The sequence below is a fragment of the Furipterus horrens genome, unplaced genomic scaffold (genome assembly GCF_987537825.1).
Source record: "Furipterus horrens unplaced genomic scaffold, mFurHor1.1.pri manual_scaffold_11, whole genome shotgun sequence".
In the NCBI taxonomy this organism is placed as follows: domain Eukaryota; kingdom Metazoa; phylum Chordata; class Mammalia; order Chiroptera; family Furipteridae; genus Furipterus; species Furipterus horrens.
In genome coordinates, this window is record NW_028327181.1 from 90,308,352 (window position 1) to 90,378,783 (window position 70,432).

The following is a 70,432-nucleotide window of genomic DNA, read 5'->3' on the forward strand; positions in this document are numbered from 1 at the left end:
TTTCAGCGCACCCCCTCCACGCGCCGCTGTGGCTGGGTGCTCTCTCTTGTCCTCCTTGTGGCCCCAGTGGCAGTGGGCAGTGCAGGGGGATTAATGACCCCTGATACCAGCCCCCAACCGTGACTGAAGGAGTTGGTGAGTCAATGCCCCTTGATCCTCAAGTGGGATGATGGAGGCGTGTGTCCCACGCTGGCTCCCGAGGGGTCTACAGCAGGATCAAGCTCTAGCTGCCCAGAGGGGTGACAGCCTCACCCTTCTGGCCACCTTCCCTTCCTGGCCTCACCTCCTGCTGCTCCGTTTCCATCTGAGCTCCTCCCCTGGGGCCTGGACACTCGTGTCTGGTCCCGCTGCCACCTTCCCTCAAGCTGTGCCCCTGCCCACGCCATCCCTTGCCTGCGTCCTTCACCCATGGCCAGTCTCTCCCTACAACTCGCCCCCTACAAGCGCTGTCCCCATCACCTGGGCCCAGCGGGACCCGCGCCTTCTCCTCAGCCCTCAGCCGGATCTCAGGGCTCACCCAGCGCCCATCCGGGGTGGGTGTGAGCACCATCAGGGCTCCCTGACATGCAGCAGCCCGAGCACCGAAAGTGGCCACTGCTTCTCCACGGGGCTCTTCCCACCCAGCCCCAGCACAGTCCCAACTTCACAAATGCTGGTTGAAAAGATAAATATTATTATTTACATCAACTGCCCCTTCTCCCAGACCGACCCCCAAAGCTCTGCTCTGGCTGTCTAGTACCTCTGGAGGTGGGAGGATCCAGGTAGGGCTGGGCCAGTCTATACCTGGAGTGTAAGTGACCAGCTGGCTGGTTGACCCAAGGGCCATCTGTCCTGCTCTAGGGCACTGGGGCCAGCGAGACGCTGAGGGTCCTGCCCCTTGTCCTATTGTTGCTTAACTGACAATGCTGCCCTGGAGGCCATCCAGGGGCAACAAGCTCTCTGTGACCAGCAGAGAGGTTGCCCAGAGGCCAGGTCATTTAAGCCAGCAGGTTGGATGGTCCCCCATATTATCTGCCCCCCCAAAGAGAGACCAGCTTTGGCCGGGGCACACCATAGCTGTCACTTATAATCCACTCCCTCCCACCCTCAACTTCTCACAAAGGGGGAGACACCTGGGGCAGGTTAGGGAGAGGGGGCCCATGTGTCCAGCAGGTAGTAAAGGTCCAAGGGTGCAATGCAGCGAGGCAGGGCGTTTCTGGTGGCAGTGCCACAGGGCCAGGTGAAGTTCTGGTGGCTTGGGAGGATCTCTGGTAGTGTAGCCTGATGTCTGATGATGCCACCAGTTTCTGATGTCTCCAGGACTCTGACCACGTGGCCTCGGTTCCCAGTGTTGTTGGAAGGCATTGCCAAGTGCTGGAGGCATCATCACGGTGGCTGCGATGCTGTCGTAAGGGCTTCCCATGATGCCCCTGGGGCAGTGAATGGCCCCCACAGTTGTGGAGGAAGCAGGTCTCCAGTGCAGTGTCTTTGTGCTCTGGGAGAAGACACCATGCGGAGGGACCCATGGGCTGCTCTGGGTTTCCCGGCTCCCCATTTCCACTCCATTCACAGGGAGGACTGGGGCCAGGGGAAGCCAGAGGCCCTGGGCCCTGCCCAGTCCTGTGGGTTATTTCCCATTCGTCCTGTGGCCCAGAGTGTGGCTGCTCTCACAGGCCAGAACTCTTGCTCAGCTGGGTATCATGGCAGAGCCTCCCAGGTCCCAGTGCCAGCACCCCTGAAGGTGCAGAGAGTGGGAAGGAACCGGCCTCCCCCACAGACACGGCAGCTGGCTGAGCCTGGCCACCATCTTCCCCACCAGAGAGCTCGGGGCTACTCCACGGTCCTCCAGCTCAGACTCCGGTGGACTGCTTGATGCTGTGAAAGCTGACCCGGGTAGGGGAGGTGGGGATGGACATGGCGCGGGCCACACGGGCGCGGATGGAGTGATTGTCCTGCCATCGGTGCCACCTCTTCCGGATGGCAGAGCGGACCTGTGGGCATAGAGCAGACCATAATGTTTGAGCTGGGTCACAGGATGCCCCTCCTCCCCTGAGGGCTGCCATGAGCAGTTGTACAAGAAAGCAGCCGTACAGGTGAGCAGGGCACAGGTGTGCAGTGCACAGGTGTGAGGTGTACAGGGGACCACAGAAAAACATAGTTGCAACATTGTTGAGTTGCATATTTTGGGGGAAAGTTTCCTCAAGTGTCCTGAGGAAGTGGTGCCTTTTTCTAATCCACACAAACCATGCTTTTGCCACAAAGAAGCCCCACCCTCAACCCACATGCATCCTCTGCCCCAGGGCTTGGCTTCCTGGTGTTCTAACTACCCATTTCACAGACTCATTGATGAGACCTAAGCCCCAGCTCTTCCCCTCCCCCTCCGCCATGTCAGCTGCCCGAGAGCAGGGAGTAGGCTTGCCACCATAGGAACAGCATGGGCAGGTGGCATGAACTCTCTTGGGGCTCCCAGTGCATCCCTACAGGAAACTGGGGGAAGGGAGGAGGGCCGGCATGTGAAGGGCAGAGGGAGGCTACAGACCATCTCTGGTTCAAAAGGCCTCCTGCCATCCTGAGCCCCAGTCCGGGGTCCTTACCTCGCTGTTGAGGAAACAGTAGAACACAGATACGAAGAAACCCTGGGTGGAGGGAGAAATCGGGTCAGGGGACTCTGTGGTGTGGCCCCACCCAGTTTTCGGGCAGCCCCCTTCCCTCCCCAGCCTCCTGCCTCTCCAGGCCCCAGCCTGGGAGAATGCCCACCCTTGGAGGTGTGGGGCTGCCAGGACCAGTGAGGGGTGGGCGTCGGTACCTGGAAGGACTCCAGGAAGGAGTTGAAGTAGATGAAGACAACCCGGGAGACCTCGTCCTCCCCGGGGTTCACAAAGAACAGCATGTACGTGATGCCCAGGAGGGGAAGCAGCACCAGAGTGGCCTTCACAGCTTTCCTGGGGTGGGGTGGGGGAGGCCCAGAGTCACAGCCCACACCAGAGGGGATTGGGGGAGGGGGTGGCAGGTCCTGGACCGTCTGAGGTGGGGGTGCTGGGGTTTCAGGAGGGACTGCCAGGCCTAGGGGGAGACCCTAGGTCAGAGGCTGGGATCTCTGGAGCCCCCAGGGGTGGGGGGAGGGAGGACCAGCTACCTGTACTGAATGGTCTCAGACGTGGTGGATGCCCGAAGTTTGGTCATGAGGATGCGGACGATGTTGAAAAGGAAGATAAAATTGATCTGCAATTGAGCACAGAGTGGGATGGTGTGGACATGTGTGCGCGCGACATGTCCGGGGTGAGTGGATAGGTCTGGGACTCGGCCATCTCAGGTCTGGTCCTGGTCCCCCCTGCTGCTCCACCCCACCTTCATTAACACTCAAACATTCTGGGCAGAGGGACCTTTTGGGGCCACAGGAGGCACTGATTGCCCCTCCCCACTGGGGCCCTCTCTCCGGCCCCCCACCCAGGTTCTTACCAGCAGGACCAGGATCATGGGGCCCTGGTAGATGTAGTCGGTGTAAACCCCAGGCCTTTTGCCAAACCAGCACCTAGAAGGCCACAGACGGGAGATGAGAGCAGGGGGTCACCTGGATCCAGTTCAGTGGCATGGGGGGCGGGGGGCAGTGCTTGGTCAAGGGAGGACTGGGGCTGGGAACCAGGCTCTGGGTGCCCCAATTCCAACTTCGGCAAAGGGTCAAGTCCCCTGATCCCTGCAAAGTGCCTCAGTTATTCCATCTGCAGGGGGGACAGCATCCTCTGTTATTAGATGTAAAGCTGGAAGCAGGCAGCGTGGCAGGGAGATGATGGGAAACAGCACTGGGCAGAAGAGGCGTGGGCCCCACACACCGCTGCTCCCCTTGGGCCCATTGTGGCTCTGGCACGTGCCCAGTGGTGGTGCCTTGCCCTGCCCCTGCCACGTAGTGGCCACCCAACAGCAAGCAGTCTCCGAATCTGCTCAATTGCAGCGTGAGCAATCTTGAGGCAGAAATTCCATCGGTTCCACCTGTTGCGGGAGGCAGACTTGCTCTGCATTTTCCTGAGCTCCCTGCAGTGAGCTCTGGGAAGGTCCGGAGAGTGGGCTTTTTAAAGACTGGCAACAAATTCAAGATTTCGAATAACACTGTGCAGACCAAACGTGAGCTGTCTGGAATCAACGCCAGTCCTTAGCCTTGCGCCTGGCTCCCATCTACTGCGGTGTCAGCATCTTGACACAAGATGGCGCTCCAGAGCCACGCAGACCGACTTCAGCTCAGGTGTCCTTCGCCTGAGATGCACGCGGGGCAGCTGCGGAGAACCTGTTCCTCCTCTTCCCCCCTGTACTCACACCCACACTGCAGGCACAGGCCCCACTGCCCAGGGTTTACCGTGGCCCTGTTGCTTCCTCCCTCCAGACTGGGCCCCTACCCCACTGGCTGTGCAGAGAGTCAGGAAGGATCACTCTGAGTCAAGAAGAATCACCCTGATAAATGGGAACAGAATTCTCCAGGCCCCTTGGCCATCCCAGTGAGGTTGTGGTGGCTACCCTACCCACTATGATGGTGAGGAGGAGTCATCACTGACGGAGGCCGCCTGGAACTCCAGTCAGACAGTGGGTTCCTGAAACCACTGTGGTGGAGAACACCCTGGCACATCCCCTGGCTTGGTCCCCTTTTTCTGCCTCCACCTCGGCAGTTGTCTATCTTAGCTGCACAGCAGAATCAACCTGGGCAATCAAAAACATCCCAGCACCTGGGCCACACTCTGGATCAATTACATCCAAGCCTGGGCACTGGTACTTTTTAAAGCTTTCTGGGTGGCTCTAATGTGAGCCAAGGCTAGAACCACTGCCACCGAAGTCTAGTTTTCAGGGGCAGCTGGGAGCATCCATTTCCTCAGGTACCTCAGGACTTCACAGCTGGAAGGAGTCTCTGAGATTGTCTGGATCAATTTCTATGAAGTCCATGGAATCTTTTGTTGAAACAAGTCTTAGAATTAATAGAAAACACTTGTACAGCATATATTACACTATGGCCAGACACTATTTTAACGCTTAATACGTAGTAACTCATATAATCTCCAACACAACCCTGTGAGGGAGGCACTACTATTAGGATGCCCACTTTACAGGAGAGGAAACTGAGGCACACTGTAGCAAGTAGACCAAGGTCATACAGCTACTTAGTGATGGTGCCACGGTTCAGACCCTGGACAGTCTGGCTCCACAGACAGCTGGTAACCCTTACGTGATTCTGCCTGTTGTCAGAACGCAAGACAGACAAAATGGCCAGGACCTGCCTGTCCAGTCCCACCTCAGGCACTGCCAAGGAGCCGCGGAGTGAGTCCAGCCCCAAGCCCCTTCTCATTCTAGATGAAGAAACTGTGGCCCTGACTAGGAGGGGGATATGGCTGAAGGCCCTTGGCGAGCATCAGGCAGAGCTGGGCTACAAGCCTGGACCTGGGGCTCAGGGGCCCTGAGGGCAGTGAAGAAGGGAGGAGGTGACTTACTTCTCATTGTCGTAGTACAGCTTCCCGATGGCCCAGGCCACGATGATGGGGAAAGGCACACCTGGGGAAGAGAGCGGCCATCATAGCCAGCCAGCGGGGCCTGGGGTGCAGGGCTGTGAGGACCCCAGTGCATCCCAGGGCCTAGAGGTGAACAGGGGTCCCAGGGGTAGAGCTGGGACCCACTCACCCAACATGCCTCCTTCAAGATGCTCCCACCGCCCCTGCCCCTCAGTGCTGCACAGCCCGCCACCCTAACCTGGCCCTGTAGCCTGCTGGCCTGCCTCTGCGTGAGAGGGCACCCTGGGCGGGCGTGTGGGGCCAGGGGCTGGCCCGCTCACCCCAGCCGATGCAGATGAACATCCACTTGCGCAGCCGGTCGGTGGAGTATGTGAGCACGATGGCCGTGTGCAGGTAGCAGCCCTCACCAAACATCCAGAAGAAGTTGGTCACGTGGAAGTAGTTGTAGGCAGCTGTCACCAACCTGCACCAGCCCTGCCGCCCCACCCCCACCAGAGAGGACAATGAGCCCGGGACAGGCCTGGGCAGCAGCAGCACCTGCCCTGGGTCTGGGGCCTCCCCTCAGCAGGATGGGGCACTCCCCAGGATCCATTCCTGTTCCATGGGCCCTATGGCCTGGCCCCCCCCCCTGCCAAGGCAGCCCCAGCTGGACCCCTCCTCTGATGCTGGGCCTGCCCCTCCAGGACACACCACATTACTCTGGTGGACTTCGGGGCTCATGGTGAGCTGGACCACGAACCACGTGGCATTGCGCAGGATGAAGGCCGAGATGAGGTTCCAGTGGATGATGTTTCTGAGGCACCGGATGCTCCTGGGGGCAATGGAGGAGGGTGAGCAATGGGAGCAAGGGGAAGAGAGAGAGGATGAGGGACAGGCCACCAGCACCCCTCCAGCCCAGGTGTGCGGATGAGGAAACCGAGCCTCAGAGTGTGGCTGACTGGCTGTCACACAGGGCCCTTCCTCCCTATGACCTGCCCAGACCTAAGCTCTGGGGGCAGAACCTGCCACGGCCAAAGCTCCAGGACCAGGGCTGCCCCTCCCCGATGGGCACGCCTATCTTGGCTGTGATCAGAAAACACAAGGCCTCCAGTGGGACACCTTCCCCCAGCTTTTAGCCTGATGCTTTGGCCGTCCCCCTTCCTCCCTCCCCGCCCCCAGGAATTACTAGGCAGGGGGACTGAACTGACCCTGCCAGAGGTCCCAAGACATCTGGAACTCTATGTCTGTCGCCTCCTCCCACTGAGGTGAGGGGGCTGGATTCCTATTCCCAGCAGCCCCCTTCACCTGACTTCTCTGCCCTGCTCAAGGCCCAGGGACAGTGCCGGGGACTTCTCACCTGAGCCGCAGAAAGAGGACAAAAGCCACCAGGAGGGCCACCAGGGAGATGCAGTGGCCCAGGTAGTTGATGATGATAGCGACATGGTAGTGCACCTTGCTCTTCTTCTGAGGCCGGAGAGAGGGGCAGAGGTGAGGTCCCTGAACGGCCCCACCCCTGCAGCCCCTGGACATGTGAGGACAGCCCCCGTGGGTGGCCGGGACAGAGTGGGCAACACGAACAACAGGGACCCCCTCCCGGAGCCCCCACGTGTCACGCATTGCCCTGGAGCAGCACTGGGTCATTTGAGATTGTGTCTCACTGTCTGCCTGTCCCTGAATCCTGTGCTCTGTCCACAGGATTTGGACAAATGTCACTTGACTCTCCACATCACATGGCGTTCTCCATTCTGCTTGCACAACCGCATGTGCACGGCTCACAGGTGTGCTCGCACACGCATGTGTCCATTCAGTTCAAACACTCTGGCCCTGGTGGGTGCAGACACCACCTCCAGGACTTCCTTCCTCCCCCCCATTCCTGGGTGGAGCCACCATCTTCTCCATCACCCCTAAATCCCTTCTGCTATAGCTGAAGTCTGCTCCGATCAGTGAGGGGGAGGAGCTGCGGTGGATTAGCACCCACAGAATCCTGAGAAATCATAGAAACTCTCAGGTTCTATCATTCACTTCCCAGGTCCTACTCCTGGCTCGGGGGTTTGCTTGAAGTGAAGGGGATCCTGTCCCAGGGCTATAACAAAGCCCCAATGTTATTACTCGATTCATTTTAAATATTGATGGTCCAGCAAATCCAGCCTCATCCATCTTCCAGAAGAGAAAACTGAGACCCAAGTCCACTTGTCCAAGGGACATGCCACTGTAGTAGGACAGCTGGCAGGCCAGGAGCCAAGTCCCCCAGCCCCCTGTTCTACCCGGCCCAACCCACCCCTCCTGAAGGTACGTCCTCACCGCAGAACCTCGGAGGTCCAGAGGCCCCAGTTCCTCAGAGGCTCTCCTCTCAGGACTGGTGTTCCTGGCAGAGGCTTTCAGGAACATGGCAGGAAATACATTAGCAGCTCAGGCTCCTGGGGGTTGAGACCCAAGGAGGTGCAAATGGAGAGGGAGAGAAGTAGGGAGCTGTGCTAATGGGGGGGGTCTCTGAGCACCTGGCAGCAGCCACCAAATCCGGACACTCCATGCATACATCCAGCCTGGCTGGAGCTGGCGCTTAATTACCTTTCATTAAATTACCTGCAAATCACCACTGTGAAGTGCCCCCCGCCCGGTAATGACAACCTTTGAGGGCCCCGAATGGTGTGAGGATTGCTTCTTTCACAGCCCAGCTGGGCAAGATGGGCTCAGGGTGCAGGGAGCCCCTTCACCACAGCCTGCCGCCAGCTGCCCCCACCCTGGCCACCACCCCGACCCCCACAGCAGGCCCAGCCGGGGTGGGGTTGTTTTGGGTTGAGTTGAGTCATTTATGAAGCACCTACTCTATCCTGGGCACGGAGGCAGGAGCTTACAGGGGTCTCTGCTTTTCTTTATCACAACTGCCTTCTGAGACTGTCCTTCTGTTCCTGTTTTTCCAGCTGAAGAGGCTGGGTAATCGGCTCAAGCCACCCAGCCAGCAGTCAGAATCCAGTACTGCCTGGTCTTAAAGACCCTCCTTCCCCTGTCCCCACGGTGCATTTCCTGGGGGACAAGCAGGGACGGAAAATAGAGGCATCCTCTCTGTCCTGGGCCTCTGTACGGAGGATGGGGGCCTCTGAGGGGTTCTTTGCACCGAGGCTGAAAGAGGAGAATTGGGACAAACCATTCGAGGGCTGCCTCGCGTGGCTCCTCGGGTCAGAGGCCCAGGCAGCCTGTCCCCCAGCCGCCACACCAGCTGATGCGATCTGAGAAAAAGCAAGCCGGCTTGGGGTAGGGGCAGGGGCCACAGTGCAGAGAGAGCCCGAGAAGACTGCTGGACAGATGGCAGCATTACCTCAAGAGACAACTAGCATCGCCAGGAGAGACAGCCAGCCACACTCAGGAGGTGGCCAGAGATCCCTTTGGGGTGGTCAGCAACACCCTGAGAGGTGGTCAGTGACACCCAGAAAGAACAGCCGGCAACATCCTAAGAGATACCCAGTGACTCTCCAAGAGACCTTAATGACACCGAGAGATGGTCAGCGACCTCTCGAGAGAGAGCACCATTAACTACAGAAGCCACTGAGATGTCCCCAAAACAAGTGGTCACGGTCAATGCCTGGGGACCTGACCAGTACTCTGTCCCTGTTGGTCATGGACGACACCGCAGGCATCCTGAGGAAGGTGGCACAGCATGGCTCTGGGCAGAGGCCTCTCCATCATACTTTCAATGGCCAGAGTCCAATACATAGTGCCCAGCCAATGGTGACCAGACTTTCGGCAAGATGCACCCTGTCCCAAATGGCAGCACAGTCAGACTTTCTGGCAGGGTGTGGGGGAAGGGAGCAGGGCGTGGGGGAGGGGAGAAGGGCGTGGGGGAGGGGAGCAGGGCGTGGGGGAGGGGAGCAGGGCGTGGGGGAAGGGAGCAGGGCGTGGGGGAGGAGAGCAGGGCGTGGGGGAGGAGAGCAGGGCGTGGGCGAGGGGAGCAGGGCGTGGGCGAGGGGAGCAGGGTGTAAGTGTCGTGGAAGGTGGGGGAGAGTCTGGGGCATGGGGTGTCCCTGCAGTGGAAGGAGACAGTGTGTGTGGAGGGTTGCTGACAGGGGGACTGGGGCCAATGTATGTAGTAGGTGCTGGTGCTGTAGGGTCAGCACTCTCTGGGGAGCTCCCGTATTGGGGGTGTGTCCCCTAGTGGTGATGGCTGTGGGCAGGTCTCCCCAGCCTGGCCTCTGGGCACCCTCACAAGTCCCATTTCACAGGCTGCCGGTCTGCCAATCCATTATCTGCAATTCCTCTGGGCGCTGGTGCTTAATTAGAGCTTAGCCTGGGCCCAGAGCTGAGAAACCAAACCCAGATGCTTGGTTAAACGGAGACACCTCTTCAAAGTAGCTCCAAGAGGAAACAGAAAGTCCTGGGAGTGGGGAGGGGCCCAGCAAGGCTGGAGGCTGGCAGAGGGGATGGCATTTTCACTAATTATATTAATTGATTACCCAGAGTGCTAGGTAACAGGCTGGCAGAGGCTGCTTGGGAGAAGGGTGGGTGACAAGGCCCGGCAGGGCAGGCCGGGTGCGGGATCGTGAGTGACAGCCCCTACTGAGTCAGTAGCCAGAGGAAAGTTGCCCGTGTTACCTGTGGTCCCATCAATGACCCCCCACCCCTGGGTGCCTGCTGTAACCTCCCATGACTTCAAGTGAGATGACAGATAGGGGCGGCACCCTCCACAGGCCGAGACACAGGTAGTTAATGCCCCCCTCTACCAGGATGTAGAGACTGTATACCTTTCAACCCTTTTGCAGACAGACCAGGATGCTGGGACCTGCCCAGGGTCACACAGCACATGTGTTGGAACCAGAATCCAAACCCCACACCATCTGCCTCCAAAGCCTGTGCAGTTCCCATGATAATGTGAAAGCGGGGACTGACGAGAAGCTGGTCCTCCCTAATCCTCCTTCCCACCCAAACCCCGCTGGTGGAGAGAGGGAGACCCCTGTCCCAAAGGGAGTGACAGCGTGTGCAGAAGAGGCCAAGGGCAGCTGACTTCTGACCCGGGTCTCTGAAGGCTGTTGGGGGAAGAAGGGCTGCCAAGTGTCCGCCATCGGCCAGCTAGAAGGAAGGGGCTTAAATCAGAGCCAGAGAGATCTGGGTGCACCGTGAACTTGCAGAGACATTCAGGAGGCTCCAGTGCAGGGAGGGAGGCTGGGAGCAGCTGGCATCTCCAGCTTTGCTGATGTCCTCGAAGGGGACTGATGCCTGCTCCGCGAGGGTGGTGGGGTGGTGGGGTGGTGACCTGACCTCCAGAGGGAGATATATGTAGTTGGAGATACACTGTCTGCCTTAGGCTATGCAGGCCCAGCAGGATGGTCAGAGCACAAGGTGGGTGTGATGGAGGCGGGGGAGGGGCTGAAGACTCCTCACCTGAGCCATGCAGCCCCCATACCACCCCTATACCAGCCCTCTCTGGGCATCTCCTGTGGTCCTAAGGGTCACCAACAGCCCCAACCTGCCTTCCTGAGCATGAGCCCCATTTCCCATCCTCCTACACCTCTGTTGTGTGCCAGGGTAGGAGTCCCCACCCCGTGGATTGGTCTACGTGCCCACCCCACCCCGATGCAAGCCCATCTCTTCTGGCTCAACTATGCTTCCTGACCTGGAACCCCAGCTCCCTCCCCAATCCAGGGGGCACCCTCCTCCCCAACCCCAGGGCTCTCCAGATGTGCTGGCTTAGCAACCTGCGGGCAACCTTTGCTCATGTCAGGCTGTCGGGGAGCCGCACCCACGACCCCAGCCTAGGGTGGGCTACGTGGTCTGGCCTGTGTGATCTGAGGTGCCAGGAGCCTCTTGCCCTGCACCCCAAGGGTCTCACCCTCCAGGGCAGCACCTTGAAGGAGCATGCCATTCTTTTAGGCCAAGCTTTGCTCTCTCTCTGTAGGTTCTGAAAGGGAACAGCAGAGCCCCAACCTCTCAGTGATGAGAGGCCAGGCAGCCTGGGGGAGGGGCTAGCCAAAGCACTCGGAGCTGGGGGGCAGGTGCTATAGGTGGGGAAAGCTGTTCTGTTACCATCAACTCACTTCACACCGAGTCCCTGGGGGTGGGCAGAGGAGAGCCTGAACTCCAAACCCCCACCCCACTCCTGGCCATGCATGTAACCTTGTGTGAGCCCCTCCCCTGGGCTGGGCCTCAGTCTCCCTATTTGTAAGCTGAATGGGTTGCATTAGGTCAGAGTTTCTCATTCTTTCCCCATCAGAAGGCACCCCCGGCCCCCGCCCCAGGGTGCAGAGTCCCAGGTCTTCCTTGGAGGATTTCATTTACTGGGTGTTGGGTGTGGCCCCTGGACCTGTATTAGAACAAGGGCTCTGGATGATTCTCATTCCCAGGCAGATCAGGATGGGAAGGCCTCTGAGGTCCTGTGCTGCTTCGATCCTTTAGGCGCAGGCGTTCCCAGGCCTGTCTGGACCAGTCCCTCTGACTTCCACACCCCAGAAGCCTGACATTCCTCAGACAGCTTGGGGCACCCTCCCTCTGCCCTCTGCTTCCAGCTCCACAACCCCCACCTTCCTCAGCACCCACTGAAGGGGTGGGTAGAGTGGGGGGGGGGCGCGCAGCGCAAGGGGACAGGGCAGCAACTGCAGGAAGATAAGATACACGTGTGCATCTGCCACATGTCAGCCTTAAAAGATTATTCATTGCAGCACTGTCAGTAATAACGAAAGACTGAGAATAAAAATTGGGTAAATAAATTACAGTCCATCTGCACGATATGATATTATGCAAATGTAACAAAGGACGAAGCTGCTCTTTATGTACTGATACGAACAATCGCCAAGATGGATAACTTCCACTTGGAAAAAGCAAGGCATCCAGCAGGGTGTATAATATGCACCATTTCGGTAACAGCAGAAAAGAATATATGTACCTGATTGCTCCAATGTGCAGAGAATGTCTCTGGAAGAAGACTTAAGAAACTGGCAGAAGGGTTGCCCTGGGGAGGGAACCCAGTGGCTGGATTGAGAGGGAGACATTCTCTGCATTCCCATCTGCACCTTTGGATTCTGTATTATGTGTGAGCAATATCGTCTCAAAAACATTTCACTATTTAAAAGGCTCTCTAAAAGGGCTTTCTTGAACTGCATGGCCCCCACCCCACCCGTGATTCTGATCTAGTCCCCTGTCTGCACCTGGATATGTTACTCAGGTGGGTGAGGTGGAAATGGATGAAAACCTGTTCCAGGGAGTGCGGGTGTAAGGAAGGACAGAGGGAGGGAAGGACAGAGGGAGGAATGGGGACCCAGCTCGTGGCTGTCAGCCTCCCACCGCCCACTTGGCACGCCCTCCCTTGTGGTTACAGGAACTCTGGCTCCCACAGCCTAGACATCAGCCTCTGGCCCCCCGACCCTGACTGGCCACTGGCCATGCAGTGGGCGCGGGCTCGAGCTGGGGCCCTGAGCCACCCCGACACAGGTAGCCTCGTGGCAGCCTCACCTCCTCACTGAGGATCTCCTGGCACTCGGAGTAGTTCACGCGTGCCGCCCAGCTGCCATTGGCCAGACACTCACGGTAGCCGTTGTCTGGAAAAAGGAGAGAGGGGCACAGTGACCTGTGGTTCCTCTCCCGAACAGCGACCTAGGCATCTGTCTGTCCGCCTCTCCACCCGCCTGGGCCAGCACAGGGGCCTGACTGCTAGGGGAAGCTGGGGAGAGCAGCTTCCCTACTACCCCATCTTCCTGCCTCTTTCTGCCCCCCGGTCCCAACAGGGGTTTAGTGTTGAAGCCAACGCCATGACTGCCCGCTCACACTGGCACGATCATGCCCACGGGACCGGCCCTCGGGCAGTTTTCACCAGATCACTGGACTGTTTCCTTGCAAGCCAGTATGTGGTGGGTGACTTTCTGAGAACTCTCCCACTTTGGGGTCTCTGGTGATAGCAAAAAAGAATGGTGGGATCTGATGCGTCAGTCCTCCCTCCCGCGCTGGTACAATCTGGTGTAAGGGTATGTGGTGACAGCTAACGTGGCACAATGAAATGACAGGGTTTCCTATGGTGACTTTCTGTGTGAGGTTTCCCATGGGGGACCCTCACATGGCAGCGATCCACACGGGGTGAGGCTCACAGGGCACATGTTGTAGGAGAAGGTCCCCGGGGTGGCAGTTCCCCACAGCAGCTCATGTCTTGTGGCAGAAAATGACAGGTAGCAGGAGTGTGCCGGGGCCCATCACGGGGGGCGGGCTCACATAACAAGTATCTCATTCTTAGGATCTGCTACAGCTGGTTTGCAGCCAGGCACAAAGCCCAAGGCAGGGTGGGGGTCTGTTCAGCCATCTGCTTGACTGCAGCCCAGAACCTGCCACCTTCTAAGGTGGCCTGAGGCCTGGCTTCAGGGCTCTGGGGTGACTGCAGCTGGGGATGGGGGTGGGGGGGATCACCAGGGCTCTGAACCTCAGTAGGAAAAGGACCAAGGAAGATCCAAACCTTGAGTCTTTTCTCCCTTGCTGATAAAGGTGGTCCCACCCCATATCCCCTCCAGCATTGGTGGCTCTGACGGTATTTCTTTGGGTTAAGTCTGGCCCTGACTCCAGGTGGAACAAGCTGGAAGATAATTGAGTCCCGGGCCATTTCCACCATGGTCTGTCCTGCTGCAGGCCTTTCTGTGGTTCCCACTGACCCTCACGTCACAGGGGGTGGGAAAGGGCTGGGGAAGCTGCCTGAATCCCAGTCCCTGAGCCTGGGGCTGGGCAGGGGCAGGGCAGTGTGTGGGAGACAGAGGCGGGACGCAGGGCTGGCTGAGTGCTGCTGTGCTGTGTGAGTGACCAGGGTGCTGGACTCCTGTGTACCAGAGACGTCTGGGCCAGATGACTCCCAAGGGGCTGTCCAGCCTGGGAGCTGCCTCTCCATGGCGACATCAGAATAAGCGGGAGATGATGGTGTGGGCGGTGGGGGGAGATGCTGCTATGTCCTCGAGAGAGCTGCGAAGCTGAGGCTCCCTCTTTCACCGCGCTCCCCACCGTAGCATGCCAGGGAGAAAACGGGGCTAAATGGATTTTTAAAGCTCTGCGCAGCTTTCCTGCCCGTAGACCTGAGTCTCGGCAGACTTGAGCCCTTGGGCAGAGTTGACTAGGATGCTGCTGATTCTCTCCTAATTGCTAAATGAGGCATAAGCAGCCAAGGTCTCAGTGACAGGGTTTTCAGGGAGGTCTGGGAGGAGGCAAGTGACCAGGGCATCCAGTGTCTCCTATGTGACCCAAAGTGTCTGGGACCAGAGGCTGCATCAGAATGTCTGCAGGGAAAGGGCCTTGGGGAAAGTGGTTCTTGCCTTAGGAGAGGCAGCACAAAGTACTGTTAAGAGTGTGGCTCTCCAACCAGACAACCTGGATTCAAAATCCGGCTCCACCCCTTGCTAGCCATGTGACCTTGGGCAAGTCACGCAACCTCTCTACTTCCTTATCTGCAAGCACTCCTATCTAATGATTAAGGTGAGCATTTTTAGTTAACTTATGCAGAGTGCCTGGAGCTCTGCCTGGCATGTGGCATTAGCTGGTACTGTTATTATTCAGAACATGTCACTGGGGGTACTGGTGGGGATAACAACAGTCACCCCTTCGGCCCAAGAGCCTCTTGTACGCCTCCCCTTTGGAGCTCTTACAGAGCAGGGTCCCCAAGGAGATGGGAGGGGCCTTGACCATGGAGTGGTGACAAAAAGCTTATGGGCCCTGCATCACAGGCCGCAGTCAGGGATTTAAAATTAAGGCGGCAGCCATTTGCAGAGAACCATGCAGCTTTGAAAGGGAAGGGAGAATTCCACTCAGTTTGCAAGGAGGCTGGGAACTCCACGTGGTTCTGAATTAAGAGCTGGAGAGCACCGTGACACAGGCAAAACCGCTTCAATCACGCTTGAATAATTGGGAGCTGCTGTTAAAACTGAACTGTGTCTGGGAACTAGGGAAACAGTATCTCTGACTTTTCTATTCTAAAACTAGCCTGGTTTGGTAGGAGGAGGCAGAACTATATGTTTGTGGGTGTTTTAAAGAAAGTAAGACTTAAGGGCAGAAATCTGCCATTAATCTAAATCTGTATAACCTTTAAATAAACAATTCCTTTTCTTTTCACCAAACTCTGGTATTGGGAGTTATGCTTTTGGCGGTGGGCAATGGAGCCCCTCAAAAGTGAACAGCTCATGGGTTCTGTTTCAATCGGGGCAGCCTGTGGGTTCTGTTTCAGAGCCAGGAGCTGGAGTCCCTCCCAAGGCGGGTCATCCAGAGGAAGCAGGCTTTGCTGGGGAGGCAGGAGGCGACCCTGCAAGAAAACAGGCCTAACAAGCAGGGAGTGGTTGCCAGGGAGGATTCGACCTCCTTGTCTTTGATTGCTGAGCTGAGCAGTCCTCCTAAAGAATCATGGGAAAATGGATATTTTTGGAAATGCTTCCCATCCCTTTGAAGATCAGATGCAGCCGGAAGGAGGGCATTAAGGAGAAGGCCTGGAAGTCCTGGCAGCACCTCATCAGTAAATGAATTAATTAGTGCTTAATGATTAGGTGCAACTCTGGGTTCTCACCGGCTACTTATTGCATGGGTGTGTCCCTCATTGTTCTGGCACTGGAGTACCTGGAAAGGGGGATCTGCCAGCCCTGCCCCCACGTCTAGGGACCATCACCCCCAGCTCCTCTCCTGGGATCACAGAGGCAAGAGAAAGGAAGCCAAAGAGCAGCACCCCACCCGGACCGCCCACCCACACTGCAGGTGGAGCAATCGAGGCGCAGGCAGAGCCAGGGCCGAGGGTTCCTTAGCCAGGTGCAGACAGAGCTGAGGCTAGAATTCAGGACTCCTGGCTTCCACTTAAGTCAGGACTGGCCAATTGAGTAGCACATCCCAGGCACTAAGTTCTGAAAACATTTTCTTTGGGGCACGTCAAGGCACCCTGAGAGACAAGAGAGGAGGAAGCTCATGGGGAGTGGCCAGAGCTGGCTGTAATTAGGTGGGGCTGTAGCCACTGAGGGCCTGGCAGCCCCACACAGGAGTGTATACTTGATCGTGGAGGCAATGGGGAGTTTCGGAAGGGATAACTCCACGCAAGCGTGTAACAGGGTCAGACGCAAAACAAGGGTTAAAGATCAGGTATCCTGGATAGAGACAGTGGCATCAGGGATGAAGGGCAGGTAGGGCTAGACATGAGAATCACTTCGGAGGTAAAAGAGCAGGACCTGGAACCTGAGAGGGAGAGGGGCCTCATCCCAGCACCCTCCCCCCATTACGCACCAGCCCCAGTGCTGCTTCCTTCCTGTAGGCACTGTGAGTGGAGTAGCAGAGGACTCTTAACTCCCAGTTTGGTGCCGCTTCCAAGCTTTGTGACCTTGGGCAGTTAACAGTCTCTGCCTCCATTTCCTAATTGTAAAATGGGCCCTACTAAATTAGAGGCTGGCCAGCTGTGCACCCCAAGCTTTCCTCTACATCCTTCTGCCTTTCCTCCCGTCTCCATGGCCTCCCCACACGCCTTCCAGTCTTTCTTCTCCTTCTGTGGGTTCCAGACACATAAAACTGCTTGTTCTGGCTGTTCCAGCCACCTGTCCAGTCCCAATGCCTCTCCAGGGCCCTCCAGCTCTTTCCTGGCTGCAGCCCCCCAACTCTAACCCCCTTAGGCCAGGAGGATGGGGCTGGAAAAGGAACTTGGGAGCGTTGAGCTAAACCAAATCTTAGAAGCCATGTCATCAGGCATGCTCCATCCTCCGACGGGGGCTGGGGGCCATAAGAGAGGAAAGACGTGCTAAGGGTCACAGAGCAAGACTCAGAGTAAACCATCTGGTGTCTCTGGTCCCCTTGGTACGCTCTTGGGGGCCTGAGTTCAAGCCCAGCAGACCCCAAGGCTCCACCTGGGACCCCCACCCTCCTCTTGGACAGGTCAGGGGTTCTGGCCTGCAGCTGTTGCTGTCTTGATAAGCAGGGGCTGTGAGTCATTGACAGGGGAGAGCAAATTAATTCTAAGGGTGACAGGTGCCATAACAAGGAGCTGTAAAGCCTGGAGGTGGAGGCTCACAGCCTCATGGGAGCAAGGTGTTTACACAGGGATCAAGTATCTGAACGCCAGGCTAGTCCTCCCCCACGCCCACACCACCTGTGGGGCTGCATGCAAGGCCAAGCTCCCTGGATGTACATCAAGGGCTCTGAGTCTACCCCCTCCCTCCTGTCTGCAGGGCCCTGGGCAGGCCTCTAACATCTCTGAGTTCAAAGTCCTGACAATTCCTGCTCTACCTCATGGGGTTGTTGGAGTTCAAGTCGACTAACCCAGTTTGTCAACTGCAGAAAAAAGTGTCAGACAGATCTGGGTGCAAGTCCAGCTTCACCCCCTACCAGCTGGTGACCTTGGGCAAGACCCTTAACCTGTCTGAGCCTCAGAAGCTTTAGTTACATAATGAACACCATAGAGTTATATATAGCGCCTTCCAGGAGTATCGTGAGACTCAGCAGTATGAGCACAGAGTGCCCAGCACAGCAGGGCTGGCCTTTGGTGGCTGTATCCACAAGAGGTACTGTTATTATTGTTATTGTCATCATTATTTAACCCACCTCCAAGTCCACCCGTGGCATGCCCCCTTACTTGTGGTGTTGTAGCGGACACCGTAGAAATAGGCGGGGCAGGGTCGAACCACCAGCTGCCCCGCGGGGCTCCGGGGCCAGCAGGTGCCAATCAGGTCCACGGATGCATTGCACTGTAGTCCTGTGGGCAGAGACAGCTGTGAGGCAGAGCAAGACCCCCACTCCTGTGTCCTACCCATCCCCCCGAAGGCCACACACACCAGCTGGGGACAGGACAGGAGTGATGACCCTAGTGCAGAGACAGCTCATCCTATGCAGGGAAAGATACCAGGGGAAGGAATTTGAAATTGCTGTGGCACTAGGGAGCCAGAGTGGGCTCCAGAGCAGAGGAGGAACAGAGAGAGCAGGAGGTGGTATTAAAAGCTGAGGTCCTGGGTGGCATTTAGGGGAAGGCTGGACTTGTTTCAGGTCCCCTTTTCTCAGCACGTCACTTGGTGCAGACTGGAGCTCTCAGACATCACAGTGTGGAACAGGCCCAGCCAAGCCCTGGCCCAGCCCTGCTCACACGCCTTTGGAACCAAACCACACCTGCGCTGCAGGGAGGAACCAGCTACGTGAAGCTGGCGCACCTTCTGGCTGGCCTGCTGACCACCTTTACTGAACATACACTATTTGTACGCTGGTCTGTGCTGTGCCCCAGGAGAGGACTGACTGAGAAGGGGACCACGAGGAGAAAACAAAGGGAGACACCCTCCAGAGGAGCAGAGAGGACACCGAACCAGGAATCTGCAACCCTGGCTGTGTTACTAATTTGCTGTCACTTGCCCTCTCTGGGCCTTAGTGTCTTTATAATAAAATGAAGTGATTGGATCTGTTCAGAAATTCTTAATTTCTGTTCATGGAAGCTTTAAGCGTTGATAGAGATGCTAATATTAAATGAAAAATTTGGTCTATACATGCGTTTTACTTGGGAAAGGGACCTTGGCTTTCATTAAGATCCTCAAATGGGCCTGTGACTTAAGAAAGGATGTAAACAGCTGAATTAGAAAGGGAATCTCAAATTCCCCTTCCAAATATTTGCCCTTAATTAAAGAGGATTTTTGGAATGGAGTGTGTGTGTGTGTGTGTGTGCGCGGTGGGGCGGAGTTGAAGGCACAGTAATACTTCTGGAGGGTGGGGGAGCTTTTGGTCTCCAATGGGTGGGGGCTGGGCTGAGAACAGTCCTGCCACCCCCCCCTGAAACTTCCCTTCTTTCTCTGCCTTTTGATGGCCTTTTCCCACATAAGGCTGGCACTGTGGTCCTATTGAGACCCAGTGTGCCCAGCACGATGGGAGGGAGTTAATAACCTGGGATAGCTCAAGAATGTACCAACAATCCAGGGAGAGCCATGAACCAGTGCGGGGGCAGCCTCTTTGGGTCTGGGCATTAGCAGCTGCCAAGCCCTGGCTGGGACCCACCTGCCATCTCCTCCCCAGCTCTCAGGAAACAGCACTGGGTTAGATTGGCGGCCTTTCGTGCTGGACGCAGGGCAGTGCTGAGCAGCATTTGTACTAAATGCTGGTTTTCCATTCTGATCAAAACTATTCCTAGGGTGTCCATGAAAATCAGGGCTCAAGGGGCAGAGGCCTTAAGACCAAGTTGTTTCATTGAAAGAAATCTGGACTGGGGCTTAATGGCTACGAGGAGACGGTGGGCCAGGCGGCTGGGGCGGGCCAAGCCCTGGTGCTGTGCCACACTACCGCATCTGTGAATTGCTTCATGACATGGAAGTGCAGTTAGGGGGGTGAGGAAAGCAGGTTAAGATTTTAATCCCCCAGGGGTCATGCTGATAGTATTGAGCCCAAGGAGGGGGCAAGTGGGGGCATATGGCCATGGGAAGGGAGGGGTCCTATTATGAGCCATGTTCTGCTTTTTCAAAACTTTTCTTCATATATTTCGTTTGATCCTCATCCACCCTGCGATCTACCGTCTGATTTAGTGAGACCATTGTACCTTCCTCAGTAGGCTGTCCATTTACAGAGCCCTAACACGCCCACAGCTGGTCTGGATTTGGGGATAGGAATGGGCAGAGCAGTGGATATCTGCCCATAACTGTATGGATTAGGAGTCCGCAGCACTACCTGCCAACATCGGGTGCTAATTCTCTCTGTTATACAGATGAGGAAACTGAGGCCTGAGCAAATTGCCTATCCAAAGTCACAGAGACACTAAGAGGCAGAACTGGGTTTTGAACGCTGCTGTTTGATGCCTGCCCAGGGCTCTTCCCACTGCACCACAGCCGGTCCCAGCCTGCGCAACCGGCCTCGCAGCATTTGGTTGCACCCATCTCAGCTGCGTGGTGGTGGTGGTGGTGGGGGTGCCGGGAAACACGCCTCGGAGGTGACCTTTACATTAAGAGCTCAGAAAACCTCGGAGGGAACGAAAGTGTGTGGGAGCGATAAGAAGGGGAGGGAGAGGCTACATGATCGATGAAGCCAAACGAAAGGGGTCCGGAGACGGACTACCCCCTACCTGAGGAGTAACAGGCCAGGGTGCGGGCAGCAGGGGCTGGAGCTAGGTGGGCGGGGCCGAGGGAGGGGTGGAGCATAGGTACAAGGACCAATCAGGAGCGACGGCCAGGCTCAGACTCGCAGTACCGGCCAAAAAGTTCAGTAGGGGTTTGGCTGTGGGTACAGTTTTAGGGACCCGGTAGAGCAGGGAGAGACAAGGAGGGAAAAGAAGAGTAATGGGGAGGGTGGAGGAAAAGGGGCGGGGACGCACGGGTATAGGGAAGGGATGCGGTGTGCCGGACAAGCGGGCGCTGCCCATTGCACTTCTCGGCCCGACTGACTCGTAGGCTGCGCACCTCCTGCCACGCGCTTCCTTCCGCGGAGGCGTTCGCGACTCCCGCACAGAATTGCAGCCCACAGCGGTGTGGACGCCGGGCCCCTGGGGGCACTGCAGACTGGGCCTCTGGAAGAGCGTTCAGGACTTGGGGGACGGAGGGGGGGAGACCAACATTGGCGGAACACTACTCGTATACCAGGCAGCGTGAAGGACACTTGACATTTTGAAATTCATGCCACTCAACTCAATTCACTCAGCCAGTCTTTGAGGACAAGAGAAGGGGCGGAGGAGGCAAGTGGGCAAGGAGAGAGGAGGAGAGGGAGGATGTAAAGGAGACAAAAGGCTGGGATTAAAGCAGGGAGAAGCAGACAGAACACCAGGAGAAAGAGATACAAACAACAACGGCAACAACAAAACCAAAAAACCATAGGCTTCAGGAACAGGGAGGGAGTGGATCTCACAGCTGGAAGGGGAGGAGGAAGGAGGGAAGTCTTCGTGTCACTCACCTTGGGGCTATAAGGATCTCGAAGTCTGGGCGGTTGGACTCTGATTCTTGGGCCAAGGTCCCTTCCGGGTCCCACTATCATAAATGTCCAACCTCTCCTGCACTACTGGAGGGTATTTTCCCACCCGGATATCATAGATCCGGGGTGAGTAGCAGTTTGGACTTGAGTAAGCCAGCCTTGCAAATAAATGGCCGAGCCAATTTACCAGCCCCTGTTAGGAGCTAAACCCCCCCCCCTCCCCCCAGCTTCTTGTTCCACAGCGTCCCTCCTGGTCAATTAAATTATAGACGGGAAGAATGCTCACGACTGATCTTTATTCAGTAAGTTTTTACTGATCACCCAAGACATTTTCTAGGTGCTTGGGATACAGTAATAAATAAAACAAATGCCCTGCCCTCAGTGAGATGGGGGGGGGGCAGTAAACAAACAGGTCTGTTAAGCAGTGAGAAATGCTATGGAGAAAAAAAATAAGCAGGGTGAGAAGATAGACTGACCGGGCTGCTATTTTAACTGATGGTGCCTAACACACTCAAACTTAAGGAGAAACCTAAAGGAAGTGAGGGAGGGAGGCATGTGCATCCCTAGAGGAAAAGTGTTCTAGGCAGAGGGAACAGCAAGTACAAAGGATCTGAGGCAGGTGTATGCTTGGTGTGTCTAAGGTGTTGACATTGCTCTCACTTGATGGCTCTTCCCCTCATTCATGGGACAGCTAGATACCTTCAGGTTCTTTCCTGGGTGGGGTGAAGTCAAGTGGACTAATGTAACACCGATCCTGCATCTTCCTCCTTCCCCACATGTGCACAGAGCAGATGCATGGGGACCCACACTCCCATTGCTCAAGGCAGCAGGGTGGTCATACCACTCCAAACGCTTGCGAATGGAGGTACTAGGAGTAGCATGGATGGCTCCCACCTGCCTCCAAGATCATGGTGGGGGAGGGGGACTGCTTTAATGGACAGATAAGAACTCCTTGCAGGTGGCCTATTTAATGCTTATGCACAATTGCGCACTGGTTTCTTTCCCCAAGTAGGTAGCACAGTTCCCTTCCCATCAGGCTCAGGGTCCACATGTGCTCAGCAGATCCTTTTGAGGGAAACTGGCACCTGGTTCCCGCTCCAGTTATGTCGGGTCTCTCATCAGGGGTTTCTGAATAAACCAGAGTAAGTGGGCGCTTGGCAGCAGCTCTGTGGCTGGGAAGCCTGTCCCCCTGTTTGGTTTAAGCCCAGGAGAGAGACACAGCCAAGATTGTCCAGAAGGGGAGCAGCCAGGTGGCCCAAGGGCAGCTTCTGAAACACACACGCTTGCCCATTCAGAGGAAGGTGCTGCCTGCGTCACCTGGCCTGAAGAGGGTGGCAGAGGGCAGGCCGTGAGTCCTGCTCTTTGCTCCACCACTTTCTAGTTGAGCTGCCTCCTCTTTGTCTGGGAAGAGAAGAAAGATGCCTTTGTAGGGTGTGTGATTCATCAAGACAAATGGGTGGGCCTCCTGTCCTGTGGGTCTGTGGGCCCTTCATTTTTGTATTCCCAATAGCTAGCACAGTGCCAGGTACATAGGGGCCATATGCAAACCCAATGTGGGTATGGGAAGTTTCAGGGGTGACTGCACCCCAGGATGACTGACCACGCTGGGCCCTGGGTACCATGGCTCTCTGGGCAGCCACAGAACATGGCGGTAGAAAAGTCTAGAATCAGGCTCACTTGCTTCAAATCTTAGAGTTATTGCTTAGTAACTGTATGTGCAAGTTATTCAACCTCTCTGAGACTTAAACTCCTCTCCTGAAAAATGGGGATGAAAATACTTTCTGACTACATTGTTGTGATGATTGAATAAGATTTGAGCACTTAGAATGGTAAATACGCTTAGTGGGCACAAAATAAATATTAGCTATCGTTTTAACTACTATTATCATTCCTGACCTTAAGACAGCGGATGGGAACTGACGGGTTCTTGTCAACAATATGATTCCTTCTGTCTCTGATGTCATTAGCCAATTAATTATTCTATACTTTCTAACATTGTCATATTCATGACATGATATTATGAGTTGCCAAGTCTGTGATCTGTCACATGATGGCTCTGGGGACCCACCCTCTCCCTGTTCTTGGCATGTGAGAAACCCCCCAAAGGCCCTGGCTCAGTGCCAACTGCCCCGGCCAGACGCCCATCCATCTGTCCCAGTCCCTCCACCCCACTATCACCATCTGTCTACCAGTGCCCATTGGTCTGGGTAGGTCTTGGCATTGGAAGACAAATAGTGCATTATCAGAGGCCATTGGAGAGGGTGATGGATTGTGTGCCATGAAGCCAGGCAGGCTGGGCCAAGCTAGGGGTAGTGGCACAGAGTACAAATTATCAGGGAATGAATGACATTCATCATGGCCTAGTGCCTCCAAGGACAGGTGAGACCTGCAAGGGCTCAGAGATGCCATTCCTTCTGAGCACAGCAAGCAAATTAATGGAGCCTGACCTGGCCCCAGTGCATGGGAGCTGCAGGCAGGGCCTTTCATCTCAGGCTCAGCTTCTGAGCAGGTGCCCTTCCTCCCAGTCTTTCTCTGGTAGCGCTTCAGACTCTTGCTCAAGAACTTCCTATTCCGCATCACCAGCTCAGCCAACTTTGCAGCCAAATGCACCAGGATCCCCATACCGCTCCTTTCTCTTAAGCCCTCTCCTGTTCTTACATCAAACCTGCCTGCTGGTCCTCAGTCAACTATAGTTTTGTCTCAGAGCATTGAGTCTTCTCTGCCAGTCCACGCTCAGAGTCTCTCAGAGACTCACCTTGAAACCTCCTCCTTCAGAAAGCCTTCCTGGATTCACACCACTCCTGATCTAACTTCCCTGCCACCTGCATTATAGTGAGCAATCCATGGCAAAGGCCTTTCCCTCAGCCCAACTACATGGTAAGCACTTTCAGAAGCCTGCAGATGTTACCAACAATAATAAATAATACTCAGTAGTGGTGTGGCACTCTACAGTTTGTGGAATGTTACCATAAAACTTAGTGCATTTAATCATAATGGATCTTTGAGGCAGGTGTCATCCCCTCTCACTTTACAACTGAGCAAAGAGAGGCTCAAAGGCATGCTCATTCTCTGTGGCAACATGTGTCTCCACCCCCACACAGGAGGACACTGAGCATCACTGTGAGCATGGGAACCCAATCAGCCTTCCCCAAGTCCACCCCACCTAAGCCCTCCCTAGTGAAGACAGCAGGTCAAGGTTCCCCCTGCTGCCCACCCCAAAGCAAGGACAGGAACTACTCAGCACACTTGCCACATGCCCCCTCCTGTTCCATGGCAGATGCTGTCACCCATTCACAGCTCTTTTGCACCACAGCGTGAGCATCCTCAGCACAGCATTCCCTCTGTGGAGAGAGGAACTGCTTGGACCCTAGAGAGGAAATCTCTGCTCTTCCTGCCTTGGGCCATAGCTCTGTGTGAGAACCCTGGGAGACCTTGGTGCAGGCCAGTGGTGGGGCTGTGGTGACCTGGACTCTTGCAGGAGCACGGTCAGGGTACTCACCAGAGATGTTGCTGGCCAGGGACAGGCTCTCACATTGCTGGTCCTGGAGGGAGGCAGAGATGGGGTTCAGCCCCAGGAAGAAAAGGGCCTGCGGGCACAGGGCAGTGAGGTACCTGGTTAGACGGCCATGGGTAGTGTGGCCTGCAGCTTCCTCTGCCTCCCCTCTCTTCCCCCTCATCCATGTCTCTTCCTAGACACTCACCCCCACCTCCAGGCTCCCTCTCCCCACCCCCTGCCCTCCATGTCCTCTGCCTGGAAGGTCTAGAGCTGCCTTGGTCTCCGAGTGGCCTGGAAAGGAGGCTGGTAAGAGCAGGGGCCTAGGCTCCCAGGACAGATGAATTTTCTCCCTGAGGACTGGGGGCCCCCAGTGAGAAGGAAGGCCCCCAAAGAAACAATCTGCCTAGAGGAGCTGCCTTCATCCACATGGGATCCCAAGCATGGCCCAACTATGTCCCAACACCCTGAGCCCTGTGGGCACATAGATCCTCATTAGTGTACCCCTCCCCCTCCCCCTTCTCCCCTACCCTCCTTCCTGAGCTCCAGGCTCTCCTGGCCTCTTGTTCAGTGAGCTGCTTCCAAGCCCTCCTCCCTGTCCTGCTCATTACCAGGCCCTACAAGTCGTGCCTCCCCATTTATCAAGCCTTTTTACATCTGCGATGGCATTTAATTCTCCCTGGGGCTGCTGCGGCTGTTCCTTTTTGCAGATGAGTAAACTAGGGTCCAGAGAGATGAAGGCATAAATGTGCCAGGAACGATGGCTGCCCAATGCCAGGGAGAACCTTAACCCCTGACATTCTGCAGGGGATCCTTGTCACTCTGATTCCAGAATTTCAGCCCACTGGGAGGAGAGCAGTGTGGGCCCCACACTTGGAGGGCTGCCCCTTCTTCAGCGAACAGCTCCACAGAATGATTGTCCCCCTCCCTTAGAGTTAAACGGGACCTGGCGTCTAGCTTCAGTTTCACTGTGCTTCCATGGGTAGGTTACTTGATGTCTCTGGGCATAGGTGTCCTCTCTGGCTTTTATGGAAGACTTGCACAGTGCCAGGCCCTGTGCTTTCCACAGTGGGAAAATGAGATCGAGAAGAGGTAGGGGCTTGTCCAAGTCTCACTAAGCAAATGGCTAGTTCAGACCAGAGTCAGGGTGGTGGCTGGCAGCTCACAGCCATCATGCGTGGCCTTCACTCACAGGGCTGGGGACAGGGTGAGGGGACACTGAAGACTTAGTGCTCAAGATAAGTAATATTTTAATGCAACATTTTAAAAAATTCTAAGTTAATGCAAAAATCCACGATGAATGAAATATTTAAAACCTTTTTTTAAAAGACAGGATCAGTGACAGTGCTGGGCCACATTGGAGCTTGGGGAAAAAGGAAAAATCAGAATAATATTAATATATTATTTACCTTGATTACTGAGATTTTGGGCACCTCCTGAAGTTTTGCCTCATTGGCTTTACCCTAGTCTTGGCTCTGCCCTGCTCATGTGTTTTCTGCCAAGCTGGACTCTACCATCACCCCCCCCCACACACACACACACCAAGACTGTGCATCCTCCCTCCCTCTGGACTCCTCCCCACTCACCCCTTCTGGCCCTTACAACCTTCCCCCGATCCTTAGAAGCAAACTGACTTGCCTTTTGTCAGAGGTGAATTTTCCATGCTCACCTGTCTTAAATGTCCTCTCCTACCTTGTCCCCCTGCCCTCAGTGCCACCCACTTTTCCTAGTACCTGTGCCTTCCCATGTCAGTCTGATGACAAAGCCAGGCTCTGCTCCCCTCTCTCCTACCCTACATTCCATGGTGGAATTGAGTGCGCCCATACCCAGTCAGAGCCTGTCCTCCCACCACCTCCTTCAGGAAGCACCCCTTGACTGATGATTTACATATATTGTCCCCTCAGTGCCCTGCCTGAGTCCTCAGTGGGCTTGTTGCCTCTATTCACTTGCTGACACACTCCTTCTGTCACACCATAGGGGTCTCTTTGTGCTTACTGGGTCATGCTCCCAAGCACACCCCCAGCCCTGCACCCCCATCCTGTGCCCAGCACTCCAGATGCTCAACAAATGGGGCTAGGGTTAGCTAACTCACTCGGGGACCCCGGAGATAACAGAACAAGCCCATTCAACTCTCTGGCCCCAAGGAACTTCCAACACTTTATTAATCAGTAATTAAACTTTGCAGTCACCAGAGAGGTGACGAAATATCTTCACCCTCATTTTCCAAATGAAAACGCAGAGGTGGAGAGAAAGGGAAGCCACCAGGCAAGCCAGCGGCTCTTGCTAGCAAAGCAGAGAGCAGTGTCCTCAAGGACAAAGCCACGTTGTTCAGCTCAGCTCAGCTCGGTCAGCAGCCCTGCCCTCTCCCCAGAGCAAAGCTGCTCAGCTGCGATGGCCAGGGGTTCCTTCTCGAAGGGGACTTCCTGCCCCCAGTCGGTCACCCCACCCCATCTCTGCCACCTCCCAACACATGCACACACACACGCACACAGAGAATGAAAGTGGGTTCCAAGGGCTGGCTCAGCCACAGGCAGATTAAAGAAACTGGAAACATCCTCTTCCAAAGTATCAGTCCTGCTGCCTGACATCCCACCGCTAATTGCCCTTCTGATCCTGAAGCTGCGCCTCGGGCTTCAGTCCCTCTTCAGATCCACTTTGAAGGCACACCACGATCTACTCCCACTGAATTACTTACCAGAACCCGAACGCTGCTGGTGGCCCGCACCTGTGCTCCTGCAGGCTTTAGCCCTCCTCACCCTGGCCCACCCTTCACCTGGTGAACTCTGCAGTCCTCAAAGCCAGTTCCGTAGTCCCTCTCCTTGACGGTACCTTTCCCAACCCCTCAAAGTAGAGCAACTCAGTCACCCCGTCCGTCCGTGTGCCCACATCCCTTCTGGATGCTGGTGCTCACAACGCTAGCAAATGGAGACCCCGGACTCATCCCAGATGCACAAAACAGCCTCACTCCAAAGCATTTACACCCCAGGGTCCTAATTAGATGGCACATACACCAGCCACAAAGTCTTCGTCTCGCATCTTAATGTCCTGGGGTTCATTGGGGAGCGGAGCAATCCAGATTCCTCATGAAACCGAACCAAAAGCCATAGGGCGAAGGGCCAGCCTGTCACTGGCTGGCTGCCTACAGCCCTGACCCTCCTCGGGTGCGACCGTTCACGAAGTCATTTTCTGCCGAGAGAGGGCCGGCTTTGCATTATGCAAAGGAAAGGGCTTCTTAATATTTCCGAACCAACCTTTCTGCTCAGGAAAGGTCAGCTCTGTATAGAATCAGCGTCTGCGCCACTTCTTCCTCTGCGGAAGGGTTTGTGAAGGCTTCTGGCTTATTCCTGAATCACATCTCATGAAAAATCTGGAGTTTTCCTGTGCATTTCCTCCCACCATACGCTGATCTCCTGTTCAACGCTCACTGCAGTTTTTCATCTCCATCAACAGGCAATGACCACATGGCACAGGCCCCAAAGTTTCAAGGCTGTGGTTTGTTTCCTTCTAAACCTGAGAGTTCTTAATCTGGGTTCCGCAAGCACGCAGGGTGGGGGGCATGAAACCCTGTTAGTCAGTGACAACCATTTTCCTGGGGAGGGTGCACAGCATCCTCCACTTCTCAAGGAGGTCTAACACCCCCAGAATATGACCAGAGCATATGGGGTCACATCAGAGACCTGGGCCTCACCAAGCTGGACATGTCATCCCCTCTGAAAGCAAACCAGAAGTGGTTTGACCTGGGAACTGCCACTTTTCTGGATCCCTCCAGCTGCTCCTCCCCTCCAACCTCAGCCCTAGCCACTTGTTCTCCTTTTAGACCAATTCCTGACAAACCACATCCTCGCTTCTTTATGCCAGCCCGCCAGCCCCAAGGCCCCCAATAAACCTGTGCCAAGGGGCCCTGCACTGCAGAAAGCAGACGGGCTGGGTCTCCTGTTCCCCACTTTACAAGGGTTTTACAGTTGAAGTGCTCAAGTTCACTGAACTGTTTTCAGCTGTTGAGTGAACACCAGGATCCAGTAAGCAGGCAATCCGTGTTTGTCTTTTAAGTGGATAAAGATGGCGGAGGGGGATGGCCCAGGAGAGGACAGGGCATGGGAAGAGGGGATGGGCAGAGGAGGGTGCAGGAGCCCGCACAGAGGGCAGGATGGGAGGGCCACTGTCTACCAGCCTCCTGCTCCAGCTGATGTCCATCCCCCACAGCCAGGCCAGCACAAGGCATGGCTGGGGTGGAAGCTGCTATCCTGAATCCCAGTGTGACTTTGGCATAAAGGTTAATCACACCCAGAAAATGCTTATTAGAGACCATAAATAACTACATTGCTGGAGCTCAGTTTGGTCTTTAAGACACAAAGTGCAATTTCCTTTGATGGGATGATTTGGTAATTAACCTTTCAGGGAGGGTTGTGAAGGGAAAAGAGGGGTGGCCTGCAGGCATGGGGACCGCCCTCACCTCCTAGAAGTTCATGAGGAGCCAGGAGAAGGGGGTCTACCTTTTCTCCCCTTCACAGCTTTGGCTGATGCTCAGCTTGGGGGAGCCCCCAGAGGCCCAGGTAAACCTATGGTCGGGCCGGGGACGGAGCTGGCCATGGCTCTGACAGAGCCACACCCATGTGATTTGAGACTGGTCCTTCAGCAAGAGTCCTTGCCCATCTGCTCAGTTCTGAGCCCAGTCCTGCCACCGACTGTGTAACTTTGGGGAGTTAACTGGCCCCTCTGGGCAAGGAGGCCTTTCTTACCCATATCACAGGGATGTGGATGTGGGCCACCTGGGGGAAAAGGAGGCATAAGATGCTTTCTGAAATGAAATGTGGTCATTGTGGGCCCCAGAATCTTCCTTGATCACAGAGGTTCGGACCACAGCAGTCTTCCCTCAGGACCCAGCCCTCCCCACCCCCCATTCAGTCAGACTGCTCTGCCTTCTCTGTAAGCTCTCTGGTGGGAGGGGGTTTTGTTTCAGCTTAAAAGGAAAGTTGTTTTGTTTTTTACATCATTAGATTCTGTGATCTCACCAAGATCCTTGCTGGACTGTGGTTCCACATTCGAGGAGTAATTTACTCTCTTAACAACTCTCTGATAAACAACACAGTATTGTTAACTACAGTCACCATGTTGTACATCATACCCCTGAATTTATTCATCTTAAAACTGGAAGTCTGTACTTTTTCACCACCTTCAGCCATTCCCGCCTGCCGCATTCCAGCAACCACTGATCTGTTCTGTTTCTTTGAGTTCAGCCTTTTTAGATTCCACATATAAGAGATCACATAGGATTTGTCTTTCTCTTCTGACTTTATTAGCATAATGCCCTCAAGGTCCACCCATGTTGTTGCAAATGGCAAGATTTCACTTTTTTAAAATGGTCGAATAATATTCCATTATATATACAGTACACCACATTTTCTTTATTCATTCATCCATTAGTGGACACTTAGGTTATTTCCATGTGTTGGTTATTGTAAATAATACTGCAATAAATATAGGGGTGCAGATATTTCTTTGAGATAGTGATTGTGTTTCCTTTGGATATATACCCAGATGCGAGATTGCTGGAATACGGTAGCTCTATTTTTAATTTTTTGAGGACCCTCCATACTGTTTTCCACTGTGCTTGCACCGAGTTATAGTCCCACCAATTGCACAAGGGTTTCCTTTTCTCTACATCTTCACCAGCATGTGTTATCTCTTACATTTTTGATAACAGTCATTCTAACAGGTAATATCTCATTGTGGTTTTGATTTGCATTTCCTTGGTGGTTAGTGGTGTTGAGCACATTCCCATGTGTCTGTTGGCCGTCTGAATATCTTCTTTGGAAAAATGTCTATTCAGGCTGCTTGCCCATTTTTCAATTGAATTATTTGGGGTATTTAGGGGGGGGTATTGAGTTGTATGAGCTCCTTACATATTTTGTATATTAACCTCTTATCAGATATGTGGTTTGCAAAGTGTAGCCTGTTTTAAGCAAAGCCAAGAGAATAAAATCTGAATATGAAAAAGAGGAGGGGTCATAATCAAGATTTCTTTAAAAGCTGGCTCCCCTATTGCATTTAAAAAGTAGGATCTGGTTTGCGGAAATAAACACTTGCGATGCATTATCTGAAACCCGTCTGCGCCTACAGGGGACATATCTGTAGTTTCAGAATGACGATATGGGGAGGGGCAGGGCCCACATGCAATTGCGCAATTTCTGCCCTGCACAGAGGTGCCAAGCAGAGGGGTCAGTGACGGCTAGACTTGCAGGCTGCGTACCAGCAGAGCTGGGACCCTGGGTGGGGGCGGCCTTTTCACTAGCCAGGGTAAAACTAGACTGGGGACAAAGGACAGCGATGCCAGGAGCCTTTTCTCAGCCCTCTTGACTGCCTAGGACTATTGTCTCTTGAGCACCCTCTTCTTGTCTGTCCTGCCCCAGCCAGCTCCTCCCCAACAGCCTTCTCCAGTGACAGCAACGACCTGCCCCCTTCTCAAGGCAAAAAGCTTGCACTTTCCTCTAAAGTGGGTGAGCAATGAAAGATTATTCTAGGCAGACAAGAAATAATTTATTGTCACTTTTCATTAACTTAAATTACCGTTATGCAGAGAGGAAAAAACGGGAATGAAAATCTGCCTACAGTTTCGGGGTGGGGGGGGGCATGCCTGGGTGTTCCCACCTCCAGGCCTTCTCCCTGGAGCCCTGGGCTCAGGGTGTGCCCCGTCCCACCACCTCTTCTTGCTACTTCACTCCTCTGATCTCCTAATGAGCCCCCACCCCCACCCCCCAGGACAGCTGAAAGCAAGGAGCTGCCTGCTTCACTCTCCTGAGGAGCAGGGGGAGCTCAGGAAACCCCAGCCCTGGAACCTACACACACCCTGCCAGGGTCCCAGACAGACTCTGTGGTTGGGTTATAAGCTCCCTGAGAGCAGGGTCTGTGTTTGGCCATCAGTGCATGTTTGTTGAACAGATAAATGAACGGCTGGCCAGGTAAATGAATGGACGGGTTTTCACTTTCTGCCCCCTGGACCAAGAGGTCCCATCATGATTCCCACCAGGACATTTTATGGGCTCACTGCCTAGTCCCCATCTCCCTGCATCGCCCTCCGGCCACCAGGAGCTCTCTTGCTCTTGGTCTTTGCTTCCTGCACTGAGCCCACCTAGGACTCCAGAAGGGTGTGCTGAAGGAAAAAGTGTTTGGGGTGTGAAGTGCAGGGCTGAGACTCTGTTCTGACTCTGACCAACTTGCTCCGTGAACACAGACAGGTCGCTCCCCTGCCCTCTCCCGCCTCGGTGTCCTCATTTGTGAAATGAAGAGGGCAGTGAGTTCCCTACACTCCCTTCCAGGTCTGAACATGCTCAGACTCCAGGACTGGAGGGAGGGTAGAAACTCAGACTTCTAACTTGGGGGCCAGAGGGACCCACATGGAATCTTTTATCTGCCCCTTCCACCCTGTGTGATCTTGGGCAAATCATTTAACCTCTCTGAGCCTCAATTTCCCCATTTATAAATGGGGTTAACAGGCATAAAGTATTTGTACCTTAAAGCTTTTGGAGAGATTCAACTATACGGTGCTGTTAAAACAGGATGGGACCGACACAGAATAAGTGATAGTGATTACTAACTACTGTGTACAAGTTGCTTCCCTCTTGACTTGGCCTTCTCCCCAGAAGTGCTCCGTGACTAGACCCCTGCCCACCCAGGACACTCACTTTCCACCACCACTCTGTTCCCAGGAGCCAGCAGCCACCAGCAAAAATGCAATGCGCGTGACAGTCAGTGATGCAGAGTTGCTGGGCACAGGGAGGGGGTGGTGGGCAGCTCCCTGGGGCACCGCTGAGCTCCCAGTCTAGCCTCCTTTTCTGCCTCTCCTGCATTCATTTTCTCCCGTTTTTGTTACTCTTCTCTCTTAGATTCACTCATTACTGCTTTTCTCATAGTTTGTGCCTTCTTGGCCTCCTGCCTCTTTCTTACCTTCCTGTCTCCTGGTCTTAATCACTCGTCCTCCCTCAGTCCCTCAGTCTTCTCTAGCCTTCATTTACCCTCTTTCTCTTCTTCCCTTTCCAATCCTGGGGCTGTGCCCTTGGCAGTAAAGCCTGTTTCCCTGCCTGTCTTCCCTGCCTCCCTTCCCACCGCCACCCCCAGCAGGGAACTAAAAGAGGAGGTATATTAGTGCCGGCCTGCAAACCAAAGGGTCCCTGGTTCGATTCCCGGTCAGGGCACATGCCTGGGTTGTAAGCCAGGCCCCCGGTTGGGGGAGTGTGAGAGGCAACCACACACTGATGTTTTGCTCCCATTTTTCCTCCGTCCCTTCCCCTCTCTCTAAAAATAAATAAATAAAATAGGAGGTTCAGGTTTCTTTTTTCCTCTTGCCCTCCAGCTCCGGGCTGCGGCCTGGCTCCCCAAGAGCTGGAAGTGGGAACCAAAGAGGATGGCAGCAGGGCGCTGTCAGTGGGGGACTCACTGAGTTTGGTTCTTCACGGTGAGTGGAGCTGAGCTCAGGCTCTGATCCTGTCCCCTGCCCCTGGGAGCTGCTCAGCTGGGGGCTGGGCGTGGCACCCAGAAACCAGGGAACCATCCCTGAGAGGGGACACCTGCTGCTCTGGGAGACAGAGCCGAGGTGCTGTGCTGGGGGAGGTGACAGCGCACGGAGACACTGGCTCTGCAGGTGTGGCTCTCAGCTGTGTCCTCACTTCGGCTCACCCGCAGGCCTGCGTGAAGCGAGGGGGGTTTCGGTGTGGGCAGAACACCCAAAGGGGTGTGAAGAGGGCTGGGAAGGCAGAGTGAAATCGCCTGTCTGTACAAATTAGATCCTATTCGAAAACGGCTAAAGGTGTGAGGCTGCTTTTCCTGGAGAAGCGGCTGCCTTCCAAGGCCACGAGGGGCTGGCTGAAGGGGACTGGTGCCCCACCAAACCCTACTGAGCAGGGAGACGTGGGGCAGGGATTGGAAATAACCGTGTAACTGTCCATAAGACATGGCAAGAACCCTGTTTCTTTGCCTGTAGAAGAGGAAAAGTAGACAAAATCCCAAGTTTCCGGACAGCGCTTGGCACCTGGGAGATAGAAAATTCTATTTCTCAGGCTTTACCCCAGAGAGTCACGTTCAGGAGGCTTGAGAGGAACCTCTAATTTTTAATGCTCTCCAGGTGACTCTAAAGTGTCACCAGAATTGAGGGTAACTGAACTAGTCCAGTGGTTATCAAGCAGGGGCAATATTGTCCCCCACGGGACATGTGTCAAAGTCTGGAGGTATTTTTGGTTGCCATGACTGGTGGTGGGTGTGTCTGGCATTTCATGGGTAGAGGCCAGGGATGCTGCTCAACATCCTCAAATGCATAGGACAGGCCTAGGGCAAAGAACCACCCAGCTCCCTCCCAGCTCTGGAAACACCCACTGTCTGCCCATCATAGCAGTGGAGAAGGAAAAAGGAAGGTGGTGAGGGGAAGGGAACCCTGAAAAGAAGGGGGAAATGGGAAAAAGGGGCCTTCATGACAGGAAGTGGCCCTGGAATTCACTCTGTCTAGCAAAATCCTGTGTGGCCTTGAACCAGCCATGCACTCACCTCCTGGCCTCGGACTGAGGGAAGGGGACTGGTGGGCGTGACTTCTCCTGGCCAGCTGGGCAGTCCTTCCCCTCACTGTGCTCCCTGGGGGTGGGGACATGTATGGCAGCCCTTTCCCCAGAGCCGGCAAGCTGAGCTCAGTCAGCCTGTCTCCAGGGCCAGCTGTTGAGAGGCAGGAGGCAGAGCTGGTCTGGGAGCACTGGAGAAGACAGGGTCCCTTATCTCTGGTGAAGACAAGGGTTTTTACAACCAGAGTGAGGCTGAGTCCTGTGAGCTTTGAGGTAAGCCCACCTCTGAGGAAGGGCTTCCCTTGTCCCACCAGAGCCTTGGGACCTCGGAGGATCAGGAGTCCTCCCCTGACTTCAGTGACAAGGTGCAGGGTAGCCAAGCCCCTCCTGATCCCGGCTTCCTCTCCAGCCCCGCATCCCCAAGCCTCCCGCCCTCTCCCCACCTAGCTCTGTCCCTGCAGTGGCGAGGCTGCTGCTACTTTAGGAACAGCTGGTACTTCTGGAAACCACCTCTGCCAAGGAGGCTGGAGAAACACGAATTGAGATGTAGGGGGAAGGAGGAGAATCCCTGCTGTAAATGGGAAAAAAAATCCCTGCCTCCATTTCTCACTCTGGCCTGTCATCCTAGGCAGGCTGCCTTCCAGCTCTTTGGCTCCATGTACCTGCCAGGGATACTGAACAATACCTTGTCCCAACCCTCCCAAAGGCTCCGACCTCCAGGCGCTTAAAGGTTCAACTGTGCCCCACTGTGCCTTACTACAAGTGGACTCCACATGGTAGTCAGTCAGTCGGCCTAGAACAACCCCACCCCCTCATTCCGAAGCCTGGGAAGCAGATGGACCAGTCTGGCCAGTTTCTGTCCCAGGCTCTGACCTAGGTGCCCTGGCTCATGGCCAGATTGGCAGGAGGTTGGGAATGATTGACAGGTGGAGAGGGACAGGTGGAGAGGGGCAGGTGCGCATCCCACAACCTTCACCTCTAAGCCCCTCACTGGAGCTGCACCCTGAGGCCCCGCAGGGCAAGGGGTGGGATCGTAAAATTGTCTGTTTATATGGTGGAAAGAGGACCCACAAACATCCCAGAAATGGTTCCCTGGCTAACAGGGGGACAGTCACCAAAGAAAGCATTTGGCTTAAGCATTTGAGTCAGATGTTCTATGTGCGGAGGAACCATCCCCTAGAACTGCATCTCAACGTTCCCACTCCACAGAAAAGGAAGTGCATGCCCACGTCCCCAGTCTCTGCCCTCTCCCCCTCTCCTGCTTTCCAGCCTCGCTTTTGTGAAGCAGACACTGCTTACTCCAAAATGAAATGGTTAATAATCTGTTGCTTAATAGAATCCAGCTAGTTGTTTTCAAAATAATTGCTTGCATCAGTGAATTAATCATCTTGTATTATCTTCCCTACCGGTCTCTATTTTTATTGTCAAGTATTCTTACCTGTCAGAGATTTTCAGAGGGCCAATCACAGGCACTTCAGTCCTGCTTTTGAGCTCAGCTGACAGCAGGTGGCCCCATCCTTTCTCCCCAGGGACTGTCAAAAGGCCTTGGAGCAGAAGATTCTACACTACTAAGCACTCCTTCTTCCGCCTCCTATCCCCTCACTACTCCTCCTTTAGATGGCTTTCCTTGGGTTGATAAAATTTGGAAAGGCTTATTAAGTGACTATTATAGCTAATATTTATTGAGCAGTTACTATGTGCCAGGCACTGCACCATTGTGCCGAGTTTCACACATGACATCTCATGAAGTCATTCTGATTACTCCATGAAGTAGGTTCTATTTCCCCCTTCTCGCAGATGAAAAAACCGAAGTTCAGAGTGATGACCCAATTTTCCCAGAGCTTTTTAGCAGAGTCAGCACTTAAGCCCACATCTGCTCCACCTGATGTTTTCATCCACACAGGGAGATGCTGACCGTCACATTGAGTGGAGGGCGGGTGGCTGGCCCAGAGGACAAGTTCAAAGATGAGCAAAAGGACTTGATAGTGTTACTTCCAAGGTACTCTGCTGATAGCAGCCCCCGAGAATCTAAGTATCCAGGAGTCATATGTCACTAACAAATTCATTCTTTGAATATGACACGGTAGCTAAAATTGTAGCTTGGCCTTAGCTCCAAAACAGTCTCACTCTTCCTTTTGTTGGTACCATGAGGGGTTAGGGCAGAGTCAGAGATGGGAGAGGTCACCCACCCCATCTGTTCACTGTGGAGGAAACAAGAAAGGCCCCAGGTCGCCTGCCACCAACCTGCTTTCCCCCAGAGAAAGGGGCTGGAGTTTCACCAGCCAAGGCTCCACCCTCAGGGGATTCTTCAATCACCAGGAACTGCCTTGGTGCTGTTCTTGTCTTTTCTTTTCTTTTCTTTTCTTTTCTCTTCTTTTCTTTTCCTTCCCTTCCCTTCCCTTTCCTTTCTGTTTTTCTTTCCTTCCTTTCTTTCTTCCCCTTCTCCCCTCCCTCCCTCCCTTCCTTCCTTCTAAAAAAATACCCATGGTGGGCTTAAAGGGCAGTTCTCATCTTTCCTGCCTCAGAGACAGCATTTCTGCTTAGGTGGGTTTTGACATCTTTCAGCCTTTCCCGTTCTGCAGGACATCTGCCTCTCATGGGAACAGCAGCGAGTCCTCTCTGCTTGTCTAACAAATAATCAACTGGAGGAAGCAATAATAACGCCCTCCATCTGGTCAACAGATATTTGTGAAATATCTGCTCCCTGCCGTGGTCATTAGGCCCAGTGCTGGGAAGGGGGAAAGAGGCAACAGTGCTGTATATTGAGCGTCCAGGAGCTGCTAGTTGCTTCTCCTGCCTTATCCCACTTCCTCTGAAAAGCAACCGCCTTGGGACTGTTCCCAGCATTTCCATGTACTAACTCATTTCATTCTCACCTCAACCTTATGAGCCAGGTTTTGCCCCCATTTCACAGCTGAGGGCACTGAAGCCCAGAGAGGGTGGTCAGGTCCAAGTGCCAAGTGCTAAGGTCCTGAAGCAGGGACAGGGCAGAGCTGGGAACTGAATCTGCTGCACCGCACTCTCTCCCTGTGGGGTCACGGCCCTAAGGAGTGTTTAGAAACAGACCTTTCACAGAGATGGAAAGGTAATAGGGAACCTAGTTTAATATCCCTGTTTACAAATGGTGCCTTGGAAATGGAAGGAGACCTACCTGAAGTCACAGCCCATGAGGGGCATAGCTGGGACCACAGTCAGGTTTGCCATCTCCCAGGCTGATGGTCTCCCCCACAACCCCCGCCCCCAATCGCTGCTGCAATGGTCAGCCCTGTGCCTCACCCCTGCCTTCTAGGCTACACCATAGCCGGGGCTCAGGCCCGATGACTTGCCAAACTTCATGAGTATTTGGGGAGCTGCCAAGGGGCACCTGGAACCCTCCGAACTCCTTCTTCTGTGCAGCTGAACCCTGCTGGCTGCTGATGCTCTCCAAGAAGCCAAATGTTAGAGAGAGTGAGAAATGGATTTTCCTCCTGCACTCATCCTCACTGGCCCTGGGTCAGTGTCCTGTTTTTCCACAAATCCATACCTTCCTGGAGAACTGGACCGATGCAAGTCATGCCCTTCCCAGGGCTGGCCACATTAAATTGATACAGCTTGGTCTGGCTGTCAGCCCCCCTTTCCTACTTTGCTTTGGTGGTGGCCAGGCCAGTTGTTCCCACACCCCATGGCAGCCCATGGCCCCACCCTGGGCTCGCTTACTTGCCTGCAGTATCCCTCCTGCCAATGCTCCCCTCAAAAACCCAACTTGTGAAAGACACGATTTGGAAATGACCCACATGTGCACTGATACAGGAATGCAAATGTCATTGATTTACAGGGAATACACAGAAGGTAACCATCTCCCTCTGAAAGCTCAGGAATAACATGGGACAGCCTTGGGCTGTGACACAGTGAGAGGGCGTGCCCGATGGCCGCAGCTGTGCCCAAACCTGCACTCGGAAAAGGGCCTGCCGGGATTATCTTAAAAATGGTAACATACCTGTATTAGGAGGGTGAGGTGGTAAGAATTTTCTCCGCTCATTTTTAAAGTTTGTATAATGCGGCTAGATTGCTTTTATAATAATAACAATGCCAATAAAACCAGCTCCCTCTTCAAAACTCCTTTAATAACTCACACTCACCAGACACCACAATTTTTAAGCTACACTGGGGTCTCCCTTTGAGGAGCTGCAGCTGGTGGGTGGGTGACTCAGAGGTGCTCCATAACCCCTCCCCTGGGGGTAGAGACAATATTTCATCTGTTTCCTCCTTCACATCCACAAACACGGGTGTGCAACTGTCTCATGCACATGCGCACGCACACACACACACTTCCCTCACGCACACTCATACCCACACCCACTTCTCCCGTACACTCAGGTGCTCTCGCTCCAACCCTCTCCCCCAGCTCTCTGTAACCAGTGTGGTGCTGGGCCCACAATAAGGTCCCCAGAGTGGATTTTGTCCCCAACACTGGTTGACTTGGTGGGGACAGAACTGGGTTTTGTACTAACTCCCCTAGATTCATACTTTCATACTTACAAAACTACCTGAGCTCTCATCTGGCAGGGCTTAAGTAGCTTATAAGATTTTCTAGTAAAAGCTAACAAAATGAAAACTTAAGAGTCACAATGCCTAGGCCTGAATTCTGGCTCCATCATTCACCGGCTGTGCGACCTTGACCAAGTTACTTAGCCTTTCTGCGCATCAGGAATAATTCCTACTTTCCAGGGCTGCTATGGGGATAAATGACTTAATCTTTGCAAAGCAGGTAGAACAATGCCCAGCAAGTTGTACATGGTACATAAATAAAAGAAAAAAGTGATTATTTCATTGAAACCAGCATTAGCTGCCCATTCATTCACTGCCTCTCACTCATGTGGTATTTACTGAGCACTTACTGAGTTCATCACCGTCACCTCACCATCTAGTTGGAAAAACACATAGGCAACAACAGAAAAAACTTTTTTTCTTTTAGGAAAATGTGATAATTCTAAGCAGAGACTTGCACACAATTATAAGAAAGGCCAAAGAAATAACATTTACCTACTACCAAGTAAACTTAAAAAGGAATAAAAATAACAACAGCCCCTACAGTTCAATCCTTTGAATCCACTTAAAACGTCCAATTCAAATTCGGTCCAACTGATTTGTAACTTCAGACCAAGGCTCGGTCCACACTAGCTTTATGGAAAATATTCCCATTCCATGCCATCTCTTCAACCTCTCTGGATGTTTGTCTTCCTGCTTCCCTCTCTTAGTCTCCTTGATCACCCAGGAAATAATCTGAGTTCCCCCCAGTCCTCAGTTATGGGTGGTGAAACGGATATGGGCTCCAGCGAACCAATACTCAGTCGTTAAAAAAAAAAACAACTTATAAATATTTGGGAGAAGGAGGCAGAGTATGGAGAAGCCCCGGTAACTCGGAACCTCCCAACTGATGAACTGGTAGCAGTTGAATTTTAAAACCTTGGTGGTTTCAACCCACTTTATGAGTTGGCGGTATAGGTACAGTTGGTTTCAACAACCAATGGAAAATGAAATTAAGTCAATCTCCCCTGGCCCCTCAATTCTTGTGAATGTAACCGCTTTTTCATGCCCTGAACCCAGTGAAGACGGCTCAGGCGGTCGGCCCTGCGGAGTCCGGAGCTCCCGGGCGGGTCAGCCTCTCCCTCCCGCTGCTGCTTCCGTGCCCACCCCTGCGGTCGGAGCCATTTCGGAAGGCGCTGGGCAATGGGACGTGGCGGCTGTCACTAGGCGCGGACCCCACTGTTGACCCCTGGCCCTTCCCCCGCGAACACCGCCTGCTGGCTGCGCCCCACCGCCTCCGAACTTCGGCCGGCAGACGCTGGACGAGTGGTCTGGCGACTTTCCTAAACTCCCAGCGCCGGAATCGCGTCGCCAGACTGGGCGCGGGCTGCTGCGCAGCGCCGGGACCGCGAGTAACACGGCTCCGAGAGCGAGCGCCGCTCTCCCGCCAGCGGCCCGCGGCGGCAGAGGAGCTGTGCCCACCGCCCGCTGCACGGAGTTCTCCTGGAGACTGCGATATTGAGCAAAGGCTCGGAGGCGCGGGGGGCAGTTATTTCCCCCGACTTGTAGCTTTCCGCGCAGGGGAAGGGGCAGGAAGGCGCCCGCAGAAAGAGGGCGGGGGCGTGCGGAGTGGGGGGGCTGCTGAGAGGATGCTGGGGCGGGTGGGGGGCCCATCTTCTGAGCCTCCAGTCCCGGCGCGGGGGTCTGCACGGGACGGGTAGGAGGTGGAACCAAGCTTGGACCCCCAAACCCTAACGCGATTCTGTGCACAGAGCTGGTTACCTGGGTGGGCGGATCCCCTCTTCCGACAACATCCCGGCAGCTTCGGCACCATGATTTCTTTTTTCACCTGGGTTCTCCACCCACCCACCCACCCAATGCCGGCTCCAAAGGTCCAGGGAGAAGGATCTGGGCTGCCCTTCAAACCCCGGCCTCGCCCGGACCTTTGCTCCGCTCTGCCGGTTGATCCCCGCCATCACACCCAGTCCACCCACGTCCCGCGCCGGCCCGAGGCTGTGGGCGGCCGGGCTCGAGGGCTGGCCGGCGCGCTCTTACCCTGACTAGCGGCAGCTGCGGGCGCCGTCCCATCCTCGGGCTCGCTCGGTCACCGTCCTGGAAACCTGGGTCCCTCGGACATCCCAGAGGAGCGGCGGCGATTGCGGACTCGGGCAGGCGGGGCGAAGGACAGGGCTCCTCTGTCTGGCCCGGCGGGCTCTCGCTCTCTCCTTCCTAGGGAAGCCTGGCTACGGTTTCCTGAATCAGCTCAGCCAGCAACCACCTCTCGCCCGCGGGGAGCCCCCTAGCCTCCGCCGCCTACCGCGCGGTCCGCGCCGCACTCGCCTCGGCTCCCCGCCCCCTCGCCGCGGTGTCCCCTCCCCTCTACTTCAGTCCCTCCTTTGCGCTTCGCCCCTCCATTCCCTCCTGCACTGCGCCTCCTTGTCCCCTCCCCTTCCCTGGGCTCGCTCCCCGCGCCCTAGCCGCGCTGACCCCCTTTCCCTGCGCCCGGGTTTGCGGCAGTCGGCGGGACGCGCTGGCAGCGGTGGCGGCCGCGGCAGTCTAGGGAGAAGCCGGGGATCGGGGGCGGGGGCAGGAGAGGAGGCAGCGGTTGGGGCCTGGGGAGTCCAAGGAGTCTGAGGGAGACTTGGGGAACCCAGGTGAATCTAAGACAGCCAGGCTATTGGAGGCCCCGACTGAGCAGAGCCGCCGCTGAAGCCGGGGGAAAAAACGGGAACTGCGTTTGGGCAGCTCCCGCCCTGCAGCCGACCAGGTCACGGTCCTCGCCAGTCCCCGCTTCAGCAGGGCAGGGGCTTTGGGCCCGACCCCCAGCACCGTTGGCACTAACACGCCAGGCGCGCGCAAAGACGTGAAAGCTCAGTGGGGTGAATCCTTCCCATGTATTCATTCCTTTTGATCCTTTCATTTTTGCTCGTTTATCCATTCATTCAAACTAAGCGCCTGCCGAGGGGCTGAAGCGGGGTACCCCAAGAGATGGGGAGACGGCGGTGCTGGGCAAGAGCAGCGGAGGGAAGAGCGGACGCGCATTGCGTTACAGCGGGGGGGGAGACAGCCAGGAATCCAGCTGGCTGGGCGCGGAGGAGGCCACAGCGCCCCCTCTCGGCCGAGTCCTCAGGGCGGGTTCAGCCGGCCCGCCAGACCTCCGGGTTTTCATCAGCGGGGCACCCCAGTGCACCCCCAAGCTGTGGAAATCTGCTCCTGCCTCCTCCAGCCCCTTAAGCTCTCCCCTCCAGCGCTTCCATTCGGGCAGAACTTCTGAGTTCTCTTACGTCTTCCTTCCTTCCGCAGCACCACTTCCAGAGCGGTGGCTCTGAAATCAAATTCTGAACCTAAGTGTCCAGGATTCTGTGCCCTGCCCTGCCCACCTCCCCATCCCCTTCCGGCCACTTTTCAACGCGTTGGGCAAGAGCCGGCGCTCTCGTGGGTCAAAATGATTCTTCATCTGGAAAGGGAATTATTGTAAGAAGTTGTTTGATCCAATAGGCAGATTACTCAAGGAAACTGAGGCCCAGAGGTGGGTGGTGACCTGTCCTAAGTCACAGCTGGTGAGCTTAGTTCTCAGTCTCCTGAATCCCAGCTCAAAGTGCCTGTATGGGCGGGCTCTGATGAGGTTGAAGGCTCTGAAGTAGGGAGAGACGTTGCTCTGGAAGCCATCTGCTCATACCGGCTTAGCCACACAGGGTGGCACTTTCTAGATGAAGTACTCAAGTCTGGAGTCTTGCAAAACTCCCATTTGGTTAGTGCTCCAGAGGTGACCTGGTTGAGTTTGGCACCGACTCACCCCAACCAATCCCAGAAGAGATGGGTGCACCAACCAGATTTCTAGTTTATTATTCTCCACAAAAGTGGCAGGGTGGTCTAGTGTGGTGCAGGTCCTGCCTCAGACAGCCTGAGTCTGCGTCTTGGCCCTTCCGCTTACAAGCTGTATGAAACTGGCAAATTACTTAACAGCGCCTCAATTTTCTCATCTATAAAATAGGGGTAGGACTATCTATCTCATAAGTAGGTTTAAGTGAATTATTATTTTTAAATGGGTTAGGATGATGCCTGGTCCACAACAAGAGCTTTAAGAGAGTTAACTGTAGTCACCATCACTATCAGGGGCCCAGATGCTCAAATGGATGGGCAGCATGGTCCCTCTCTCTAGGCAATTCTTTGTGGGAAGCAGAATTCTTGATGAGAAGGTCATAGCAGTGGGAGGTTGTGGAATCAGAGGAGAGAAAGCTGGCGGGTCCTCAGGGAGGTCTGCCCAGATCCTGCAGCGCTTTGCTCCCCAGTCCTGCCCCGAGGCCTTGCAGCTGACTCTCCCGGGACCAGGCAGCTCCAGATCTCCAGATGCTGTGTTTCTCTCTGCTTAATAAACATCAAATTTTGCCTTTCTGAGCCCCTGATCTTCCCCTTGACTTGATCTTTAAATATGCTAATGCCATCGACCAGGCTGTAATCAAATCTTGCTCTTCCTGATTTTTAGACCTGAGGTTTGGACCTTCTCTTTCTAAAGGGGCAGCTACAGAGGGCACATTTTACACCCCCTCTTCCCCCTGAGCGGAGGGGAGGAAGGCTGCTGTGTCACTTCATGGCCTACTTATTTATGGTTTTGGCCTTGATTGCCTCAAGGGGGTTATGAGAGCCTCGTATTTAACGCCCCTTCTGTGAAAGGATTCCATACTCCCTTTCATTTGTCCTGAAACTGCTTCCTTCCACTTTCAAGGTCCCCATCCTCATCTGCTCAGAAGCTACTGCTGGGGCCTTCCATGCTTAGCCCCCTCAACCTCCAGTCCCAGCCTCTCCAGACTCATGGCTCAGGATGTTCTCCTTGGGCATCCTTCCCACACCCTCCTCAGAACAACCTTCTTTTCCACTCCGACTCTCTCTTTCTAGCCCAATCCTCCCCCAATTCTCTTCCAATCCCTCTCTAGCCTTGTCCTCTTCCTGTCTAATCCCAGACCACCATCAGCTTTCATTCATTTACCTTGCTAGATGTGGAAGAAAGGGAAAATATAAGGAATCCCAACAGGAATGAAAGACAATTCTATGTCTTTCCAGATGTGATAACAAGTAGTGATGGGTGGGACCTGGCAAGGGCAAGGGAGGGCTGAGTCTGCAGGATTACCTTGGCTTTAACCTTGAGTGTCCCCAGTGGGGTCCATGGTCTGGAACCATGACTCTTAGGCTACTTGTGCCAAAGAACAGTTTCTTGATCTTTTAAATTTCTCATCTGTTGCAGAATGATATGACTGCAAAATACAGTGGGAATGAATTATTAGAAAAATGAAATAAAAAAATAAAAACATACAAAGTTAAAAATTCAATCTTTAAAACTATTTGAGACTATGGCCATCAAACACTCTGTCAAAGTGCTTCAAAATTTCTAAATGCTCTCTCAATTTCTGCACTTACCTTGTCATGAACTGGCAGCAAATAGTTTGCAGATAGATCATGCTTGGAATAGCGTGCTTCTAAGTATGAGGTCAGAAAAATGGCCTCATGGAGGGAACAGCTTATAAATCCACATGAACAGCAGGGGAGATAGTGTTAATTACTCCATTCATGTATGTCTTCATTCAACAAACATTTAATGAGCAGCAACTATGTGCCAGTCACTGTTGGATGCTAAGGTTAATAAAGATTAATATAACAGGACCCTAGCCCTCAAGATGTTTGGACTGGAAGGGGAGACAGTCACTTTGATGAGTAATTAGAATCCACTAAAATTAGGTCAATAATAGACTGTGGGCATGGAGGCAAGAATATTAATTCTACCCAGGGTCAAAGGAAAAGATGCTATGTTTTGTGCTGTGTTCTAGAGGCAGATCTTCAATCCCATATGGCTAACAGGCACTCATTAAATAAGTTCACTTGTGTAAAGTGCTAAGCATGGTGCGTGGCACTTCCACAGTGTTAGCTGTTTTTATTATTGAATCTTATACATTATCATCATCATCACCATCCATCTAGATCTACCAAGCACTGTGCTTAACTTCATCTTGGGATCGTGGGGTTATAGGAAGCTCAGTTGGGGGAAGAGGGCAAACTGATCTTAATCTACCCCCTTTGTCAGAGGGAAGATCTTCCAGAGGAGGTGGGTTAGGAGGTGGGTATTGAAGGAAGCGGTTGTGAACAGGTGAAAAAAGAGAGAGATCTTCAAGGCAGGAGGGTCTCTTAGAGACGCACAGCCAGAGGAACAAGTATGGGGCAGGGGAGGAGATTGGTCTGCTGGGGACAAGTGATGGGGGTGCAGTTCGACGCAGATAATGCTGGGCTGAGTGAGGATCTCCTTGGATAAAGGGCTTGAAATGATTCATCCCTCATTTAGAACAACAGATAATAACAGTGCGAATTAGAATTTGTATGACTGTTGGTAACATGCAAAGCTCTTTCACAAACATTTTCTTAAAAATTTTTTTAAACTTATTTTTTATTTTTAGAGAGAGGGGAAGGGAGAGAGAAAGAGAGAGAGAAACACCAATTGGTTGTCTTTCACACAACCTGGCCTGCCACCCAGGCATGTGCCCTGGTGGGGAATCGAACCAGCAACCCTTCGGTTCACAGGCCAATGATCAATCCACTGAGCCACACCATCCAGGACACATGAATGTTTTCTTATTTAATCCTTAAAACAACTCTGTGAAGGAGGTATTAATAACCTCACTTTATAGATGAGAAAGCTAAGCTCAGGTTGATCTCTTGCTCAAGGTCACACGGATGGCTTTGACACAGGAAGGATTCCAACCCGACTTCCCCAGCTCCTGGTCCAGATATTTTCCAGTCTACCACAGAGAGGTGAACTGAGCCTAGACCCCTCAGGGAACTGGGGTAGCACCCAGGAGGCCCTGACTCCAGGAAAATGGTGTTCTATAACCAGTCTTTCCCTTCTTCTTTCCCCAGTGGATGAACAAAGGGAGGAGCAGAGACAAGCTACAGGATAGAGTCTGGCAGTGACAGCAGGCAGGGGTGGGCCACTCAGCCACAGACAGATCCTCAGGTGACCTACTGGCTTCTCCTCTCCTCAAGTCTGCTTCTGTATCAACAGAGGGCAAGTGTGCTTACCCTGGGCAGAATTACCATATTTTTGCATTTATTAAGTGCGGTTGAGAAGGACACTGAAGGTGTTTGTTTTTAAGAAAACTTGAAAGGTGCACTGAAGTAAGAAGGGTTGACAGCCTGGGAATGTCCTAGGAGTGACAACAGATCAGAGGTGCCATCCAGAAGTGCAGAGAGAAAAGCAAAGGCACATACTCATATATCGTTACAAATAAATAATGTCCCTCTAGCCTAGACCAGTGGATCTCAACCTGGGGGAGGGCTACTGGCATTTAGTAGGTAGAGGTTAGGAATGCTACTAAACGTCCCACAATGCACAGGTCAGCTTCCACAGCCAAGAGTTACCTGGTTCAGCATATCCACAGTGCTGAGGATGAGGCACCAGGACCTAGGCAACAGAGTGGTACCATGGACAGCAGAAACCCTGGCTTTCTGTGGGGCTTGATGCAAACCTAGACATTCTATTCTGTCTGAATATCACAGAACAGCAAGGGTTCTCCCCTTCACATGTCCTGAACTCCATCATTTCCAAAACATGGAGGCCCTGAGAAGGCCCTGGGGTAGCATCAATGGTCGGGGTGTCCTGCTTAAGGTCACCCCGCTGGTAGTTGATAGAGCCAGGACTCGAGGACTCTGGGATCTTCTATGAATGTCCCTCACTACCTTCTCCCCACCCCCTCAGGCTAGCACTCGTTCCTCCACCTTTTTCATAGGTATACTTTGTACCTTTCCTGCTGGCCTAATAGGTAAGGTGCTATTGTTTCCACTTTCTAGATGGATACACTGAAGTCTAGAGGTGAAATATACAACGTGTTTGTCTGTTTCTCAAAAACACTGTGAGCTCCTCCTGGAGGGAGACGGCTTACGGTTCATCTCAGCAGTCCAGCCTGTGACAAAGTCCTGTGTCTCTGCAGATGCCAAATGAAAGGTTTGCAGTTCATGGTAAGTTTTACCAGTGGATTAGATCCAGGCTCCTGTCTCCAGGGCAGTGCACTCTGTAGGTGCCCATAGCCTTCTGGATTCTTGCACCCTTGACTTCTTAGGTTTGCCCTCACCCAGCTCAGGATGCCCCCCATGCCCTCCCCCCCCCCCCCCCGGCCGAATAAGCACTTACAACTTCCTGGTAGGAAACCACAGCACTGAGCCTCAGCCCAGCCTTTTCACTCCTTCCCTTTTCTTCCCTCTGGTCTTCAAAAAGGTTCAGGGCAGAAGAGATTCTCCCTTCAGGTTCCTGGGAATGTCTTCACAGCGCATGTATGTTGGCTGCCCTGAACTTCATTGGCCACTTACAATTCACAGATCAAGACAAAGAGAGACTGAGAGACGTATCAACCAGTGGCAATATGTGGACCTCATTTAGACCCTGATTCCAACGAATTGTAAGAAAACAAAATAAAACAAACCTGTAAATAAGTAATTGGAAATATGAATTCTGATTAGATATTTTAAAGCGTGATAATGGTATTGTGTTTGTGTATTTAAAACGAGTCCTTACCTTTTAGAGACATAAACGGAAATATTTACAGATGAAATGACATAATGTTTGGGATTTGCTTTGACATAGCATGGGAAGAAAGGAAGTGGGTGGGGATATCAATGAAACACGATTGGTCATAACTTGGCCTCCTTCCTCCCTCTGCTTGGGTGTTGAATTTTGACTTCCAGCCTCTGTTGTTGGAGGTGCTGGCCTTCTGGGTAACTGGCAACCTTATCCACCTCTACCTCCAGGAGGTCCGCTGCTCAGATTTAAAAAATAGAGACTTCCGGTCAAGATGGTGCATCCCACCACAACCACACCAAAATTACAACTAAGCTACAGGACAATCATCATTCAGAACCCCCTGAAATCTGGCTGAATGGAAGTCATACAACTAGGGAATTAAAGAAGCCACATGAAGACTAGTAGGAGGGGCTGAGATGCAGAACAGATTGGTCTCATGCCCATGTGTCACAGATAAAAATCAGTAAGTCTATCTCAGCTACTGAGGTCCCCCTGAGGATCGAGGGGTCCCAGCCCCACACCAAGCCCCCCCAGCCCCAGGGCCCTAGTGCCAGGAAGATAAGTTATCATAATGTCTGCCTGTAAAAAGCAATGGGAAGAGAGGCAGAGGGAGACAGAGGGCTTCTGGAGTCCCAGGCAGTTCCTCTTAAGGAGCCTGTGTGTGGACTTCCTCGGTTTCACTCCCTCTGAGCTCAAGTGCTTTGGCTGCAGTTTGAAAGGCACCAGAGATATTTGAGGAGGAACTGAGTTGTCCGCATCAGGGAGAGTGCTGGTGGGACAGCTTTCAACCAGACAGAAGTGCTGGCAGAGGCCATGTTTCTTTGATGAGCCCTCCTGCCATACAGCTGGCTAAAGGTACCATGTCTGAGAAGCCATCAACCTGGCTCACAGTTTGCTGGTGATTTCCTGAGGTCCCATCCCACGCAACTTTAAGGCCCACCCAAGCTGTTTCCAGTGGCTCATGCTTCAGATTTTCCTAAAGTCTCTCAAACAATCAGCATTTGGCCTCAATGTGCCCCATACCTCTTGTTAGGTGGCCCCAGACCTGGCACTAGCAGCAGCGTGCCTTGGTTTACAGCATGGCTTCATCCGGGCACCTCTAAGCCCAGCGCAAGTGGCAGCCATTTGCAGATTGCTTTGTAGCTCATGCTGGGTGGCCCTGGGCAAAACACAGGCAGTGGCTGACCTTGGCCTCCACCTCCCAGAGCCAGCACACCGAGCAGACAGTGGACCGTTTCAGACCACACTGAAGCATCACCACCCAACCATCTCCACAAGCAACACACTCAAGAGGCAGAATCAGCAGGTGCCAGAGCCCTGCTGAAGTAAGTCCTGCTTTGTGGAGTGGGCCCCTGCACAACTGATCCTCCATGGTGGTTAGAGGTTGGTGGTCAGTGGTCACAGCCAGTCCTTGCAGCTGATTGGCCTGGGGGTAAATCTCTGCCATTGATGGGTCAAAAGCAATCAAGGCTCAACTACAAGAGGAGAGTGTACTCAGCCCACCAGAGAGGGGCGGGAACACATTTTGAATGCCCACCTTGGGTGAAGAAGGCTGTGCCACTGGACCCTACAGCACACCTACTACAAGGACCACACTCTGCCAAGCCTGGGAGACATAGCAGCTCTATCTAATACATAGAAACAAACACAGGAACGCTGCCAAAATAGGAGCCAAAGAAACATATCCCTGATGAAAGAACAGAACAAAACTTCAGAAAAAGAACTAAACAAAATGGAGACAATCTACTAGATGTGAGTTCAAAACACTGCCTATAAGGATGCTCGTGAACTTAGTGAGGACCTCAGCAGAAGAAAAATGGACCAGTCAGAAATGAAGGATACACTAACTGAACTGAAGAATAACTTACAGGGGATGAATAGGAGAGTAGAAAAAGCCAAGAATCAAATCAGTGATTTGGAATAAAGGGAAGCAAAAAACACCCAATCAGAATAGCAAAAAAGATAAAAGAATCCAAAGAAAAAGAAAAAAAATGAGGATGTTATAAGGAGCTTCTGGGACAACTTCAAGCATACAAACATTCTCATTATGAGGATACCTAAAGGAGAAGAGAGAGAGCAAGAAATTGAAAACCTATTTGAAAGAATAATGACAGTAAGCTTCCCTAACCTGGTGCGGGAAATAGATGTATAAGCCCAGGAAGCACAGAGAATCCCAGACAAGAAGAACCCAAAGAGGCTCACACCAAGACACATCATATGTAAAATATAAAAGGTTAAAGACAAAGAGAAAATCTTAAAAGCAGTAAGAGAAAAGTAGTTAGTTATCTACAGGAAGCTCCCATAATATTGTCAGCAGATTTCTCAACAGAAACTTTGTAGGCTAGAAGGGATTGGCAAGCAATACACCAAAGTCACGAAAAGCAAGGCCCTACAACCAAGATTACTCTACCCAGCAAAGTTATCATTTATAATTGAAGGACGAATAAAGAGCTTCCCAGACAAGAAAAAGCTAAAGAAGTTCATCACTACCAAATCAGTATTGTATGAAATGAAATGTTAAAGGGTCTTCTTTAAGAATAACAAGAAAAATAGATTAAAAACATGAACAATAAAATGGTAAAAATACATATCTATCAATAGTTGGATCTAAAAAACAAAATTAATGAACAAGCAGAACAGAAAGAGACTCATAGATACAGAGAACATTTTGACAGTTGCTAGAGAGGAGGGAGTTGGAGAAATGGGTGAAAAAGGTGAGGGGATTAAGAAGTACAAATTTGTTATTACAGAACAGTCATGCGGATGCAAAGTACAGCATATGGAATACAGTCAGTAATATTGTAACAACTATGTATAGTGTCAGGTGGGTGTGAGATTTTGGGGGATGATCACTTAGTAAGTTATGTAATGTCTAATCACTGGGGTATACACCTGAAGTTAATATAATAATGTATTTTGACTATAATTAAAAAATAAAAATGGTTTAAAAATAGAAAAAGAAAAGATTGGCTATGACTTGTTAATTAAATCTGGGTGATGGGTACATTGGAGTTTATGGGAACATTCTGTCTGCTTTTATGCATTAAAAAATTCACAGCAAATTAATGCTGCCTGGGACCATTTAGGGAGCACATAGGCCACGGTTTCTTTTTGTGTAAAACCCCAAGATTCGAAATACATGCCTCAGGGACTGAAGCTAGAGACGGGGTGGGGGAGGAGGTAGTGATGAGGGGACCAAGGAGGGAGCTCTGAGGCTGCACTTTTGTGTGAACCAGCTTTATGTCTTGAAGTTCTAAAGGCGATCTCATTTTGGGAAAGGGGTTCTGTCCAGAAGAGGAAGCAATTTTTCCAAGAGCAGCGTGTTTGTGGCAGAACTGGACAAACAGCACTGCACCACACGGCCTTCCTCAGGCCTGGCTGAGGCCCTGCAGCCCCTGCAAGACTCACTGGACCTGAGACCTAGGTCCTGTGAGCCACAGCTGGGCTGGGGAATGGGCCATGCCATCCCTGCCACGAGGTGCCTGTGGGCACGCTGCCTCCCGTGGGCCACTCGTTGCCTGATTTCCAAAGCCAGGCCTGTGGCTCGGAGCCAGGCTCAGCGTTGCCCGCTGCCATCTGGCCTGGCCCCAGTGGCTCGGCTGGATGGGGGCCAGCACCTCCAGGCATGCCTGAGCCATAGAAGTGCTGAGCAGGGCCCAGCCCACTGGCCACAGCAGCAGCTCATTCCAGAAGAGGAAGGCCACATGCTTGCTCCTTCCTGAGTCCCTCCTGCATGACAGGACCTGCCTGAGACTGGCCACATGGTTCCATGCCCATGGGATCGGGGCAAGGGGGTGGCAAAGGCAGAAATTATTGGGTCCCACTTTCAGGCCCAGTGGGGGAGGATCATAGAGGGCCCCTGAGTCGTGGCGCAGAGGAGGGAAAAGAGAGGGGGACTACCTGAGACGGGTGGGGGATCCATTCGTAGGAAATAGCACCTGGTAAGACTCGTGAGGGCACCAGGGAGAGTGGCCATGTCAGTGATGAAGGAAGTCATTATGGCTGTGTAGGGGACCTCCCATTTGCCCCTCTGCACCTACCCTCCACCTTTCCCTACCTGCTGCGTGCTCCTGGCTGACGCGTGTGATCGCACCAATGGACTTCCTCACCCTCCCACTTCCTGATGGTCCAGCCAATAGGAAGCCCAGCTGTAGACCAGCAGAAGGGAGGGGAGTGAGATGACGGACTCATTCCACCAGCTGTCTCCCTGTGGGGTGGCCATGGGCTGGCTGTGTCCCTGATGCTCTCATGGCCGCCTCTCTCCATGACTGTCCTTCAGCGTTCTGGTAACTTCCTTCCGCCTCGGCCCTCTGGATCTGAGAATGGTTAGTTCTCACTGGCCTCAGAATAAGGCATGACACCTTGTGGTTTCCTCAGTCTGTATAAACCTTTATAAACAATCCCTTTAGTCAACCCTTCTCAAATGATTGAATTCAAGCAGGCCATTTGTTTCCGATTAAGACCTTGGTTGATGTAGACTGCTCAGAGCTGAGTTTGCGAATGTGAGTACACAATGAATCTTTTCTTGCATATAACCCAGTGACCTGGAGAGACGGTGAGGCCTCTCTTCCCAGGGGGCCTGGCTGGACAGACAGGACAAGGGGTGAAGGCAGGATGTGAGGCAACCCGAAACAAATGAGCAGAGACCCCCATGGAGGACAAGCTGGCTAGACATGTGGTTGGTAGAGGTGTCAAGGGGAGACCTGGGGGTCTCCCCAAACCTCACTAGAAAGATAATGTTATGGGACAGGGGTAAGCAGGAAGTGGACGGCCCCAGGGCAAACAGCAATGCCAGGTTCTGCCCGTGCCCCTCCAGCTGTGCACTGCCCCACCCCAGGGATGCCATGGGGGCCTGAACCTGTGGCTGCTAAACTCCCAAGGATAGGCCCCACTGGCTGGACAAGAACCTCCTGCCAACATACCTTCCCTGTCTTGCTCTGCGTCCTCCCTGTAAATACCCGGGGAAGCCAGAAAGAATCCCAGACACTCCCAACTCCTTGCCTTGGCACTTCCCTCCAGCTATGCTGGCTGCCGGGGTGCCCTGACCTCCTCTAACACAGCTGGACTCCCTCGTCCACACTGCCACAGCTCTCCAGGCCCACTGGTTCCCTGCATCAGTCCCCACCTTATATTAGGGCTGTGTCCCAACACCTGCCTTCCATCGTGGTCCAGCTGTCCACTTCCTGTGTGGCTTTGGGCCAGTTCCATCTTCTCTCTGTCTCAGTTTCCTTGTCTGTGAAGTGGTAGTGGTGGTGGGTGGTATATTAGGGGACTCTCCTGTCCCTTTCAGACTTACATACATTGAAGGATCTATGTCCTTTGTCCCACTGATAGGCGATGCAAGAGAAGAAAGCATGCTTCATTCATTCACCTTGTAGGCCCCACGCAGCTGGCAGAGGGCCCAGCCACAAAGGTTGGGTGGCTGGATGGTGAGTAGGTGGGTGGGTGGATGATAAATCTCCCTGGAGTGGAGAAAGGCAATTTAGTCCATGGCCCTAAGTTGATAGAAATGTCCCCCTGGGAACTTCTCAGTGTCTCTGCCCACTTTCTGACTAATCCTGCATGTCCTTATTTATAACCTGGTCTCCTAAGCAGACTATTGAAGGTGCTCCTGGAGTCAGCAATAATAGTGCTCCCTTAACGGAGCACAGGAAACCATTGGCCACTGTTAGTCATCCGGCTGTGAGCCTGGGGGCTCCGGAGACAGAAAAAGTGTCCGTTGTCTTTCCTTTTGTTGTCTTTGGATTTCTTAAAACAGGAGTTACTTCTGTAATATAGAGAAGTATTTTGGGAAAGGAAAAGTCTTAATTCTTTTATGACTTAAATGTAAAGTCATGGTATTTATTTATTCCAAGAAAGGGAACATAAAGGAGACTCACTTGTCAACTTATATCCTTCGGTACCTTTGGAATTTTGTACCATGTGCGTTCATCGCCTATTACAAAATAAATGCAAATATGAGAAATCACTAACCTGTGTGCTGATATTCTTATAGAGAAATGAGGCACTTTTTGCATGCAGTAGCTCACTTCATTCTCATCACAACCCTCAGTAGCCACTGTGATCCGTATTTTCAGATGAGGAAACCAAGACTCATAGAGGATTAAAGGTTTGCTCCAAGTCCCTTTATTGATGACATTGAGATTCACAGCCAGGGTTTCTAATCCTAAAGAAGACTACCAGTGAGGCTGAACTTGCCAAATATGCTTCCATTAGAGAACACCAGATTGGCATTTTGATGTATGACTCAGTCTCTGAAAGGTTTGTTTATTGTGAGTCAGCATGCTGAGCTCTATCCCATTGGAGGCAGCTGGAATAACAAAGTTCCCGGATGCTGCAAAGCTGACGCCAAGACACAGGGCTGAAGAGACCCCACCAAACTGCAGACGTGAGGGGCTCCCCAGGCCACCTCTCCTGTTCCAGCTCCTCTAGATGCCTCAACTTTGTCTTTGGAAAATTTACCTTAAGTCTCACTTCCTCTAGGAAGCTTTCACCAGTGCCCCAGGTAGCTCTGTGGGCTTCCCCTTGCCCCTTGAAACACCTGTTCAAAGTCTGCTTTCTCTGCTACATGCTAAGCACTAATTACATCTTGTTCACAACTACAGTCCAGCATACCTGGCCCAGGGCCTGGCAGAACGCAATAGATACTCGTCAAATGAATGAATAAACCAGTGGCCAGGCCCCTGCTCCTGCCAGGCCACCCTCCTTCTCCCTTTTTCAACATCCTGCATACAGGCCGGTTACCAAAGCCCGGGGGTGTCGGGGGGGTACCCACAAGAGAGGGCTACCTGAGGAGCCTGCACTTGCCAACTCCAAGTCACTCTTCATTCAAGGGCATGGCATGGGCAAAGTACCTGCTCATCTGGTCAAGGAATGAGTATTTGTCCCTCCCAGGGGCTCTGGTGGGTAGGTGAGCCACTGTCCCCCTCTGAGTGGCCACTCCCAGGGTGGCTGAGCTCTGATGGGGAGTAGAGGTGGCAGTGGTTGGGGAGAGGGCTGTGTAGACCTCAAATGGCTCCCGGCCAACCCTGAGTAGAGTCATGTCTGGAATTAACTCAGGAGAGCTGCAGCCACATCGCTCATTTCTGTGTCTCCACCATCTCTCACCTCTCCCTCTGCACATCCTATCCCCGCCCCATCTACCTCCTGAGCTGCTTCTCCCAGAATGACAGGAGGAGACCAAAGGACATCCAGGTCCAATCTCTCTGGTGCTGGTTCAGATTTTCAACGAGCTGCAGCCCCGCTTACCCCCCGAAACCCACCCCAAGCACCAGGCACCAAGCACCGCTGCCCCTGCCCACCTTCCCTCCAACATCCCCTCCTGACAGCTCCACCTCTCTTCCACCCTCTCCTCCTTCGCCCGCCCCTCCCCACAGTCAGCAGCAGGATTTTTGCTCCACTGGCAATTTCAGCATTTCTAAACCCTGGGAAAGCCCAGCCCCACTAATGAGCTAAAGCGGACCTGGTCTCCAGGCTGTGGCGCTGCATTTATTAATCTCTCATTCCGGCAGCTCTGTCAGTGACTTCCGAGACCCTTTCTCATCATTATTCGGCAGTCCAATGGAGCCGTTTGTTGAGCCCCCATACGGGCCAGGCTTCATGGGAGGGGAAGCGGTGCTGGGGACATGGCCGTTGTTTTTGCAGATCTGTAAGCTTGCAACAGCCGCTGCAACATAAAGGGCTCAACGTGTGAGAGGAGAGGGGGCTGTCCCAGCCAGCTGGGCGACCTTGGGCTGGTCCCTTCCTCTATCTGACCTTGGTACTTCTCTTTGTAAAATAAGGGGTTAAATAAGGTCAGCATTTTCCAGAAGTGCAGTTTGTAACCCATTACAAGATGGTGAAATAAATTTAGTGAGTCAGAACCAGCATTAAAAAAAAAAAAAAAGAAGAAGAAGAAGCCACATACCAGAATCTGAGCACTGCACAAAGCAGAGGTAAGAAAGTGTTACAAAGGTCAACTTTTTCCATTGTGGTTAGGTGAATACATGTGTTTTTTGTATCCATGTGTGTTTACAAGTAGGTGCACATGTCTATCTGTTTCTGTGTGTGGTCATTGAGTGTATATGTGGATACATTGTGTGCATATGTGTTTGTGTGTGTCTATTGTGTATGTGCCTCTTCGTGTGTGTGCTAGGTCACAATGTAGAGTGCATTTCTTACCATGGGTCACAGTCAAAATATTTTGACTGTGTAGGTGGTCCCTAAGGCTGTTCTGACTTTAACACTCCATGATTTCAAAGAACAGTAGAAGAGGAGAGGGACCCAGAAGGACTCATTCTAGCCATGGGATAGGAAAGGCTTCATAAAAGAGATGGTGGAATCTGTACTTTCAAAGATGAAGAGTATTTCCACCAACAGATGGATGTGGTACGGGGACGGAGGGGAGAAGGAGAAATGGCGTTCTCAGGTGGAGGCACCGCTGACCAAAGGCCCAGAGATGGGATTGTGCTCGGTTTCTTTGGGGAACAAGAAGAAGTCCTGTGAAGCCTGAGCAGGACATGCCTGGGAGGTTCTGAGGTTGGCAAGGTGGGCTGTGGCCACAGTTTATGGAGGCCCTTGACTTCCACATGGGGGCTTCTCATAGGAGTGGTAGAAAGCCGGGTGAGGCTTTCAATATCCTAACATGATGGGCCCCCCATGAGGGACCCCAAGACTCCATGCTCCTCCTCCTCTTCCAAGAAAGAGCTTTATAGACTCATTTATACTAAGATGTTACTGACTGACAAGATCTCATGAACAACCTATTTACAAGGATAGTTGGTATTTTACTGTTGGCAAGTAGCTCTAAAATAGGAGTTTTGGAATTTTTAGAGCTGGACTGGACTTTTAAAATAACTTTAAAGTGATTTTTTTTTTTTCAGGGGAAAAATTAGCACGCAGCATCTGACAAAGGCTTGTGCCACCTGATGCTCTGTGAGGGGGTTGTGCATTGATGTGTTGGCGTTTCAGGGACCTTGATGTGTGTGAGGACATTTGGGACAAAATACTGGCAGCTGAGTCCACATGTCTGAAATCCAATACACAAACATAGGGACTCATTGAATCGCTCCTTCTGCAGATGAGAAACTGCAAGCCAGAGAGAAGGGATGGGCCCAGGGTGACAAGTGGGCTGGGATGGTGTGCAGGGAGGGGTGTGGGGGAGGGGGGAGATGACGTGGAGGTAGTATTCTGGGAGACCAACCAGGGCGATCTCTGGAAGGTGGATTTCATCGACTGGTGTGGCTCAGTGGGTTGGGTGTCATCCCACAAATTGAAAGGTCGCTGGTTCAATACCCAGTCAGGGCACATGCCTGGGTTGTAGGTTTGATCCCCAGGCAGCCGATCGATGTTTCTCTGGCACACTGATGTTTCTCTTCCTTTCTTCCTCTCTCTCTAAAAATAAATAAATAAAATCTTTGGGGAAAAAAAAAAAGAAGCCTGTAGGGTTAAAATAAAACAGTTCAGCTTGGCTCCCCTCCCCCACAAAAGGCAGCCCCGCTCCCACCTTGCTGGGTAATCCCTTGATAGTCTCATTAGTTAAAGCTGGGTTAAACCTTTGACGCCCCACTGTCAGCACCTAGGCAGGACCTGGACCCCAGACTCATTTCCTTTCTGGCACCAGTGGAGCTTGGATGTTGAGGAGGGAAAGGTAGCCCACAAGCCAACTATTTTTAGCTCAAGAATTGGTTGCCAGGGACATAAGCTAATTCCCTGCCGTATATCAGGGATGTGATAGCGGTGCTGTCTGCAGGGTCTGATTGTGGGATTTGTTGTAAATGCAGCTTGTTGGTGCCGCAGTGCAGGGGCTCAATCTCCCTGTCATCGGAATCAGAGCTGTTTGCCGATTTCTTGGGGGAGGGGAAGGGAGTGGGGTGGCGAGGAGCAGAATCCATGGACTACTCTCCCTGACCTTGCACTGAGAGTCCTTGAGCCCAGGAGAGGGCAGAGAGGATCAAAGGCACGGAGGCTGCACAGGGGACTGAGCAGGAGGGGCTGGGGCTGCTGAGTCCACGTTGACAAGACTCAACCTTGACTTTCTTTGTACATGCAGGTCTGGAAGAGGCTCCTCCTGTAGGACCACACTGACAACTTTTTGTCTTTCCTATGGACAAATGACATAGGAGGCCATGGACTTGGGTAACAGCAGGAAAGTTTTCGGTTAAACAGAAGGAGGATCTCCTTGACATGAAGGTCATTGATGGAGGCAAAGAAGGGATAATGTCTGGTCTCAGTCATGGTCATTCTTCTCCTCAAAGGAGAGGAGAGGGATGAGCAGACACCTAGCAGAGCCCACAATGTGCCAGACACACTGGACGGCCCTTTGATGGGATCTTATTTAATTGTCTGCATGGGAGGGGGGTGTCTCTGTTTCCATTGCATGGATGAGAAAACTGAAACTCAGGTGAAGAGACTTATCTAAGGTCACATGGCAGTCAGGAGAGCTGAGCTGGGATTTGAAGCAGAATGTGTCTAGCTCCAGAGCTCTGCTGACCACCTCTCTCTGACCTGGGATCCTAGGAGCTAGAAATAGAGGTTTCTGTGCCCCTTTGTTCCTCCATGCCTGGAATTCTGGGGCAAAAAGACATCCACCCGTCCATCAATCCACCCATTAAACCAACAAATGTGCCCGGTGCTGCACCAGGCTTTTGGAATACAGAAAGAGAACATGGTACCCATCACAGGGAGCTCACAGGGAGGGGTCGTTCCCCCTGGCCCCCTGCCTGACCTCACCCTCTCCAAGGAGAGTGGTCTGCACTTCAGATCACTTAGTACTGGAAGGGCTGTGGCCTCCCCTGTATTGGGAAGACTGAGGAAGCTTCTGCTATCCCAGGAAAAGGATTGGGGAAGGGAGACTAGGACTCTTAGCATCTTGGGGGAAGGCTGGACTCAGCCCTACTTTCCTTATTTAGAAACCAGAGTAATGATACAAAACCACCTTATGGGAATGCGAAATGAGAAAAGGAAGGTTAAATGCCGCCAGCCACGGGTCCAGCTTTCCTGAGACGAGTTAAAATTGGTTTGATCATTATAGCAAAACTCTGTGATTGGGCATCCAGGTCTATGGTTATTCCTTATAATTATTTTTAAGTTTTTTTTTTAAATAGATACCACAGAGCTTGCACATGATGCAAAAATCAAAAAGTGCTTGAACATATCCCGAAAACATCCCACCCTTCCTGGTTCTCAGCCTCCTCATTCCTCTCTCTAGTCTAGAGGCTCCAAGGTTACCAGTTTCTTGGTGCCTTCCCGGAGTGTCTGTTTATTCACATAAATAAGCAATTTTGGCTGTGTGTTCTTTTTGTTCCGTAGAAACATGCTTATTTAATTGATGGCTACTTTCTCTGCTTGGACATGAGTAGTCAGCCTCAAATGCAAAAGAATAAAAGGAAACACAACCCTTTACCCACCAGGCTCAGGGCAGGACCATGGTCAGGGGTGTCAGCCCTTCAACCAGATCTGCAGCCATTAGTGACAACAAGGTGTTCAGGTGGGAACAGAAATGACCACCCTGACACCTGCTGACCCAAAAGGATGGATGAGCTACGACTTCTGCCTGTCTGAGTCCTTTTCCTGCTTAACTGCTAACAGAAATGCAGAGAGAAAACCCAGCACTCATGACAACTGGCTCAGTGTCAAGGAGGAGACAGGGCAGGTTCAGGGGGCCCCAGAAGTCTGATGACGCCCTCCCCCCTCAACAAGTCCAGCTGGAGAATACTGGGCAGGGCCTGACTCCTCCCTAGATCTCAGCTTACTTCTCTGTAAAACCGGGCTGCTGTACTAAATTCCATTGGTCAATGTGCATTGAGCACCTATTACATGCCAGGTGGGAGGGAAACAAACTTGAACAACACATGGGTCCTGCCCTCAAGGAGCTACCTGTCTAGTGAGACACAGGCACAAGCAAACAACTCCACCCAAAAGGGACAGAATAAAGCGAGGCCCACGGGGCGCAGATGGGCAGCCGGCTACTTCTACCTGAGCAGGGAGGAGGGTAATACCACTGGGAGCCTGAGGGCACCTGAAGTGGGCTTCAAAGCAAAGGTAGGAGTTTTCCAGAGGGAACTCAATGCCTCTTTCAGTTTCTCCAGTGCCCCTCACCCACCTCAGCATTTCCAAATTGCATCCCACAAAACTCTAGTGTCTTCAGATCTGAATCCAGTGCCTTCAAGAACAGTAAGTCTCAGTGATGGGAGAGGTTCAGGAAGCAATGAGTTCCAGTTAAATGGGTTTCTTTGCTGCAAGACTCCTCAGAGCCTTCCCTGAGCTCACTGCATTGTGAATGTCCAGGAAAGGGCCAGAGACTAAGGATTGCCCCTCCTCCCTCTTCTCATCTTGAAGACTTCCATGGAGTTCAGCTGAGAAAGGCTCTCGTGGGGCAGGTCGAGGTGAGTGTGTGCTCTGGCAGCTCCACAAAGGCCTGGGCTGGCTCCCAGCTCCCCACCTGCCAGGCGGCTGCTGCGCCTGACTACCCATCTGCCCAGGGAGGTCTTTGCACGCCCAGGATTCTCCAGAGGGCCCTCGTTCTGCTTCCCTCCCACCTACAGCCAGGCTGGAGGCCCCAGGCATGGTAAACGGGCCTGCCCCTCAGCAAGGCCCAGGCTGGAGAGCTGAGGCTGGTTGGAAAACGGAGGAAGGTGAGTGCAGCTTTCACCGGCCAAGCGGCCTTATCTGGCTTGCCCGGGTCAGGACAGGCTGCTTCTGCTGTCCCCGCCCCCATTTCGCACCTGGCCAGGGTGGGCATTCCTGAGTCTACTGGGCAGCACGGGGCTTCTGGAGTCAAGGCTCTTAACTGGAAGCCTCATCCCACCGAGAGAGAGAGAGAGAGAGCAGAACTGGGCAGGAAGGAAAGTCCACACCAGGGGAACACAGACTGACATTACGTTTCCCTCCTCCTCCCCCTCCCTGCTCCCTCCTCTCTGCCTTTCTGATTCCACCTCCCTTCTTATGCACTGAGTGCTCATTCATACAGAATTCCTGCTCTGTCCCTGCAGACCGGAGCTCCATGCCCACCACACTGGAGATGCCTAGTAGAGGAGAGAGGGGTAGGCTGCTCTGTTCCTAGGAAAGACTATCTGGCATTTAAGTGACCAGAGAGCGGGAATGAAGGAGCAGGGCCCAGGAATCAAACATTACTGCGAGCTTATGCGCCCTGAGCATGTGCTAAGGGCTGTTGCATGCTCTAGGTAATTTCCTTGCCCACCAAATGCAGTGAATGTAATGTCATTAATCATATTTTTACCCATGAGGGACCTGAGGCTCAGAGAGGTTACGCAGTGTGCCTGGGGTCACACAGGAGTGAGAGGAGACCGGAGGTTTTGATTCCAAAGTATTTGCTTCTTGGAGGAGGTAACATGGAAGCAGGTGTTGCTGGACAGGCTGGTAAACTGAGGTTGAGTGAGGAGCAAGAGTGAGTCTGTGGGACATTGGCCTGGCAGAAGGGAGCCCGCCAGGATGGGGAACAGAGGTGAAATGGAAAGGGAGAAGGAGCTGCTGTGCCAAGCTGCTGGCAAGAGGAGGGGGTAGGACTGGCTTCCCAGAAGTGGCTCATCAAAGACCCTTGACAGAAAGATTTCAGGGAGACTGAGGGATCCTGGCAAAGGCCCCAAGACTGTGAAACCTAAGGTTCTCTGATTTCACTGCTGCAGGTTATGTAGCGGGTATTGATTTTCTTTTAATAAGATTTCATTCCGATGTTTTAAAAGAAAGACGAGAACAGATGTACGTGGAGACAGGGAGCTCAGCAGCAAAAAGGTTCTTCATGGGCAATCGCATATAGTTCTGGGGAGGGGGTGGTGGCAGGAGGGTGCTGGGCATGAGAAAGTCACAGGTGTCAGAAGGTTCCCATACATCAGTCCTGCCTCTGCTGAGACACCTGCACCCTTGGTCCACCTGACCTCGGGGGCCTTTCCTGCACCACCGGGCCGCTGAATGCCTGGGCTTCCTCATCACCTCTTTGAGGCTCACCTTGGCTGCAGAACAGGATAATGCCACTTTGTGAATGCTCTGCCTACTGCACAGGAACACTGTGATTACAGAAAATAAAAGCACTTTGCAGAACCCAGAAGTTGGCCCCAAAGCAAGGGACGGGGAGCGGGGCTGCTGATTCCCACCCCTCCGCAGGGCGGGCCTTCTCCCACCAGGAGAGGGAGGTCAGAGGCCTCCCTCCCTGCCTCACACTCTCCTTTCCCCTGCCCACATCTCACCCGTTTTCTCTTCCTGAAATGGAGCTGGCCTTGGGGAGGCAGGACTGTGCCCCGAAGGTTAGTTTCTCTTTGGCTACTTGTTCCCAAATCAATAGCTGTCTCCACAGAGCATAAGTCAGAGGGGTAGTTTATCTCTCAGGAACTGCTACACGCATACATTTCTATTTTACAAAAAAGAATTTAGATTGTGGTAAAATATACATAACAAAATTTGCCATTGCACCATTTTTAATGGTACGGTTCAGTTACTGTATTAAATACAGTCACATTGCTGTGCGACCATTACCGCCATCCGTCTCCAGAACCCTTTTTTAATCTTGCAAAATGGAAACTTTGTACCCATTCAGCAATAACTCCCCACTCCTCTTCCCCCCCAGGCCCTGGCAAGCGTGGTTCTGCTTTCTGTCTTTATGACTTGGGCTACTCTAGGCCGCTTTTACCGATGGAGCCATACGATCGTTGCTTTTGTGTGCCCGGCTTGTTTCACTTGGCATATGGTCCTGGGGCCCCTTCATGCTATTGCGCGTGTTAACCCTACATTTTGTGTAGTCCCGATAGTAATGTCTGCTGTTCCTTGATTTTGGACTTGCCCTTCCTAGGACTGAAGGTCTTCATTTATGTGACAAAATTGTGTTGCAGCATTAATATGTGCCAATGGCAATGCCTGGGGCTGGGATGAGGGCTCGGGGCAAGGATGTGGTTTCTGTTTCTCTCTGCCCTATAACCCCTTTCTGGGGCAGGGGTCATTCATATTCTGCTTCATCAACAAGTCAGACCTTGGTTGTTGAATATGTTGGTTTTTTAACAATTTGGTCTTCGACCAAGTTGTTCATGGAAAAATGTCTTGGATGTCTGACAAAATTTCGGGTCTTGATTCTCTACCCGACAACCCTTCCATGCAGACACCTGTACGATCAGTCACCTGTCTCCAGGCACCAAACAAAGGAGATTCAGTTTTCAAACAAATCGCTTCTCGAACAGTTTTCTGGAATAAGTTAAGTTTGAGAACCAAGGTTCCACTGTATTTGTATTCAGTGATTGAAGGGTCATGCAAGCCTTACCGTCACTGCGGTTCTTCGGTGCTTTGATTTGGGAACACCCCACAGATCACCTAACCCTTAACCTGGCTGGCTTCCAACTTTAGACACCTCGTCCCGAAGCCCCTGCTGTGATCCCTGAAAGCCCTCACTCGGTCCATTCTCAACCCTGTGTTCTCACTGTCCCCCACGACAGGAGGGGGAAGAGAGCCTGAGAATGGGGTCAGGTTCGGCTTCTGGCTCTTGATTGGGGTTGACAAGTTGGAGTGGGACCAGAGAGTCAGATGTGCTCTCCCCAGAGACCTCCTCTGTGCCAAACCACCTCGTCTTTGCCTCCTCCCACTCCTGGGGAGTACATGCACACTTGTAGAAAGGGTACCTGTATTTGCCTGGCCCTGCACCTAAATATATTTGGCCTTGTCCCTGAATCTCCTAAGAGAACATGTTGAAATAGGAACAAACTAAAATAAAAACCCCACAGATTCCCGGGACCCCCTCCAAATCTACAAAATCAGAATTTCGGAGGATGATTTAATTTCTAACAAGTTTCCCTGATAATTCTGACATAACCAGCTTGGAGCTGGGAACCACTAGTATAAAGAGGAAAGAGTCTGTGGAAAGAGTCTGTGGAAGTGGGCAGCCCTAGGTCTAATGTCAGTTCCAGCACTTATTTACTGTGCACCCTTACAAAGTTACTTAACCTCTCTGAGCCTCATATCAACACCTGCCTTATAAGGTGGTGCTAAGAAATGCATAAATGGTGCACTGCGCCTGGAATTCCCAGAACCCTAATAAATGGGGGGCTGATTTTACAGTTATTATTACATAATTAATTTATTCTTGTTGTTATTATTATTACTACTCAAACACCTGGCAGCCCACTCTGTAGTTCTAAAGAGTGCTGTTGCCAGGTTAGGCCCCAGGAGAGAGTGTTTCAAGTTGAAAGCCAAACAGATAAAAGGCAGCAGTGGGGCTATTTGCTAGATGCTGGGCTCAATGACAGTAAAAGCTCCAGGGAGACTGGAGAGATGAAAGGCAGAAACTCACCATGTTGATGACATTATCCCACAGAGTGACATCTACCAAACACGCTTACCCCAGGTAACTCCAGCCGCTACCACCCAGCAGCTTTCTTAGCAGAAGAGGCTTCAAGAAGCTTCAGGACAGGGAAATCATTTGGGGAACGTTCATGTGAGCTGAAGTGGGGTGCAGCTGGCACCACTCCAAGGGAGCCCCCTGCTCCTGGCAGGGAAAAGCAGGGGGTCTTGGAGCAAGGTCCATGGTAACAGAAGGATAGAAGGCCACACTGGATCAGAGAGATTTCTAAGTGCAGTCTCGAGACTCGGTGCTAATGTAGCCTCTTCCAGGCTGGGTTTAGGGCTTCCCCACATGCTCCTGCCTCCATGGCAGCACTTGCCACTCTGCTCCAATTGTTGGCTTGTCTGCCTCTCCCACGGATGGGAGTGACTTGTCAAACCTCATCCTTCACTGTTGTTGCCTCAGTCCCGCTCTCCTGCTATACTGACCTCCTTTCTGGCCCTCAGATCCACTGAGCTGTTTCTAGCCTCAGGGCCTTTGCACTCGCTATGCTCTCTCTTGGCTGTTTCTCTTCAGTCTTTGGGTCCTATCCAAAGTAGGCCACCGAACTGCTCTTCATCACAACACCTGCATATTTCCTTTATATAGCACCTGGCAATCTAGAATCATCTTGCTTATTAATTATGTATTGATCATTGTCTATCTCCTGTGAATGGGGAACATACAAGCTCTGTGGAGGTAGGAACATCTGTCCTATTCACCTCCAGATGTCCAGAATCCAGAACCCAGTGCCAGGTGCAAGTGGGAGCTCAATGCATATTGTTGAATGGTCTCATTGTCTAGTTGAACAGTCTCATCGCAGACCTTAGCACCTAGCACAGAGCCAGGAACCTAGAGTTGCCTAACAAATGTTCACTGAATGAATAGATGATACCCTCAGCCATTTCTGAATTGGTTGATTCCCAAGAAATCTTCTTGGAGTGATCCTCAGACTAGAAATCCATTTATTCAACAATGTTCATTGAACAATTACTATATACCAGGCACAGAGCCAGGCTCAGGAGACACAGCAGAAATGAGTCCCTTAACAGTCTAAATTATAGTGAAGAGGAGATAAACAGGGGGAGGGATTTTCTGGGAGGTGCAGATAGACGCTCTCAACAACCACTCTTCCTCTCATCTTTTTTTCCTGAATTCTGGGATGTTTCAACATGTCATTGTCATTGTGGTTTGGTTGGCAGGCTTGGGGTTTGTTGGGCTTAAATGTGGGAGAAGCCCTGTCTTTGTAGACAGGGTCAAAGCAGCCAAAGCTCAGCCACAAAGCTTCTCCCCTGTCTCTGTCCCTGTCCCTCTGCTTCAGCCCATCTACAACTCAGACAGCATGCGACCAGGCATCCTCATTCTGTACTGATGGTACCCGGACAGGGATCTGAGACAGCTTCTGCTGTGTCTGACTTGCGTGGTAGGAATTTAGAGGCCTTGGTAACCAGACCAGCACAGCTCTGTTACTCTGTGCCCATCACCCAGGCTGAGAAAAAGGTGCCGCTCTAGCAGGACCTGGAATGGGTCCTGGGGGCTAGAACAGCCAGCTGGATGAGATGCCCCAGAGCCCCAGGTGGGCTTTCCAGCCAACGTGCAGGGAGCTGAGAAGTGGATGCCCAGGATGAAAGGGAAGCAGCAGGTCAGGAAAGCCAGGTCAGGAAATGGCGGAGCCTTATTTGGTACAAGGGAAAGGACCCCTGGAGTTGCCCAAACACACACGCTGCCTGTGGAGATGGTTAGGAACCAGAAAGGGCTTCCAGCAATCCCGCATGCTCCAAGGGCTGAGAGACTCCACAGACCACGCCCCAGCGTCCAAAGCAGTAATGCCAGGTTCTGCCAGCTATCGACTGAATGAATGTTTGTGCTCTCCCCTCTCCCAAAATCCATGGTTGAAACATAATCTCCACGTGATGGTATTTGGTGGTTGAGCCTTTGGGAGCCCTCACCAAAGGGATCAAAGAGATTAGCGTTTATCAAAGAGAACCCAGCCAGCTCCCTCACCCCACCCGCCACGTGAGGACCCAGCGAAAAGGCAGCTGTGTGTAAGATAGAATTTGCTGGTACCTGGATTCTGGACTTTCAGCCTCCAGAACTATGAGAAACAAATGTTTGTCATTTAAGCACCCAGTTTGTGCTCAAAAGGACTAAGACATTGCCAATCGGGCCTGGTCCCCCACAAATCCCTCAGGTACAATATACAAATAACCACTTGCTCTGAACCCTCTATATGTCAAGGTCACCTCATTCCTGTCAAGCAGGCTCTCAGCCCCTGGAGTGATGGCCATGGCCCTGGAGGCCTGTGATTCCCTCATTCCCTTGTAGTACCCAAGCAAGGACCACCCGCTGGAGATGGGAAATCTCTGCCCAGAAAATTGGACCAAACCCTGAAGTGCCAGAGCTGGAAGGAGCTGTGAGATCTTTAGTCCAGTCCCCTCATCTTACAGAGAAGAACTGAGTTCCGTGAAAGCACAGAGCTGCCCAAGGGCTGGTGTTGGAATCCAGTTATCCAGACTCTCGCTTTTTTATTTTATGCTTTGCCCAGCACACGGGGGATGCTCTGGATAGACTGGCTGAAGGACTGGATGACTCAATGGACGGATGAACGGATGCATGGATGGGTTGTTTTTATATCTTCAGAAAATAAAAACAAGGATGTCCTAATTTCCTGTGGCATGGTTAGCTCCAAAGATCGTACCTCAGTTATTTATTAATAAACCAAACGATCAATTAGACACCACCCAGAAGAGCAAAACACACTACACAGCAGCGACCAAATTAGCTTTGGGAACAGCAGGCTGTGCCAGGCCAATTTAATTTCCTCTCCAGCGTTAGAGTGACAGGCCTCGTCAGCGAGGGATGAGAAGAGCTGTCATGTATCTTGATTTCAGGGCGACTGTGGGTTCAGTCTTACAAGACATTCTCATAAACTTGCCAGGGAAACATGGCCTGTTCCAGCATCCCCTGGGGGTGGACAACCAGCCTGAGGCTTCACACCCAAGGCCCTTTCCCTATGTCACCTCCCCATGGGCTCTGGGCTGTGCATGCTTTCACATAGGGGACCCTCCCTGGTCTGGATGCAGACATGCATACACACACATGTGGGTAGGAACATCTGTGCACAAGGCTGCATGAATACACATGTGTACTTGCAAACATGGAGAGTGGCATACCAGGTGTGGGTCATTCGTAAGCCCCAGGTGGCCAGCATTTGAGCCTGAGGATGTGGGGGCGGGGAGAACAAGGTGGGGCTGACTTGTCAATCATGGTCTAGATGAGTGAGCTACATAAGTGCTGCCTGATAGAAACAGAATTCAAGCCACACATATATTTTAAATTTTCTAGCAGCCACATTTAAAAAGTAAAAGAAACAGAAGAAATTAATTTAGTTTTGCGCATTGCTCTCTGTATTAACTCTATATCTTAAATATGATCATTTCAACGTATAATCAACAAAACATTTGAGATATTTTATTCTCTTTTTATTTTGTACAAAGTCTTCAAAATCCAATGTGTATTTAACACTTAGAGCACATCTCAGTGTGGATGCTAAATTCAGACAAGTATTTTTCATCGGATATATTAGATCTGCATTTGGGTTTTATTATATTTACAGCTGAAAGGGTAGGTTTACATATGCAAATTATTCCAAACATATTTAAAAGTTTACAATAATTGAACTGAATTACAGTGCCACATTCCAAGTGCTCAAGAGCCCTGGGGGCCACTGGCTGCCGGACTGGGTGGCAGGCTTGAGCCCCAGCAGGTTTAGGAGCAGCAAAGGCTGAGGGGGGTGGGGTGGGGGTGAGGTGGGGTGACAGTGCAGAGGTGTCAGGAGCCCTAAAGGGAGGCCAGAGTGGCAGGAGCCTGGAGCTCATGGCCTCCTTGGAAGGGTGGGCAGGGGTCAGGGTCTGGGGCCACTGGGTCACGAAGGGGCCTCATCCCTCAGGCAATAGGAAGCAGCTGGAGGTCTTCAGGCAGATGGGTGCTACAATGAGCCCGGACTTCAGAGGAGTGATCTGGGGCGGGGGCAGGAGGGGCAGGTGGGGGCAGGAGACAGGAGGGAGGCCAGAACAAGGGAGTGGCTGATGACAAACTGTGCCAGAGTCTGACAAGGGAATGGAAAGGAAAAGAGGGGTGTGAGGAATGAAGACAGCGGGAAGCTACAGGGTTTCTCAATGGCTGCTCCAGAACCAGTGGGGGTGGGGGGGTGGGGTGCGGTAGGGTAAGAGGAGTAGAGAGTCCGAGAAGATTCTGAGGGGGGTGATGGTGTTGTTAACCTCCTGTGGGCCTCTCCCAGCCCCAGGATAGAGCCTCAGGATCCCTTTTCTCTCAGGGAGGAACCCTGGGGTTGTCCATGACCTTGGCTGGGTTCTTCCCAGCTGCTTAGCCATGTCTTCCTATCTCAGCCCCTACCCAGAAGTCTCTCCACCCCGACTCCCATTTTGGCATCCCTAGAACCAACCTCCAGCCATTTGGGCAAGCTCTTGCTGGCTCCGGCTCCAGCTAGGCAAGTTTTGTCCCTAGAGGGTTGGCTGCCCACAATGGGACAGGCCTGGGGACTTCTGTACCCCTGGCAGAGACAGGGGAGGACTGGACATTGTGTTGAGGGTGGGTTTAGAGAGGTCTGGTCTGGGATGTTCTGGATTTGAGAAACACGATGCAGGCTTCCAGGGGAGTCCAGCAGATGGCTGGAGACACTGCACATGAGTTCTGGGTGGGAGGCAGGAACAAGCTTTATCATTTCCCTGGAGGAAGTCACACAGCACCATGTACACACAGGCTCACACACTTCCCCTCCCCCTGGCCAGTCAATGGGGACCTTCCCTCCTCCCGGTGTCCCCTAGTTCTCCCCAAGGTCCCAGGGATGACAGTGCCAGGTCTCAGTAGGGCCATGGCGGAGGAGACCTGGGGAGCAGAGAAGGCGGGTACTATCTTACAGGGGAAGGGTTGGGTCAACAGAGACCCTTGGCACTTACTCATGCTCCCTTCCCCAGTTATTTTCATTTAGTGATACATGCATGACACATAACCCCAAAACTTAGCAGCTCAAAGGACAATTATTGTTATCATGTCTCACATTCTGTGGGTCAGGAATTCAGACAGGGCACAGAGGGAATGTAAATGGAGACTGTAGCCAAATCAGGAGAAGGCTGAGACCCACAGGGGCAGCAACGGAACGATTAGGAAATCACCAAGAGCCAAGACGTGTCATTAGAGACCCAGGCTAAGATCGCCACACCCTCGTATTCCCAGTTACTATGTACAGATGTGAAAGGTGAGCCGTGAAGCAGGCTGATAGGAAAAACATGATTTATTTAAAATATGGTTCTGGAGGAGAGCTCTACAGATACCCCGAACCACCAGAAAGACAAACACGTGGGTCCAGGAGCAAATTAAGCTTGAAGCATCGCTTGAGGCAAAAAGGACAAAACTGGAGCTGTCCTACTTCGGGTACATCATGAGAAGGCAGAAGGAAATGAGGAAGAAAATATGAGATGAATCCACTCCATAAAGGAAGCCATAGGCATAAGTCTCCAGGAGCTGAGCAGGGCTGTTGAGGATAGGACATTGTGGACGTCACTCTTTCGTAGGGTCGCCAGGAGTTGGAACCAATTCAACGGCACATAACACAGAGGGAATGGCTCACCTTTGTTCCAGGATGCTCGTGGCTGCAGCAGTTCAGACGACTGCCATGGCTGGGAGCGGAAACCGACTGGAGGGTGGTCTGGCATGGCTCTCTCTTCCTGCTCATTCTCTCCACGTGGCACCTTGGGCTTCCTTACTGCATGGCAGCCCCAAGATAGTTGGTCATACATAGCAGCTCAAGGCCCCAAGTCCCTAGAGGCTCAGGAACTTCAGGGTTGTTGCGATCTTACCTTAGAAATCCCAAGCGTCACTTCTGTCACATTTTGTAGGTCAAGCAAATCACTAAGGCAAGCCCAGACTCAAGGGGAGGGAAGAACAGAGCTGACCGCTCTGTGGGAGAATGGCGTGCGTGCACAGAAGAGAAGGGAGTGAACAGCAGTTACACGGGGACGAGTTAGCCCTGCTCATCGCCCGGGGCCAGCAGCTGTGTGTTTCACTAGCTCTCACATCACTGCCTTCTGCACAGAGACCACAGCCTCAGGGACATGTTGACATGCTTGTCTTACTTACTTAACTAGAACAAAAACCCCTCAAGAGCTGAGACCATCTATTTTATGCCTCATTGCCCTGGCCTTGACATTTTGGGCGTTTTGCTTCCTGAATTGATGCTTCTCACCTAGTTTCATTGGTCTTCCGCTGCTGGCTGCCCACTGCTTCTAGAAACATCTTTATTGAGTATCCTGGCCCCCTGGGGTGGAAAGAGGGCTCACTGATTCACCACCACAGCTTGAGTGCTGAGACAGATGGAGGAGGACAGAGACGTGGGGTGGACAGAGGGAGAGGAGAATGACTGTGGGAGCCAAGATCGGGAGGAGCTGGAGGTGCTGGAGGTCTGGATTTATGCTCTTGTCGTGGACACATGCCACCTCTGTCTGCAAGGCCCCTACTCCTGCATTTCAGTTCAATGTTGCCCTTGCCTTACAATGCAAACGGCATTAGAGAATTACATTGTTCCTGGGAAGGGGAAAAAAGATAAATAAAAAGGGGGTGGAGGAAAATAGTAGTTTCTTTAGAGAAACTATTTGTGGAAATATTTCCAAATAATGATGGTTAGAATAGATCTAAGTTCAGATCCTTGTGTAGAAATATATGCACATGCGCTGAGAAAGC

General features: G+C 52.6%; 1 protein-coding gene across 2 annotated transcripts; it reads right to left on the minus strand.

Annotated features, from left to right (window-relative positions):
* Nucleotides 1-653: 653 nt before the first annotated feature.
* On the minus strand, nt 654-41,113 carry CRHR1 (corticotropin releasing hormone receptor 1). 2 transcript variants are annotated; one of them, XM_090257739.1, is made up of 13 exons: nt 40,872-41,113; nt 24,775-24,862; nt 17,986-18,105; nt 12,882-12,967; nt 6,802-6,908; nt 6,156-6,276; nt 5,786-5,939; nt 5,448-5,508; nt 3,439-3,511; nt 3,116-3,201; nt 2,786-2,921; nt 2,574-2,615; nt 1,764-1,970 (listed from the first exon to the last, which is right to left on the minus strand). In XM_090257739.1, exons 1-13 carry the CDS (start codon nt 40,902-40,904, stop codon nt 1,830-1,832), a joined length of 1,248 nt encoding a protein of 415 aa, XP_090113865.1. In that variant the 5' UTR covers nt 40,905-41,113; the 3' UTR covers nt 1,764-1,829. The 2 variants fall into 2 exon arrangements, with proteins under 2 accessions (XP_090113864.1, XP_090113865.1); XM_090257738.1 differs by lacking the exon at nt 2,786-2,921 and having other exon boundaries at nt 654-1,970.
* Nucleotides 41,114-70,432: the final 29,319 nt, after the last annotated feature.

Coding starts and splice junctions, on each gene's coding strand:
- CRHR1 (XM_090257738.1), bottom strand. CDS start 40,904: ATGGGACGGCGCCCGCAGCTGCCGCTAGTCAGG. Junction 5,940..6,155: donor AAGTCCACCAGAGTAATGTG/GTGTGTCCTGGA, acceptor GTGGGGCGGCAG/GGCTGGTGCAGGTTGGTGAC. Junction 3,512..5,447: donor CTGTACTACGACAATGAGAA/GTAAGTCACCTC, acceptor GTGGCCTTCTAG/GTGCTGGTTTGGCAAAAGGC.